Source organism: Prosopis cineraria, unplaced genomic scaffold, assembly GCF_029017545.1.
Source record: "Prosopis cineraria cultivar Desert tree isolate PC_DT_omini unplaced genomic scaffold, ASM2901754v1 PC9, whole genome shotgun sequence".
NCBI classification, from domain to species: Eukaryota; Viridiplantae; Streptophyta; class Magnoliopsida; order Fabales; family Fabaceae; genus Prosopis; species Prosopis cineraria.
Window position 1 is genome coordinate 17417855 of NW_026555340.1, and position 72089 is coordinate 17489943.

Below are 72089 nucleotides of genomic sequence, written 5' to 3' on the forward strand. Positions count from 1 at the left end.
GATTTAGGATCTTCTTCAATTCTTGCAGGTTTGAGCGATCACGAAGTTACCATGATTATAGATTTCATTAAGGATATATCTTATCTAGTGTGCACTATGACTCAATCAGTGATTATGCTCCATAAGGTAGTACCCTACCTTATGTAAATGGCCAAGTACACAGATTCATCCAAAATTAATGGCAGGTGGTTAATTCTAATCTATCATCATATTTGGGCTTGAGACATACAAAGAATGATAGTTATCCATACTATCCAGATTATTCAAGTATGGCTTGTGATGTCAATTGTTATACTATATTTCGACCATCAAATGGTCCTTAAGGGACAACGATGAATGCAGGTTGCCCATGAATGAGGTCAACCTTAAAATGTAATGATGTATTTAAGGCATACGAGTGAGGCTATGATCTCTGATGATTATAAGAAGACATTGTGTAAAGACTGTCTCCAAATTATTTACTTCTAGCAATTTTATGCTTCAGTCTTTAGGGATTATTGTCTAGCATTTTTTTATCAACATTATAATTTCTTTTCCTAAGGCTGCATAGATTTAAGTCACACCTCACATTACCAGACCCTATCAATTGGTTTATTTGTGAAATTTAAACTCTTGGCATGTTTTTCACTTCTCACCCCTATGATTACTTCTTTTTTTCAAACTAAACTGGTGCTCTGTAAAGAGAGATATATTACTATTATAATTGAAAGACATCTAAATAGTGATTGCAAGAAATATCACTATTGTAAGATTTGATCCAGCAACACACCGAATTCTAAGTTAGTATTTAGTAGTAATGGCTTCTGCTACAATTGAAATAAGGGATTTTCTACACCTTTTCTACATGCTCTCACAATTGATGTTATAATACAAAAGGCTCTTTTACCTTTTTAAAAAAAAAAGTAAAAAAAATTTTATTTGCAATAGGATTATAGATTTAAGAAATACTATCTAGAGATATTCTCTCATTAATTACATTGGGTTTTATGCATCTTCCTAGAATTGTGTGCATGCACTCTTTCTAATTAGTATATAGAACAAAGGAGAATAACTTGTGCCAAATAGTGTAAGCTTGATGGCTTATGTATGCATTGTTTTTAGACTTAGACGAACCTGGACTGTTGAATAGGTAGAATTGTCATTCAAAGAAGAAAATAGTCTAGATCAACCACTACCTAGGTTGGTCTATTTTGACCTGAGCAGTTCTTAAAGACCCGAAGAAAAACCCAAGACCCAAAGTAGTTAAATTATTTTGACCTATTTTTTAATATATTTGTATATAAATACTTTTTATTTAATTATTATGTCACTAGTTCAACCATCGATCAAACCATGAGACTCATGACCCATTGATCTTTTTGATTTATTGTTTGGTCTGGTTTTTAAAACATTACATGAATGGCTTATTCTCTGTTTGAAATTTGAAATCCCCTCTCTATTCAAATCCCTTCTTTTTCTTTCACATTTTACTGTTTGTACTTTTTGTCATTCATTCACATTTTCTTATTTCAAATTCTGTCTCCCTCTTCTTTTTTTCCCATAGCTATCCCATTAGGTTTTAGATTCGTATGATTTCAAAAGCTTGGCTTTTTCATTGTGTCTGATGCCATCTTGTTGTAGAATTATTTTGAACTAAACTTTCTTCCTTTCTTCATTGTTGCTGCAAAAATTGAGGTCGGATTTGGGACTTTTGATTCTACTATGATTTTATGGCCTGTGATTAATGTTTGTTTCTTTTTGGCTTCTCCTATTTTGCTTCTCTTATTTTTTTATCTTCTCTCTTCTACTTCATTTTTGCTTTTCAGTTATAGATTTCACTATCGAGTGAAGCTTTCTTCTCTCTTCCTTTTCTTTCTAGCTATCACTTTTTCCCTAGAAATACATCATCTTGACATTCAATAAAATGTCGTGATAATAGAGCAAGGCTGGATATCCTTGTAGAAAGTCTATTTTTTTGGTTTAGCAATATAAAATTAGGTTAATAAGTATTTTAAATCCTAAACTATCATGCGTATGACATTTTGGATCCTGAACTTTTAAAATTTATAAAAACTCCTTCTAATTTCTAAATTCTGAACTTGCAATCCTATCGTTAAGTTAGAGAAAACCATAACTATTTTTAAAGGTTAAGATAGGTGTTATAGTAACGTGCAATTGAGCTCCATAACTATAAAAATAACCGTCATTTTCTTCAATTTAACAATAAGATTTCAAGTGTTCAGAATTTAGAAGTTAAGAGAAGTTTTTGCACATTTTAAGAGTTCAAGATCCAAATATTATTGGCATAATATTTTAAGCTTTAGGATGCTCATTAACATTATTAAATTGCTACTAGCATTAATTATTTTATACATATTAAGCATACCTCTTTTATTCCTTTTATAATTTACATGTAAAAATGATGGTGCTTCCCTGGCTCACATGGGGAGGTCAAGCTAGTTCGATTTATATGACAATTCTAACTATTTACACATTTTAAAAAAATTTGGTGATAATTTTAATCAACTCAAAATGGCAATTCTTTTCATGCATACCCTTGTTTATTATATTGTTGCCAAAACTTACAATAGTTTCTTTAAAACACATTTTTCTTATTCTAAAAGTTATGGATCCTTGTTAGCTTAAGATTAACGGTGTCAATTTGTAGTAATTATTAGTAAAGTTCTAACTTTCAAGAATGCTAATCTATTATTATAAAATGAGAAGAGGGATAACAAGGGAAGAAAGTTTGTTAGCATTATAGAATACACTATATTTTTTGTTTTGATGGGGGGTTGGTTAAAGTTTGAATCTAGGCTTTTGAAGTGTATTGGAAAGAATTGATGTGTTAAGATTGTAAATTAGTATGTTTTCTTTTGACTTTAATTTAAATTTTCAATTGGTTGGTTTCCTCTCTTAAAAAAAAATTCTTCCAACGATCTCATTACTTAACTATAATTTTTCTAGGGAGAATGGAAATGACAACTCCTAGATGAGAGAAAAATCAATGAAAGCCCAAGATAACTAAAGGTTCATCTATACACAAGTCTAGATTCATCAATTTACTTGTGTATAGATAAACATACAGTTGTTTTGGACTTTTACTATTTTTTTTCATTCTAAAGCCCCTCATTGTCATTTTCTCATTTTTTTATGCCAAGGGATGTATATAAAAGCTACATTTAGCATTACAACAGGAAATTTTCTTCTAAGATTAAGGTCATTTTTGTCTTTGAACTATTCCTAAATTTAATTTTAGGTTATCCCCCCATGTTTAAAAACCCATTCATTTTATTAACCAAGTTTTTTTTGACAAAAAACATGTATATGGTGATTCACATGACATCCATGTTGAATGCTCAATTAGTTGAATAATGCTTTTGTTCTCAGAATATTCACTTAGGGATATCTAGTGTTTTGTACTTGATTTTAAGTCTTTCCCCCATTAAATGTTAAAAAACCTATCACATAATTTTTAATGTTAATGCACGATAGACAAACACTAATTTAAGTTAGCAAGTCCCACGCATATATACATGTGGCATCAAGTGGATAACTCGTTAGAAATTTAAAAAAATTCCTTTTTCAAATCACAAATAGAAATTAAATTATAAAAATTTTTCCATGTGTCACTTGGTAACTTGACTTAATTTTTTAAAAAAAATTCTTCCATGGCTACACTAGACAATTGCTTGCCTTAAATCTTGATAATTAAGGCTTACAACTTTTATGAGTTACGACAAGTACTTGTCTACATCTAAGTTAGGTTTTTGGGATTGAGATGATATAGAGAAGGCAAGACATTGAGATTGAAAGGATCAGAGTAATTTTCTTTTGAAAAAAATTGAGTCAAGCTATAAAGTGTGTGTAATGTCCACCTTGACATTACCAGAACAATACTCCAACAATACGATTGTGGTAACCAGGATTCATTAAATTCCCTTATAAGATTATCACAACATAAGGGTTTTAGAAAATTAGTTTAAAAGATTGGGATCCCAAGAAACTTTTTTAAAAAGACATCCGAGCTTAAACTATATTTTAAAACAAAATACATATGGTAGGGGAAGCATAGAAATCAATTACAATCATTAAAGACATCAACAGGGCATTCTAAAAAAAATTCCAAATTAAATTGTCCACTACGACGGATAGCACAGAGGGACTACATCCCTTTTTGTGCAGTGCGCCGCAGTGCACTCTTGCTGTCATGATAATGATAGGATCTTGTCACTCAACCCTCAAAATAAAACTAAATTAACCTTAATATAATATAGGGCCAACCTAGGTCATCTCCCAATGAATGGTTTCAATTCAACTAAGGAGGTTATCTAATGGAATAAATTACCCAATGAGTGAAAATTTGGTTGCCTAATTATCTACCTAGTTACCTAATTGACAAGTAATTAAAATTGCTAATAAAAGTGAATGGAGTGGGCTCCCTTTTTCAAGAATTTGAAACCCTAGAAATTAGTTGACTTTGAAGTCATTATCTTCATCTAATTAGGGTAAATTAAGCTTTCCTTTCCTTTTGATCAAAGTTGTCTTGAACTAAGAAGATTATCATAAGCCAATTAATCTAATTAGTTAACTTTTCTAGGCCTTAGATTAAAGTTCCTAGTTCAATTAACCAATTAGTGTAAAAATTAGCCAACTGAATTACTCAAATTCTCCCTTTTCATACCATGGCCAAAAAATAAAATGAGCAACCACAAGATTATGTCAAGCTACTCAACAAAATAAGGATTAATATTATAAGATTATGAAATATCAACATATGTAATTTACTAAATGAAAAACACAATATTATGTGCTAAACATAAAGTGGCCGAATCAGTCATGGCAGCCCAAGGAAGAAATTAAACAAAACAATCATCTTTTCTTTACATCAAAATCAAATTCAACTAGAATTTACAAGCCAAGATGATCAAACTCTAGATTAAGAAATCTAATCATCTAGTACAAAGAGAAGAGAATAGGGAACAAAAGAACTTAGCCAATTAAAGCTTTAGATTCATCCTCCATCTTCATCTCTTTAGGATTCCACCAAAAAATTTAGCCAACCATCTGCATCTTCAAAAACCCTAGGAGAAGCACCTTGAGGCCAAAATTCATGGCCCCTTGGATGAAGAAATTGAGCTTAGATCCTTATAAGAATAGAAGGGATGGAGTGAGCTTGAAGACATATGAAGAATGGTGTGTGTTTTGTGGAGATTTGATGACTAGAAATGGAGGTATGGGTGCTGAAAAAATGAAAAAGATAGAGAGAAGGTGGAGAAAATGAAAAACAATATGAACTAAAGAGATTGGAAAAGATGATGAAATGTGGAGTATTAAATATGAAATTGAGGAATGTGGGACGTGCTTACAGTGTTGGTATCAGTTGAGCACTAATTAATATAAAAGAAAACAAAATAAAAAGAAGTTTTAGGGGCCTTGTCACACTTGCAAGGTAGCATCCTTCTATTAGTTTATAGATAATTCCAATATATGTCAAATTAATCTCATGTATCATCCACATTTTAAGCTAATCTAGATCACCCAATATGAAGCAAACACATCCAAATGCTTCAACTTTGATCCCATAGACTTTTGACTTCATTTGCCTAATTAATGCATAAGTTACATGTCACCTTTGTCACATAAATCACATGATTCAATTAAATAACATGTGACATCATAAAATATAATTTAACTCCATAATTAAATTCTTATTTAGAAGAAAGAATTCATTAAAATAACTAAGTTCTTGGGTACACAAAATTATATAAAAATTTTTACACAAATGCAACCCAAAAATTAGGTCAAACTATGACACTTGAAAAAATATTGACTTTTTATTTAATTGCTCTCAAAATAAAATAAATTTGTAAAATCTAATTTGACCACTATTCTTTTGAACCTAAAATTTATTTTTTCAATTTTTCTTATACATTTTCTCAAAATTTTATTTTTAACCAAAATATCCCTAGTGCACAAAACTTAGACACCTTGGCAAATTTTCAATTCTAATACAATATGTGTGCATTTTAACTAATAAAACCTTAATAAATGGTCCTAATTAACTTAGATAAGTGTGCACTAAATGTGTTCCATCAGACACTTCTACTGTCATGACAACTCTTTCGGCAAACTTCTGGAGTGTGCTGTTTTACCATCTTGAGCGATTCAAGTATCCATATATAGCTTATTTATCCCTCTAGCTATTGGCACTGATTTCACACCTATATACTTTACCATTCAAAATTTAGACACCCAAACCCAAATTGGTCCATTTTCAATACCAAACGACCACAAGAGTGTCCAAACTCCCAAACCTAATGCCAATAATCTTGAAACCACTTGAACCAACTCAAATAGACTATAAACAACCTGATAAACTAATTATATCACAACAATAGTCCTTACACAAATTGGCCATCGAACATAAATTTCATAATGAATTCAAGGGGTAGTATAATTTCATCAATAACAATTTTTAACCAATCCCAAACATACAAATATATCAATAACATCATTTGTACTAGTATATCAACTTCCAACAATAATATTATTATAGTTCAAAATATCTTAGGCCAAGATACCCATAATTCACAAACTCTGTTCAAAACATACATATGATCCTAAGTTAACATAAGATTCATAAAATATTCGTTAAAACTAAAAGGAAGGGGAAGAGTTATACAACCTCAAGCTCTTTAATTCCCAATCAAATCTTCCTTCCCTTTGCTCCTATCGAAGCCCTTTCCTGTAAAATATAATAATGGGGTGAGATAAACATCTCAATAATATAATAACCTACAACTATTAATTAACATGCGCAACTAAAAACAAGTAAAACTTATATCTATAAGAAAATCATTTAACATATTTAAACATAGGCATTTCTATATTCATAAGTCATTTTCACATTCTAGCATAATCATTCTACCATTCAAGCCTTTATATCACCCCATTTGAAATCAAAGACTCTATTGGACCTAGTACACATATACATTGGTCCAAGCACACCTTGAATGATAAAATCACCAGGCCAAATATGTCCTATCCTACTTTCAGTCTATGGTTTTCCCTTATCACACACGATTGGGGTATCGTTACTCCAACACAACATCACTAATTATAAAAAGTGTAAATCTCCAACACTGTACCCCACATAGGCATGAAGAAAATAATCTCTAACACCATACCTTATTAGGCACTAAGGAGGTATATGCCATATAGACTTCTACAGTGAACTCCTACCCTCTATCATAATCATGCTTACTCTTCTTATACAAATCACATACTTGCACCCAAACCATCAATTACTTGTATAATAATACTTTCATAAATTCCTTATTTTAAAAATCATTTTCATGCACAATAACCTCATTTAGCAATATGAAACTTTCAAAACACATGTTTGCAAAATTACATGCTTACTCATAGACAATTAAGAACTTAATCAAACAGAGTAAATTATTCAGTTACTTCAACTCTTTTATCACAAAAAGGGGTTACCGTGGTCAAACTTTTTCTCCATAAAGATCTACTCGAGTAATAACACCTGATCAATATTTAATCTACATGATTAAGCACTAATCATCTATATCACCCTAATTAAAACACTTATTCACTAAAATTTTGGATACCCACTATACTCAAAATCTTATTTTAACATCAACACTCCCAATGTACTCTATTAATTTTATTTAACACTCAAACATGCTAATAACACAAATCATTTACCCACATTGTTTCAAACTCTTAAATTTTAATCAGAGTTTGTCCAAACCCTAACAAAAAATTCTAAATTGCTACAAAACTCACAAACCTAAGTTTAAAAGCTTAATTTAACTTCTCAAGGCTTTAACTAAACCAATGGGCTCGATCAAAACCCAAGGAAACATGATACCTAAATCCATAAAAATTTTACATAATGGGGAAAGAGAGGGAAATAGAGCTTATCCAATGATGATCCAAGCTTGTATTGTCTTCAAAATGCTCCCAAGATGAAGCCCTAGCAGACAATTAAGTTCCTTTCATTGCCTCTCATGTATTTTCTCTTTTTCTTCCTCTATTTTTTTCTATTCGCTTATCTAATATACACATATTTTTGCCTATCCACAAGCTCAAACACATTTTAGGCCTCTCTCTGTGTTATAGTCTACTCGAACTCTGACTTAGCCCTCTTTCAAGGCTGTCCAAAGATGCATAAACTATATTAGTGATATAAAAACATCATTAATTTATAAATTACTTAATGTTACCAATTTACCCCCTTAAACATTTGAAATTTTAGAGTTTGAAATCTAGAATGTTACAATGTGCACATAGAAGAACTTTTTTAAATTTAATCTCTCACTATAATATGAAAGAAGATTTTTTTAAAAAAAATTATGACTAGGCATCTAATTGATGCCATGTGACACACTCCTAAGACCCACTAACTTAAATTAACATTCCTCTGTGACACATGAATAGCAAGACACGTGTGTTTAGATTTTTTAACATTTAAAGCAAAAAATGACTCAAAATCAAGTTCAAAATATCAAGTATATCTAAAAAATACTTCAAGAGTAAAAGTGACCTTATTAACTTTTGATTGGGCATCCACTTAGATGCCACATGTACATTTTTAGTAAAAAAAAATTGGTTAACAAGCGCATTAATAGTATGGCAGAAATGGATGTGTTTTTAAGCGTTCAGTAGGCATCTTGATCCAAAATCAAGTTTAGAACACTTGTAGACCCCGCATGAATAGTTCAAATGCAAAAATGACCTTTAACCCTACTTTCTATCATAGTGAGCAAAAGTATTGCTAAAACCTTAAACCTTTTAAAAATCTTCAAAATGATAACTACAATCTATGTGAGATTAATCTCATTTAATTGAGTGATTTTATAAAGTTCAAATTCATAACTTCATATGTGAGTAAATATATAATCTCTTTCTCTTTACCTAATCAGAATTAAATTATTCAAGTTAGTTATTATCTATTAATAGTCTAGTTTTCTTTTGACTTTAATTTGAATTTTCAATTGATTGTTTTCCTAGTTTAACTTTATTGACAATCTCGTTGCTTAAATACAAATTTTTTACCAAATAATATAGGGTTAATAGTTATTTCTGCCCCTCAACTTTACCGAAAAGGTCATAGGTATTTTGAATTCAAATAAGGTTCAATTTTGTTCCTTAATGTTAAATATTTCTCTCCCCCATTGCTCTTTTGTTTTCTCATTATCTCTTCACCATTAATGGGTCCCACATTATTTTTTTAATATTTTTTTATTATAAAATATTTGAGTTTAGGGTGCTCGTTGACCCTTCGAAGTAAAATTAAGAAATAAAAATGACCCTTAATCTAATATTTTATAATAACAATGTTAAAAAATTTAATATTGAGCCCATTAACAGTAATGACCCAGTAGGTTAAAGTTAGAGGTAGTAAGGGAGAGAACCTCTATTGTTGATGAACATAATAGACTCTCGTTTGAGTTTAGAATACCCACTTACTTTTTCCCTCCGTTTGGATGGGAAGAAAAGTTAAGAGGAAAAAAATAAATAAAAAAAACTAAAAAAAATATTATCATTCCCTATGTTTGGTGGACAGAAGAAAATAAGGATGAAAGAAAATAAGCAAATATCATAATAACTATAATACCCATATGTCAAAATATATATGTTTGATGTAATTATATGTATAAAAATATATTGGAAGTAAATATTATATAAAAATTAATATCATTAAAATAATTTAAAATTAAATTAGTTGCTAGAAATTACTTTCATGTTATTATATTTTAAGACCAAATAATTTAGTAAAAATATGTTATTTTTTGTTTACAAAAAATTAAAAAGTGGATAATTGTTTAAAATTAAATATAACAATAAATAAATAAGTAAGTAAATTCCAATTCACCTCTCGGTTGGTTGATGAGAGCATTTTACTTTTACATATAGTCATCAATTCCAAAGAAAACATATGAAACTAGAATTAGAATGTTCAGCCTGTAACCATCCGATTGGCTGAATATTGTCCTGATTATATCGAGATGGGTCTCATCCTAACTTGAAAATAATCAGGATGAGACAGAAAAGAGGTTCAGGATGGGACGGGACATGGGATTACTATCGCAACGTCCCATCTCAAATATTATATATATATATTATTTTTTATTTTAAAAATATACATTAAATATATTAATTATATTGATGTAATTTATTTTTATATTAATTATATCAATTATAATTTCAATACTTGCAATTCTTATATAAAACTAAAGTTTTTTATATTGACACTTTTAATGACAGAGTAAATAGGGTGATATCTTTCTTTATAATATATTAATTATATTAATACAATTTATTTTTATATCTATCTATTTAATAACTTTTATTTATATCTTATTTCTTGCTTTATTTTTAAAAGAGTAATTAGCTTAACACATCTCAACTAAAGTAGAAAAATAATAATTTGATGTTGTGCTTGACTTGCCTGTTATTGCTGCTCCTGTTATTACTGCTCTTATAGCCTAGAGATCACTTAGAATTATTATCATAATGTGTAGTTGTAATTAATATAATTTAATAATTGATTTTAAATTATTGTGATTTATGTACTTGTGTTGTTTTGATTTTAAACTTAATAAATTATATAATTTAAAATTGTAATGAATGCTATTATCTAAATCTTACTTTGACATTGTTCGATTTATCAGGATGACGGAACATCCTAATCTCGTCCCGGTCCCATCCTGATTTCTAACAAGATGGGACAGGACACGAGACAAAAATTCAATTCCGATCTTTTTTTGGGACAAGACACGAGTATCTCGGTTCTGTCCCGTCCTGTGAACCCCCCTAACTAGAACATAAAAAATAAATTATATATACATAATATCATAAAAATATGAAAGGCACATATTTATAAAAATATGCAGTTTGCAGAGAAGATGGAGACGTGAATAATGCTAAGACAGAGCAACAAGAGGTCGTTAATTTTTAAGTCAAAGACTTTTATAATCATAAAAATTATGTTAATCAGCATTAAATTATTTTTATAATAATTACTGTCACTTAATATGATGTAACAAATAAATTATTGTAGCAGGTATAACATGAATCAGAGCGTTGAGGTCTTGAGACGAAAAATGGAGGATAGAAGATGATGAAACAAAGGGTTATGTGCAAAGAAACAGAAAGGTATATATGAAATAAACATTTTTCTCCAAAAATCTCCCCATTTGTGGAGAGAAAACTTGGAGAAAAAATATGATGGACCCTGCACCCCATTTTTTCCTATACTTTTCCTTCCTTTCACTTTTTTTTTCTCATCCAAATGGAGAAAAAGTTATTTTTTCTCTTATTTTCTTTCCATATCTTACCTTCCTCCCATATTTTAAACCCATCCAAACAAAGCATTTAAGTAAAGTTGAGTGAAAATTATGCTTAACTCAATAATGTATAAACAAACTACATTGAGCATCGCAACAGGGAATTACTTTCCATCACGGTGAACACCAAAGTGTTGCTAAAACTTATAACCTTATGAAAATCTTCATTTACTAAAATCACTTTATAAAGTTCCAATTTATAACTTCATTGAAATTATACTTTTCTTTTGACTTTAATTTGAATTTTCAATGGGTTGATTTCCTATTGTAACTCTTATAACAAACTTTTATATACCAAGGGATTCATATAGGAGCTACATTTAGCAAATGCACTTTCTATCACGGTGAGTGTTGCCACAACTCATAATGTTATAAAATTAATCTTCAAAATTATAACTTCTTTTTTTATAAGCTTTATAATGATATCTTTTTCATTAAATAATTCATTATTGAATTGGTAGTTAGTTATATTATATATTTAGTATTTATTTTTTTAATTTTAAGTTCAAAAAAGAATTGGTAATTATTTTTATTGCATGATTATATGATATATATGTATTACCAAATTTGATTTAAATAGCATTTTCTTAAAGAGAGAGAGAGCATGGCTTTTAATAATGAATTCATCAACCACAAAATAGAAGTTTTCCAATTTCCAAAACTTAGTCTTATAAAAAATAACAATTAATTTTTAAAGGATTGAATTAATGATAATTAAGTCCTTAACAAAATTTTCTCAAAAAGGAGTTGAAAAAAAATCAATTCAAACAATTGTAGATTCAAGTTTTATTTGTAGATCCAATATTTATGTTTTAAATGCAAATCTATGATTGTAAGTGAGATTCATGTTTATAAACTGTCTGAATCGATATTTTCAGGTCTTTTTTTAATTTTATAAAAAATTTAACTGTTATTAATTTAATTTTTTAAATCTTAAATGACATTTCTCATCTTTCAATCTTTATCACGGAAGAATCTAATTTCTCTTGTGGTCCTTCTTTCATGTCCTTTTTCATGAGATGTGATCTCGCTTTTGAAGTTTGAGCCATTAAAGCAAAATTTGTTTTTTTCAAAAAAAAAGGGCAAAATTCTGATGTATTGCATTTTTTTTTAGGAAAATTTGATAAAAAAGGACTTTATTAGAAAGAAAATTAGTCTTAAAGACCAAATGCAATTCGAGAACCAAATGTGATATTTTATTCATTAATTAATATATAGAAATGACCAAAATACCATTCTCTTTAAACCAATGAAATTGGAAAAAAAAACACAAATGCTACCTATTCAACACATGCACACAAAATTAAAAAGCCTTTCACCCAATCTGGCTTAGAGTGCAAGGCTTCTAGTTGGAGATGTAAGGCTTCTGGCTTAGAGTGCAAAGCTTCTAGTTGGGGTGTAAGGCTTCTGACTTAGGGTGTAAAGTTTGTAGCTTAGATGCAAGACTTTTGGTTTTATGTATATGTGTTAAACAGGTAGCCTTTATTTTTATTTTTTTCAATTTCATTGTTTTAAAGAGAGGGGTATTTTGGTCATTTATATATATATATATTATTTAATGAATAAAATATTACATTTGGTTTTTAAATTGCATTTAGTCCTTGGGACTAATTTTCTTTCTAACAAGGTCCTTGTTACTATTTTTTTCTTTTTTTTTTTATCATCTCAAAAGTGCTAAACTATTTAGTACAGTTGCTATCAATTTATAGTTGAAGTCCATACTGTGAATTCAATATATTATATGTGTAATTGAAAGAATAAAGACCCATTGTATACAGAAGCAACTAATGAAAACGGGTAAAAATGCATTTCTGTTTTGAAAACATTTTCTGATAAATTATGAATGCCTCGAAAAAAAAATGTGAAGCAACATATATTTTAAAATCGAAGCAATGTTATGACTTTCACACAGTAGACAAGGGCTACAAGGCATTACATCAACCTTTATAGCATGTTAAAATAATTAAAATTGATATGAGTTGTAAAGTCTCTTGTCACTTAAATAAATAGTTAAAAATTTAAATCCTTAAATTTGTATATAATTTGTATATATAGCAATTTGATTGAAAGATATTTACCTATTATTCTCAATGCCTTGTGAGAGATATTATTTGCTGTCAGTGGTGCCTATTCCTTATATTTACAAAAATAGAAGACTTTATTTTAATCAAAAGGTGACTAAAACATTAAATTACTAGAAAAAGATGACAATGCATTGGTTTTGAAACATTATGTATTGTATATTACTTCATCATTTTATTTAAGATTAAAGGGCATTTTTGTCCCTTGTTTATTCATTCAGGATAGTTGGTATCTCAAACCTACATGTAGTATAATTTTTCCCTTTTAACATTTGAAAATAGTATATTGAACACTTTGTCATTAAAAAATTTAACTTTGATAGTTGGTTGATTAAAAAATTACAAAAAAATAATCTAAAAATTATAGAAAATGATCTATAAAAATGCAAATAAGTAACCTATAAGAAAATTAATATCAACTAAGTCCTTAAAGAAATGATTGGTAAAAATTATATTTTAGTCTTTTACATGGGCAAAAAATAACATTTATTTTCTATTATTTATTTGTAATCTAGGAGACTTAATTGATATTCATTTTCTTATAAGATACTTATGTGCAATTTCATGGGACCTTTCTATAATTTTTTAGGTCATTTATATAATTTTTAAATCAACTATCAGTTAAGGTTCACTTTTTAACAATATGATGCTCAATAAACCACTTTCAAACATTGAAGGGAAAAATTGCATTACATGACTGTTTAGGATAATAAATTGTTATGTTCTACATCAGAAGGACTGAGGAAGGGTCCTAGCTATATAAGGGGGTACACCGCACGTTCCAATAGTTTGGCTTTTTAGGAATAGAGTAATAACCCCACAACAATATCATATCAAAACCAAACCTGAGTTTGCTCAATCAGTGGGCCCCTCTGTAAGTCACTTATGATGAGGGCATCATGAATTGGCTGGAGGAGTTGTTATGTCCCACATTGAAGGGATTTGGAGAGGGTCTTCGCTATATAAGCGAGTGCGCTACACGTCCCAAGAAGTTGGCTTTTTAGGAAAAGAGTAATGACCCAGTGATAACATCATATTAGAGCCAAACTCGAGTTTACCTAGTCAGTAGGCCCCTCTGGTGAGTCACCTATGATGGGAGCATTATAGATTGGTAAGGAGAGTTGCTATGTCCCACATTAAAGGGACTTAGAAAAGGTCCTAGCTATATAAGTGAATCCTCTTGGGAAGAGACTAATAACCCCATGACAATATGTTCTTAATCAAATAGTTTAAAAGCAAAAATGCTCTTTAATTTTTTTATTTATAAGTTGGTAAAAAAAATCTTTTTATTTATAATGCTTTAACTCCTTCATAAATATTTTAAAGTCAAACATACACTATAACCCATAAGAAATTGCTACAAGGCACGCACGCACGCACATTCCCCGGGTAAAAAAAATCCTAAGGTTTGTTCTAATCATTTGTAGAATTTAAATATTTTCTTGAATAAAAAAAAGAATGTAAATATTTTCTCCTTAAAGTAAAGAGATGGGGAAATGGATAGGCTAAGTGATGTTGAAAAAATGTCTTATATAGACAAGATAGAGCTTTCATCAAATACTTGGATGTGACTGTTACCAACTTTCATTGATTTAGATCACTAATATATGCATTAAGTTAATTTACAGAATTATGTATTTAAGTTTTTTCTTTGAACCATACGTAATTATTTAAATAAGCATTATCCTAACTTTAATACAATGTGATTGTTAATGACTATATGCTGATAAAGCTCTCACACTTGTGAAAAATAAACTCTTTGCCATGTTACAAGTTATTACTAAAATAATGAGCAAATTATTAGTATAAAGAGTTACTTGTATAAATTCAATTTTAAATTAATTCATTATCCAATTGTAATAGGTATATCCAAAATTCAAAAGTTTATGCGCAATTTAGCCTCTTTAATTAAGTAGGAAGTGAATTCACTACACAATTTATCAACATCTTTTTTAAAAGAAGAAGAAGAAGAAGATATAATTAAAAATTGCATAAAGATAGTATCACACCTAACTGTGGAATTATTAATCTTTTCTTTTGTTGAGAATTACATTGAAGTTTCACATAAAGAAATTAATTACTGTAAAATTTATTGACAACTGAACTAAATTATATTAATAACACAATCAATTGTCAATTCAATTTAATTCAGTTTTTAATAGATCTTACAGTAATTAATTTTTCTCTGTAAGATTAGGTTGTAATTCTTTCTTTTTTTTATTTATCTTTATATTGGTAGTTGATAAGAGGAAATCTTATAAATCATCCTAATGAATTTAATAACTTTTGAATTTGACTTGACTTTTGTCAATGTTTTATGATAAATACACATAATATTGGTAGTTAGATAAATTTCCTTTTCCCTTATCTGTAATTCATACTAATTTGGTCTCTAATAATAACTTTTGACTTTACATCAACTACTGAGGCCAACGTAATGGGTTATTTTTAAAAAAAATGCTGAAATAATTATTAACAAATCAATGTATACCTAAATATATTTATTTTATTCTTAATGAATAATTTTTTATAAAAATTTAATTAACAATTGATAAGACTTGATTTAAATTGGCCAAACATGGCTACTTTAATGTCCAATCCAATGTGTCAGTTTATCACACTCAATCCAGATCAAGCAAATTATACATTAACTCAATAACATCATATCCAACTCTAATAATTTTTTAAAGAAAATTCTAGAAAAGTGAAGCTCTACATTGATCATTAAGCAATATCAATTATAAAAGGACAAAATTTATGTGCTTAGCATTATATATTTATATCCAATCAAATTATGACATGTGAATCACATTATATTAGTTTAATCAATAATAAGAATTTATTATAGAAAAAATAATCTATAAAAGATTCACATATTTTGATTTAACTGGATACAAATAATGTTATATATATAAGTTTTCTCCATAACAAATTAGATTTACATTTATCTAAATAATACTACCACCCCATATAAACTACCTCCCAAATATCTTGAGAATATTTTTAATATTTTTATTTAACCCTACTACATATCTTATAACTTAAATTTGAGATTCTAACATAAGTTGATTTGACTCCCTAGTCAAACGAAATGCCTCTTAGTTCTATTTAAACATAAAATTTATAATGATGTGCACTGTTTTAAAAATATGATTAGCATGATTCACCATAAACGTTGTGCAATGCACATAAAACACATCAAGCTTGAAATGGAAGTACAGTACCATCTTTTTCCTATAGTTCAAAGACATAACTCTTTTTATGTTTAATATAATTCTTGTTATAATACCTCAATTATCAATATATGTATGTAAATCTAATTAGATATGCTTTTTCATTATTATACAAAGTCTAAATAATAGATTATATCACTTGTGAATAATGCAATTTGTTATACTCCTATGGTCATTATTATAAGATATTTCAGACATTTTAATGCAGATTAAAAAAAGTTGTTCATAAATTTATTTGTCTAAAAGCATTTCAGTATTCCAATTATGCCCCTATTTATCTCTGTTTTTCTTTTTGGTCAAAGAGATTGTTAAATCTGGGCTTACTTCATAAGACGGCTATTAAAATTTTAAGGATAAAAAAGAAAAATCATCTAACCAACTTTATTTTTAAGAAAACACCTTATAAGAATATATTTTGTTCTTATAATGGTCAAGTGGGTTATTAACATGTATATAATCATTAATTAACATTCCCTAAAAATTAATTAATTAACATTAAACATTGATTAATAGAAGATTAATAGAAGGGTGTTAGGACTTTATCAAAGGGTTAATCAAGAAGAGCAAAGACTGAAGTCTAAGCAAGAATTTAGATAAGAAGTCTTGTCTTAGTTTGCTTTTATGCAAAGACATGACCGCCATCATCATCTTTATCATTGTGAAATACTTCTTAAATTGGCTTAAAGATATGCTAATTATTATTGCTCAAGCTGTGAAATTAATTATTAATATTAATTTTTTTAAAAAAATAATGCTTAGCTGGATAGAAGGGGACATTTCTTCTCAAATTGATATATTGCGGGGCCCTCATACTATTCTCAATGTCTGAATGAATCCCCTTTAAGGCTATAACACACGCAATGCTCGTTTCAAATTTTTAAAATTTCTTGGTGTCTCTAGCTTTATCAATTTTCATAATATCAACCTGAAGAATTTAGAAAAAAAAAATTCTTTAAAAGAAATTATGGGATTGTTTGAAATTATTTTTATTTTATTATTCCAAGAACTAATATTTGATAAAACATGTTTTAAGAACAAAAAATAATAAAAACATATTTTTTTTTTGCACTCTCATTTGTTATTCAGAACAATCATCCTGTAATCTCTAAAAGATATTTATGTTTTTCTATTCTTTAAAATAATATTTTATTTTTTTATTTTCTAAAATACTTCAAAAAACATGTTACTAGATAGATTGTTTTTTTTTTTTAATTTTGAACAATAGAAAACTATCTTCATAACAAGTTGTCAAACAAACCTTATATTTCTAGTGCCTTTAGACAATGTTTCTTCTCTATTGATTTTTATTAAAACTATAACTTAATTTCTTAAATGTTACATTGATATTTTTAATTTATAGTCATCAATTATTTTTTTTATAAAAGAATATCAGTATTATATATATATATTAAAAAAAAATTATTTGAATTCTCTACCAAAGCTCCAACGTCAAATGAGAGGCATTGGATAAAAATAGTAACTCATGTTCTCATTTGTAAAAGATCAGTCCACAACAATAATAATAAGACCCTCTTTAAAAGTTTTCCTAGATTACTCTTTTATATGTCATCTTTTTTTTTTTCACCTTTGTTGAATTGATAAAAATTTTGAAGGGTTATAAGTTTGCGGGGCATACAATCACAATAAAACTTGTGTTAATTTATGGTAATTTTAAGAAAGCACATTGGGATATCTAAAACAAGTTTTGTTTGAATCACTCAATGGTCAATACTATGTGTAAGATCAAATATTTTATCATACAACTATAGTATCCATGACTTTCTATTTCATGTCTAGAGAAGCAAATAACACAATATATTACATATCTCAATAGATATATTATGGTGACTAGTGGCAGACGGCCACATCATAGTGAGTGGTTCATTTGGAAAAAATTATAAGGCATGTAAATCTTGTAACTTTGCATTTTTTATTTTTAATATTTTGTATCCTTAGACTAAATAAAAAAATATTTGAGCTCAAAAACTTATTAAATGTATAATATTTTGATGATCAAGGTATATAAGATATATAAAAGACCATATCACTTGTTCAATATAATTTTCCAAAGAAAAAATGAAGATCAATCTATTTATGATATTACAATTTTAGTCATACTGTAATAATTATTTTTAGTTATTAAATTATTAATTTTTAAATTAAATTATGTTGCATCCCTTAAATTAAGGTCCTCTTAGCTTTGCTTTTAGTGACTATAATTATATGCAAGGCTGTGGCTTATATTAGGCTAATAAGGCGGCCGCCTTATGCCTCAAAAAAAGTCTACTTATATCTCATATAATTAATTATTGTTTTTCTCATTAAGCATTAATATTAATTATATATCTTATATAATTAGTCATTTTTTATTGATTATAAAATATTTTAGACCATACCAATAATGGTTGCTACTATTGAAAGAAGTTTTTCTAAATTAAAATTACTTAAATCTTATTTAAGATCAACTATGTTACAAAATAGATTAAATAAATTAGCCATATTATTATCTATTGAAAATGAAATGTTAGAATTACTTGATTATAAAAAAATTTAATATTTGATTTTGCAATTCAAAAGGCTAGAAAAGTGATATGAAGATATATAAATAATACTCATTTGGTCCTATTTATAGGGTAGATAGAGAATGTTTGTTTTGGTCCTTTTTATAAGACATCTCAATTATTATTATATTCATCTTTACAATTTTGCCACTATTAAATGTAGGAAAGTTTATTAAATGCTAGAACATTTTATTTTAAAGTATGTATATTTAATAGGGATAAAATTTGAAACTTGTCAAATTTTTAGACAGAGTTAATGAGGTTTAAGATTTTTTTTTTTTAGTTCTTATGAAAATATTAGAAGTGACTTATAAATAGGATTAGAGAGAATAATATACTAAGCTTTTAAGATAATTTTGTCTTAAGTCCCAAAATCTCTTCACACGGTCCTGATCATTGCTAACCCTCCTTCTAAAGGGCATCAACCTTGTGCTCATTCAGATATGTAAGGAGAGCCATGTTCCCAATTACATCTTTCTATTGTAGGGATTAATCGCATAGCCTTGCTATTAAAAGAAAAAATAAAAACAAACCATGTCATTCTCAGAAACAATATAATCATCCATCCTAGATTGCTCTACTAAGATATGACAGGCGTAAACCTCATGCATCAATCACTCCGATTCTGTTTATAATTGCTCTAACATATGACAAGCATAAAGTTTTATGATAATAATTTTTTATTCTATTTATACACCATATCATTAAAACTTTTATTATTAATTTTTTCTTATACTCTCATTAAATGTTGGCAAAAAAGAAAGTTATTAATATATATATATATATATATATTTAATACTGATTAAGTTGAAAACTTCATAAATTTTTCAAGGGATTAAATGATTTTTGAGGTTTTTTTATTCTAATAAAATATATTAGAAGTAAATTATAATTATGATTGGATAAATCATATTTCTTATTGAGTCCAAATCTTAATTAGTAATATATTCATATATATATATATATATATAATATAAAATATATGATAAATTATATTATTCGCAATGGATGAATCAAGAATTTTTAAATTTTTTTTAAATTTTACATAGAATCATATTAGTTAGTGAGAGAAACTTTTGTATTTGTATAATTTTATCAAATTTTCATGTGACACAATTTTGTCAAATTTTCATTATGGGATGGAGTGATGGACTTTGGAATTATATTTTGTTTAAATTATTCTAAGGCTTGATCATACTCCCTTCATTTAAAAATATAAAATATTTTTAATTAAATCTCACCTCTCAATAAAAGTAATTGCTTACTTTCAAATTAACTATATCTTATCATATTTATCCTTATTAAACATCATGTAATAAATATAAAATTATTTATTGATAGAGGTACTCTTTTAACCGAAGTAATAATTCCACCTCAAAAGATTAAAAATATTTTATATTTTTTAATATTTAATTTTTTAAAAAATATCTTATATTTTTTTAAAAAAAGTATATAATATCAACATTTGGCCTTATCTACATTTCTAAATGTTTTGGCACAAACCCACAGAGTGAGAGTGCATGTGCGTGTGTTATTTTATTTATTTATTTTCTTAGTAAAATATTATTTATTTATTTTAAAAGCCAAACAGGCTTAAGTTAAGTGTTTTAGAAGAAAGGCGGCCAAAACAAAAAGAAGACCATATAGCAATAATTAAATAAATAAAAATAAAAGAAGACGCATCCTCGTCAACAAGAGGCCGTCGTCAGATCAGCCTACCTACTTACTCTTTTTTAAAGTTTCCCATTGATTTCAAATTAAAAAATAATAATTTTGCAAAGTCTTGAAATAGTTTTATTTAATTTAAAAAACACAATTACTAGTGTTTTTAATTTCATTGAGTTTTGTTTTTAATTTTTATAGTTTTTTAAGAGATTAAATCCCTATAATTTTACAAAAATTGGTGATGTTTGTCACTTAAATCCCTATAGTTTTCAATCCCTATAAAAAATAAAATTATTAAAAATTATAAAAACTAAAAATAAAATTTGATAACACTATAGAGATGATTGTATTTTCCCTTAATTTTAGATCAGCTTCTTCTAATTTATTTTATTTTATTTTAGTCAAATTCTTATAGTTTGATTCATTAAATACTTTAATTTCTAGCAACTGAGGTCGTGTATGATGGAAAGGGCTAGTTCCTCATAATATAATAAATTAAGGTTAGAATCTTCACTGAGATAGATATTTACATTTAGTATCTGATCATATCGTGAATAAAATTATCTCCAATAGGAGAATACCTTTGAGCAATAAAAAAAATTTTAATTTTTAGAAATTAAAATTATTAATAAATGATTAGTTTTCTCAAAAAAAATATTTTTTAAATTTATTGAAAATTGATTTACTATTTTTGGACAAAACTCAAAAAATAAAGAAAATTTAATTTAATAAAATATTTACATTTTTGTTAAATGTTTTATAAAGATTCTATATATATATATATATATATATAAATTGTTTAGAAAACATAACCTAATTATATAGATTGAGTTCTTAATTTCATTTTTTAAAAGAATAATTCAAGGATTTTAATTATCAGATATTAATAAAATTAAGGAATCAAATTATAAGAGCTCAGTAAAAGAAAATAAACAACAAGAAACCTAATTTAAAATTGAGAGAAATTATAAAAACTTGTAAATTAATTTTTTCTAAATTAAAATTAAATCAAATTAAGTCTATTAATATACAAAATTTATAGAAGGCATTATTCATGAGGTATTAACAATGTTGTTTATCTTATAGTTGTAAATATATGGCTTATTTAATTTTAAATAATGATCAATTTGATACAATAATAATAATTAAGAGCCACACTAATTATATAACATATCATATTCTCGTTCATTTTGATTTGATATTAAAAAACTTGATAATTTTTCAAAAATTTTAATTACTTTATACTTCTTCCGTTCAAAAATATAAGGCATTTTTTAATAAGTTGAATGCTAAAAAATATAAGGTATTTTTAGTCTTTTGAAGTGTAATCATTATCTTTTTTGCAAAAGTGCCCCTATTAATAGTAACTTTATATTTAGTATAGGATATTTAATAGAGATAAATATGAAAAGATAAGGTTTATTTGAAAGTAGATAACTATTTTATTAGGAATGAGATTTAGTTAAAAATATTTTACATTTTTTAATGGATAGAGTGTGTGAAAAGATACTTTTTGTCGAAATAAAAAATAAAAAATATCTAATTATAGCCTTACTATTATTATTTTTTATTACACAGATGTCTTGTTATTAAAGGTATATTTTCCTTGAAGATAGAATCACTAACTAGATATGAGCATCTTTCTCCATAAGATATGAAATTCAACATTTATTCATCATATTGGGATAGACTAGATCTTTTTCAATATTTAATTTAAGAAGAATCACATTCAAGCACCACTTAAGAAAGTCATTTTTTTTTAAAGTTCATATTTCTATTTTAATAATAATGTATTTTTTATTGATCTTTATCTGTAAACAAATTTTTTGAGTAGTCTTAAATACAATTCTCCCTTTAATCTATTAAGTAATATGGGAAAATTACATCTAAATTTCACAGAAGATAATTTATTATTAAAAAGTTCTATGAAATTCATAAAATGCTTTCAAATTTCAAATATTGTGTATTTAAAATTTATCTAAGGGCATTTATAGTTAGACAACGAATATTTATAACTTATTATTATAAGTTATCATTTTTTTTTACAAATTGTAAATACTTATTGCTCAATTTTAAATATCCTTAGTTAAATTATTAATGTACAAAATTTGATATTTAAGAGTATTTTGTAAATTTTATAAAACTTATTTGTAATAATTTTTTTATGGAACTTATGTATAATTTTCTCAAATAATTTTGTTTTTTTTTTAAAAAAGGAATGGTCCATTCAACCCCGAAATTCAAATCATTCTCCGCCGTGAAGAAACGGCGTCTAACCGACGAGGCACAGCATATATATAAAAGAAGCCAACAGAAAAATCAAACGCTTGACACGCATCACACTTCTTCACATCAAATACGTTGCACAGAGAGCTCCATTGGCCACACACAACAACACAATCGCATTTCTTCCCAGATCGGACCGACAAGGTGAAACTCTCTTCTCTATCCCTCTAATTCTTTTTCATTCATGCATGGAATGCAGATTACTGAATCGGATTCGCATTTCGCTTTTCGATCTCGTCGCTGTCTCGTTTTTCTGTGGATTTTGTGTTTCGTTGTTTGACCTTTTGGCGTTATTACTTTTGAAATGAAGCTTGTATTTGATTGATTGGCAAAATGCAAGTGAAAGAAGATTCTGGAGATTATGCATTGGTTTTTTGAAACAGATAAAGTTCAGAGTTCCGTTTTTAGCTCTTGCAAAGCGTTTTTTTTTTCCGCCTAACTTTGGACGGTCGGGTGCAGTTTCGGGAGTAATATGTTCGATTAGATTTTCTCTCTGCAATGTGTTTGTCTTCATTTATTGTATCTCAAGTCAGAATCGTTTTTTGGATGTGTGATTCATATGTTACTGAATTTAAGGGTGAAATGCCCAAATATGAGCGATTTTCAACAGTGAATTCTGTGCTTGAGAAAGTTCCGTTTTAATTATGATTAATTTATTTATATTTTATCTTTTTCTGCTGCAGTTTTTTGTCTTTTTCAGATTGTATGCCTCGGTATGATTTCTTGCATCTGGGAATTTTGCTTGCTATATAAGACTCGTCTTTCTTTTTCCCCGACTTCTTGATTCTTTTTGGGATATATTTGAGTTGTATTGGAATTAAAGATCTTAAGCCTCGGTTGTAATTGCATGTCTTTTAATTATTCCAGTGCTTTCTATTTCTGATTTTGGCCAGTCTTTGAGTGCCTTGCGGCTTTTCCACTCTGGCGCTTGGAGTACCGTATTATTGTGTTCTAAAATTTATGTTGAACAATATACGTTACGCTTGATAATGCGCTCCAAGTTAGCAAGTGCTTTATTAGTTTTTCGTATAATATTTTCTCTCTCTCTTCTACTTTTAGTGAGACACGATTAAAGGGATTGTTCATGTCAACATGTTCAGTTTATAAAAATAATAAATCCGTTTTGGCATACTTTGAAACCAGTTTCAAGACTTATTTTATACGCAAGTCGGAATTCAGTATTTTATTGAATTAAGGAAAAGCGATAGCAGGATTCTTGATACTGGTGAAAGTTAATTAAAGGTGGGCGCCAAGTCATTTTAGATAGTACATTTATGGCCACATTTTGAAATTTCAATGGAAGAGAAAAAACCGGACATAACAAGCTTTCTTGGGTCCCTTGTTATTATGCTTCTCTTTAAAGATATAGAATCGTAAATAACAGAAAAATATCGAGATTATACTACTTTTTTCTGGGTTTATCAGATGTACTGCTACGTTAACTTTGGAGCTATGACTCAATTTTTTATTTGCTACAAAAATATTTATTACACTTTTTTTATCCTTTGGTCAGTCCTTGATGACTGCTGTTTATTTTTTATGCTGAATTTTCTCTGTTTTTTGTTACCATCAAATAAATGCTTTTTACTTTCAGTTCTAATGGCTTGGTCCTTCCTTGCTAGATATATTTATGCATTTGTGGATATCAAAGATTTTACTACATTTAATATGTTGACAAGACAAATCAGGGAATGATTTAAACTACTCCATTTTGTTCTTCTATTCTCTTGTTTTTAGTTTTATTCACGTGTATATTCATATTTCAAGAGAGTGTTAGGTTGTGTCTTTTTTTTCTTTTTCATTTCCATTATTTTTTCATAGTTCAACATAAAAGTTATATTGAGTCCGCATTTGAATGCTGTGTGATTTGTTCTCTCTAGCAGTGGCATGATTTTTATACTAAATTTAACCATGATTCCTTAATATATTGATGTAGTCATCTTGCATATATTGTGTTCATACAATCAAACATGCATAGGTTACATGAAACCAATTCAATTCAATCCTGACATCTCTCTATTATAGTGCAATGGATATAGAAGATACGGATGTTTGTATCATCAAGGAGCCAGATCGTGTGATAGTCTACTCAAATGAAACTTCACATGAATCAGGTCATGAAAATGGTGCTAATCAACACAATATTACTGAGTCTTATGAGCCAATAGTTGAGAGTGCTGAACATCATAGTTCGGAGGAGAGCACCAAGGAATATGAGGTGAAGGAATGTACAACAGAAAATTCTGTTAAGAAATCTGATCAGTCGAACATAAACAGTGAGAAGCAGAGTTTTGTGGGTTCTCCATGCGAGAAGAGCTCAAAATCCCACAGAACCAAGGCTGTGAAGCAGAGATCAAGACCTCCCATTGGAAATCCTCACGGTAGAAGTACAGGAAATGTCCAAAAGAAGCACACAGTTCCACAACCATTTGCTCTAGCAACTGAGAAACGTGCCTCTGGCATAATGCGCCCTCTTGCTGAAGATAAGCAGGGCACTCATGATAGAAAATTGATAAATAAAAAAAATGTCCTCACTCCAAATAATTTACAACAGAATAAGGTAAATGTTGATGATGAGGTTACTAGTTCCTTGAACCATTTTGATATCTCTACGTACATGGAAGTACGATAGAAACAGATCCATTCTCTTAGTCCTCCTATTATATATGATCAAGTAAGCAAATCCTGAAATGGTAGGCATGACTTCTTCCATTGGCATCCAGTCATATCAGCATGAACTTATAGTCACTTTATTATACCTATGGTTCTGATGCCTATCTCTATAAAATTTTTGAAAGCTTTGTCTAAAAGACCGTCATTGAAACAACAATCTATGAAGACTGCTTCATGATTGTAAACTTGTAAAAGTAATTTATGCATCACTTTATTTTTCTAATCCAATGCATTTATCTACAGTGGATCTTATTTACTCACTAAATTTAGTTATGCTTAGTGTTAAATGTTTATCTGTCTTGCTACTTGCAGTTGGAATCACCTCCAGCGTTAAGAAAGCCATTGCAACCTAATAACAAGAAGCATCCTGATGAAGATGATTCTTGTTCTGTTGTTTCTCTGTATCCTATTAAACCTCTTAGTTAGATTGACAGAATCAATCTCATTTGCGTTTTCTTATTCTAGTACTGGTTCTTCTACTTTCTCATGGAATTTGTAATTGATAATTTGTTATTAATCCTTGACTACATATAGAACTGCAGCTTCTGTGCGATCATTCAAGTCTAGGGCAACTGTTGCTTCAGCTCCTGTGTTTCAGTGCACTGAGCGTGCACAAAAACGAAAGGAGGTAGCATCTTTATTCAAGTTTAATTTGTTTGGATTTAATTTTCTAACCGAAATTGACTGGTGCCTGCTCATCCTATTTTGAATGTAGTTTTATTCAAAATTAGAGGCAAAGCATCAAGCACTGGAAGCTGAGAAGAATCAAAGTGAAGCAAGGAACAAGGTGCATCATTTTCTCAAACATCTACGGAACCAAGATATATAGCTGTCTCTTATTTTCCCCTGCTTAGATGTTTGTTTTCCATTTTAATTTTAAATTCTTTTCCCCTAGTAGGCTTATCGTTGCATTTTCTCACTCTATCTCCTTCATCAATTTAAAAACATTCAAGGAAGAGAGGGAGGCAGACATCAAGCAGCTGAGGAAAAGTTTAATGTTTAAAGCAAATCCGATGCCAAGCTTTTACCATGAGGGGCCTCCACCAAAGGTTGAATTGAAAAAGGTATGAGACATAATCTTATGATGTTATATGCATGAGATTCTGATATAATAACCTCTCAAGCAACTATAAACTAGATTAGCACAAAATAATAGTAAAAGATTGATCTACGATCTCCAAGGTTTGGTTGTTGATAGAGTACAGTAGCATAATACAATCCATATAGCTGACCTCACTTGGTGAGATAAGAGTTCTTGTTGCATTGATTTGCAATCCATCTAGATGTATTTTTTGACTTGTGTTCATGGCAATTTAAGTAATCTAAACTTTTCTGGACCAGCCACCACCTACTCGTGCAAAATCTCCAAAGCTAGGCCGCCTGAAGAACTGTAGTGGCTCCACTGTCAGTTCCTCTCATGGGGACAAGGTCAAGGGCAATGTTGTCCGGGAAAGTCATCACTCTAACAAAGAAGATGCCTGTGCTAACATAGATTATGGGATTGACTTAAATAATGGCAGTAATAGTTATGAACTCAATAACAAGATCAAGGACATAGAAGAAATGAATGGGATCAAAGGAAATGGGCAAGTGGCTCTGATCATCTGAAGATCAGCCATCAGTCATAATGCTTTCAGTGAGATTTGCTTTTCACTTCTTCTAATTTATGAAGAGTTGAGTCTTTAACACTTGTCTCTATTCTGAAGCATGTTCTTGTTATTTTCTTTAATTTATAATCTCTTGCTATGTGCTTTTGTCTAATTTAAGTGGTGAAAATGTCCATATGTAATTTATTTCAGCTTGTAAGAATGAAACTTATTTATCACAAGAGCTTATTTAAGCGTCTGTTTGGCTCCCCCAGAACAAGGTCAGACTGTATTTTGAGGTTCTTGTTAAAAAAATAAAATTCTGTGAAAAGGGTCATGGTCTATCTCTCTCTCTCTCTCTCTCTCTCTCTCTCTCTCTCTCTCTCTCTCCCCTGTTTTTTCAGTTGTCTTTTATCTTTTTTCAATATTGTTTCTCTCATTCCTCAACTATTAGAGCTGGGGTGGTTTCAATGAGAAGTGAATGCTAGAAAAAGTTTTTTTTGGAGAATATCAATGAAGGATCCTTGAAAGAATTTAATATATTGACAAGACTTGTATATATCAGATTCTTGTTAAAATTTAAACTTCACTTGTTAATTGTTAATGTTTATTTGTTAGAAGTTCTTGTGAGATATTAATTTTTTTTCACAGGTCCTTCAATAATATTCTCCCAAGTTTTTTTTGGGGGAGGTGTTATTATAATTAGGTTTGTTGTTTATATTGTACTTTAGGTATGTGCTTGAAGGAAATGATCCAATTTGTTTAAATGAGGCTTTTTGTCTTTTTATTTTCAGATGTTTTATAATCTTTTCATGTATGCTATCGATCTTGTAGTTAAGAGATTTTTTTTTTTTTTTTTGGGTTATCGTGTGCATGTGTACTCTTATTAGAGGTGCGCATGCATCTTGTAAGAGAATATATTTTGATAAAAAAAAATGACAGTTAAGTTCTAAAAAATTGAATTAATGAATAGTTAGATTTTCAACAAAATTTTTTCAAAAACAAGTTGTAATTATCAATTTAAACATTTATAAATAAAAATACATGATATAATCTAAGAGTTATATTCAATATTTAAATATTTATTTTCAATTAAAATTTTTGAATTTGCAATCATTTAGATTAATATTTCTAACTCATTTTTTAAAAAAAATTAAAGGTTTAACTATCATTAATTTAATATTTTAAAATTTAATTGTCATTCATTCAAAAGAAAAGGCAAGGGAGAATAAATGTCAATTGTTGGCATGCAATGAGAATTACCTAAAATACCCTCGGTCAATCTTGATGACCCCACAATACAACCAGATCAACAAACACTTTAGAATTCAACAAAACTAATAGAGAATCAAGTTGTAGGAATCAATGAAATTGGTAAAAAAAAAAATACAGAGAGCACAGGAAAAATTTAAGAAAATATCCTTCTACTAGTTTCCACAATGAAAATAAAATTAACAATCACAGCTATTGATGTAAAACAAGAAAGAGAAAAGGAAAAGAGAGAGAAGGGAGGAGGGAGGAGGAAGAGAAAACTATATAACTTTTATTTAAATATTAAAAACTAAATACAATTGAAAAACCCTAAAACTATTTATAGATATCTAGAAATAATAAAATAATAAAAAATATGAATCTGAATCAAATTATAATTTAAAAGATGATGATAAGGTATCTAGCTAATCTAGATATCTTATTTTATTTGAGATAATACTTAAAGATAAAATAAATCTAAGATACTAAATAAATAATAATGATCTCTAGATACTAAATCAAATATTAATAAATCCTAAAGAATCTAATGGATATTCAATATCCTTATTCAAAGGATACTAATAAAATAATTTTAAATAAAAGTAATCAAATCTTATCTATATTCCATCATTTCTTCTCTACTTAAAGAACTCTCTTTCGAAGAGTTATATTGAAGGAACAATTTTAGGATGGGATGAAATTTCAACATAAATAGTGTATTAATCCAAAGCTTACGTAAGAGTGAGTTAGGTGGTAGTTGATGATGAAATTTGATGGTTTAGGCAAATTTGGGAGCTAAAGGTAATGGTGGTGGTGTAGCGTCTAATATTTGGATGGCTGTGCATAAATTATGGTGATGATATTAATTTTTGAAGTTTAATGAATCTCAAATAAGTTGAGCACAAAAAAATGAAATTGAGCTTTGGTATCAAATTGATGAGCTCTAAGACTATTTATAGATATCTAAAAATAATAAAATAATTCTAAATAAAAGTAATCAAATCTCATCCATATTCTATCAGCTATTCAATCTCATGGGCAATTACAACTACAAAAAAATCAACATGCATAAAAGGGAAATAGCAGGAAGAAGATGAAGAAGTAATGTCAAGAAGAGAAGATTCAAGGGGGCAGTTTTACAAAATTCCATGCCCTATGTGATTTCCACCCATGCAAGGTTTTGGGCCCATTTTTTTTTTCAATAAGCCCATTCGTGACACAAACTCGACAAGGTGAGCAAGGTGAAGAGAACAAAAGCTCTAAACCAAAGGAGAGAACAAGCATATAGCGAAACTCAACGTTGGACCAAAAACCCGGAGTTAGTGGGGAGAATTTTTTCAATTAAAAAAGTAATTTTAAATAATACTCTCTCTGTTTAAAAATATAAAATATTTTTAATTGAATCTCACTCCAATAAAGTAATTACCTACTTTTAACTACCCCTATCTTTTCATATTTACCTCTATTAAACACCTTACAATAAATATAAATCATTATCAATAGAGGTATTTTTAAAAAAAATATAATGATTACACCTCAAAAGACTAAAAATGTCTTACATTTTTTAATATTTAATTCTTCAAAAAATGCCTTATATTTTTAAACGGGGTGAGTAAATATCATCATCATAGACATGTGCAGTTATTGAGGGTAATGTAATTAATTTAAAAAATCAATATATTATCAAAATTCTATATGAATATTAAGATCATGTAAAAATGTAATCCACACATAATTGAATTATACACTTTAAAATTTTAAATATAATAGCAAGTTTTTAAAATTAATCTTGATTCATTTTTGTTCAAAACTGAATTCATAAATTTAGTTGAACATTGCCACTCCTTTAATGATTTTTTTAAAAAAATAGTATTCTATTCAAAATTTTAAAACTTTACAGTCAAATCCATTATAAATCATGTCTTAGTATATTTAATTAATTAAAAAATTTAAAATTTAAAATCATAATTTAATCAAATGCATGTAAAAATTATTTGGTTAAAAATATAAAAACTAAATGTTTCATTCAAAAATAAACATTACAAAAATATTTACAATATACTTCAAACATTTCTTCAACAATAAGGCAATTTCCCTGAAATAAATATATATATATATATATATATATATCCCAATGTGGAGATGAGTTGGGATGGATATTCTACACTCCCCTCATTTGTTCTCTTCTTCTTTTTTTGGCTTGACCTCATTTGTTCTCTTCCAATTTAGCCTCTTTCTACAATTTAATGTTGGTATTTTCTCACCTTTCCCTCACTCCTCTTGGTATCTCTCCCCTCATTTGCTTCTTTTAACTATTCTCTCAACTTGTTTAGGAAATGGGTGTAGAATCAAGAAATAAGTGGAGGCATATTTCAACCAGACTAACCAGGTACATGTAGTTTTAAAAACTTCAGAGGAGGCAATTGACCACCTTGAGACTAACATGGGTCCACCCTGACTACTTAAATACAATGTTTTAGGTTACAATCTATGTGAACATAAAAAATGTCTTTGGAAAGCTATTTTTAATTGGATCCAACAAAGTTCAAATTTAATCCAATAGTATTGGTTATTTAATAATTACACACACATATGTAAAAAGAAAAGAGGTGAAAAACAAAAACAAAAAGCACATTTAATTATTTGCTACTCCTCTAATCTTATTTATATATTACTTTCAATATATTTCATCAGTATCAAGAAAAATTTTAAAATTTATTAACTCTGTTTTAAAATTTAATAAGTTTTCAACTTTATCCTCATGAAATATACATATTTAATAACATTTTTTCTCTCCAACATTTAATGGAGGGTAAAATAGAAAATTTATGATAAAATTTAATGACGTGACTTATAAATGGAACAAAAAAAATTATTCTCTCTCTATCCTATAAATAGGACCAGAGGGAGTATGTTGTGGGAGGAGGTTGGTAAATGATAAAATGAATTCTTTAATAATTAATACCTGTGATGTAATCTCTTTCTTTTTTAAGATAATAGATGTAATCTTTTGCTTGATTAAAGCAATGTATTCTTATTGTTTTTATTTAAAAAATGAAAAAAAAAAAGGAACCCATGGTCACTGGTGGTGAAGCCTAGCATAGTGGGACAATTTGGACATTGTTCAAGTAAAGGAGAGAGGGTTCCCCTTAAACAAGGAAAGACTCCTTTTATGGCAAGCAAGATGGAAGAATCTATCAAACAGGCATACCAAAGTAAAGGAAGTTTGATTCCCTTGTCTTGAGTAAGATTCTCAAGGTACCAAACAAGATGTGCTTAACGCAAATAGCCTATAAATATATTTGTTATTTTTCAATGCATATAACAAAGGAATATTTATAATTGTGAAAATTAAAGAGGATTAAACTTATGAATCATATAATGAAATTGTGAAAAAGAGTGATTAAACATAAATTAAGGTTGGAAACTAGTATTTTTGATAATCAATTTGATTTTATGCCAGAAAAGGTGACTATAAAAGCAATTTATTTACTAAGAGAATTAATAAAAAAGTATCAAAACAAAGGTACAAATGACTTTTATTGACTTAGTAAAAAAAATTATGATCGTGCACTAATAGAAGTACTTGGGAAACTCTTAAAAAAGAAAGAAGTTTGGATTACTTGCGTTAGAACTATAAAAGATATATATGAGGGGGTAACAACTAATATTAAGAATATTTGGTGATGAGACAGACTTTTCCTATAACAATTGGATTATATTAGAGATAATCTTTAAGCCTTTATTTATTTGATCTCATTTTAGACATTTCGACTAAGTGTATTCAATAGAAAATCTCAATTACATGCTTTTTACGAATGATATATTTTTTATTAAAAAGTTAAGAGAATAAATTAACTACAAACATGGGTTATAGAGGAGGACCTTGAAATTGAAGGCTTTATTCCTAAATATAAGTAAGATAGAATATTTGCCTTGTAATTTTGATAAGAGATTAATCATTATTAATTTGGAGTGAGATTAAGAGATTAGGTCATACCACAGGTGAAAAAAGTGTAGATATTTGAAAGCAATTATTCAACATGATGAAAAAATTGATAGAAATGTTGCACATAAAATACATGTTGGGTAGTGTAATTTAAGAGGTTAAAGGGATTATCTATGATAGAAAGATACCTAATAAACTTAAAAAAAGTTTTATTAAACTACCATAAGAATGATCATATTATATGGTAGTGAATGTTAGACTTTAAAGGGATAATGAGAGCATAAAGTTAAAGTAGAAAATATGAGAATGTTGAGATTGATGTGTGGGCATACATCAAAAGATAAAATATGAAATGAACATATATAAGAAAAAAATGGGCATGGCATATATTGTAGGAAAATGATAAAATATCATTTGAGATGATTTAGACACGATTAGAGAAGGCCATGAGAAGCATCGGTGAGAAGAATGCAATAGATAGCTCAATAAAGAGAGATAGAAAGAGATGAAAAAATATTTATAAAATTATTGAACGAGATCTCTTATCAACATTTCTAAAAGCTTGATTGATAATAGAGCATGATAATGTCATGTAATTTACATAATTCGTCCTACTTAGTGGGATGTTGTTGTATAATTAAATTATTTTATCAATTCTCTTTTCATCTATTTAATTACTATCATAAGACATTATTATTAACTGCTAATGACCACAACTATCAACTAATTTTTAACTCTGAAATTCATTTTAAATTAACACGATGAAACAAATTTTTTAAAAATTGGTTTGAAAAATAATTTTAAAAAACAAAAGATAGAAATAAAACAAAACAAGTCCTGAGCCAAATTCGTAATTAAAAGATCTATACATTCCAAAGTTGGGGAATTATGAAGTTTGACAGAGGCGTCCATGTATTGAAAGAAGCAATGTTTTCAGAATTGGACTAGATATTGAATCGAAAAAGTAGCAGTTTACGGTTCGCATGGTTCAACCGTTTGGACCAATGGTCAAATCGGTGACCTAATAATTAAATTAAAAAATTATATATGTATATAATAATTTAAATATAAGAAATACATATGAAATTGTTAATTAACTTAAAAAAACTAAATATTTTAAGTTTATTATGATTTAACAAGCCACATGATATAACATAATATGAAATAATTAAAAAAATTAGTCATTTTTTTAAAAATTTGATATAAAATAAAAAAATTGGATCCGATTTTCAGCTTGATTCTGGTTCCCAGTCTGACTGTCGATTCGAAATGGCCAAACCCGGCTCAACTCCTAAAATGATTTTCTCATATGAACCAAATCAAAATTCAGATCGGTTGATGGTTGGACTGATTGGACCGTCTAATTCGGTCTGATTTTAAAAACATTGGAAAGAAGAGAACCATTAATAGCCCCCTAAAAAAGTAAAAAATGACTGAATTGAAGATCCTAATTTTGTGACATGACTCAATATTATATATGTATAGTTCCATCTATTTAAAGTTTGAAAATAAATCGAGAGCATTTCGTCCTCGATATCTCTAATCATTGGCTTCACCTAATAAAATTTGTACTTGAATTCTATTTATCTTGAGTAAAACTTCAAAAGGATTTAATTATTAGATGGTTTGATTAGTCTTTCTTTCTTATACCTAAGTTAAAAGTGAAATTATTTGATTTATGGAAGACAAATAACTACAAAAGCATTTGCTTATAATGTTTTCATTAATTATGAACAAAAGTTGGTGGCATTGATAGTTACAAAACTCTAAAATTTGTACTCCCTCCGTCTCAAAATATAAAACACTTTTGAAAGAGTTTTTCCATCCTAAATATAAAATATTTTGAGTAGATTAATGTTTCATTAAATATATTAATTTTAATATTACTCTTTCTCTCTATATAATTAATTTCTATCACTTCTCTTTCAATATATTAAATGATGAGTATTTTGAAAAGTTTATATTTTTTGTTTTAAAAAGATAAGATTGTTAAGTGTATTTAATAAGATTTATTTACATGTAAAATTTTATCTAAAAATATTTTATAATTCAAGACGAAGGAAGTAAATATTAAGCCCAATTTGCAATTTTGTTTAACTCTAGAAATTAGAGAACAGGAAATATTACTCTTTTTTTATTTGGCCAACAACAAAGAAATATTGCTCAAAGACTTACATAAATTCAACACATATTGTAACAGACTTTCACGTGACAATTCACAACTTTACAAAATGTTTGTAGTGACCGTTGAAAACGAACTTTGCAATCAGTTTCAATAATAAATGCAGGCAGGCTAGATCAGTCAATGGTGGCTTTACGTGACTAAAGCCTAATTTATCAAATTTCACTAAAAAAAAAAAAGAAAAAAGCCTTCTTATCAACTGTTTTTATGTACATGAAGTTCCGTGCTCAATTATTTAACTCATTTTCATGCTCTACGATTCACAATCTTATTTATAGAATAAATCATGATCCATATATATTTGTTTAAAAAAACCAAGAAGTAAAAGGTATTTGATAGTGTTTACTAAAATAAATCCAAATCACAATACTACTTTTTTTAAAGTCAAACTAGTATCTCTATAAGATTTTTGCTTTTTCCTACATGGAATATAACTTATTTTTTATTTTCTTCCAAGTGGGGAGGGGGACTGGTTGACATCTGCCGCCCTAATTAAAAATAAATAATCTAAAGTTTGACTTGCAAAACTATAGTGTAATACTGTGGTAAATACCTAATTAATTAATTAATTATAAAAGTAGAAAATTGGAATTGTTTGCGTTTTCATACAACGAAAATTATTTGAGATTATGAAAATTATAATTTAATATACTATTATTAAAATTTAAACAATTTTAAAAATATTACTCTTTATAACCTTATATATAAGTCACCTAAAAAGAATTGATAAGTACTCATTAATTACTTCTTTTTTCAATTTTATCTATTTAAAATTTTTTATAAGTAGGTAAAAATTTACCTATGTATAAGTGAGAAATTTTTTTAAAGGTAATATTTTTAATATAGGTAAATTGAGAAAATTTTTTTAAATAATATTAATATTAATAATTGAACTGTTTTTCTCTAATTTAATGTTTGTCCTTTAATAATGTGTCTCACTTAGGGGTGATTGGTTGAATAATTTATTTATTAAATAATTTTTTTAAAATTTATTAATTATATCTTAAAAATAAAAAATCTTATATTTTTTAATATTTATTTTTTAAAAATATTTTATATTTTTAAAAGACAAAAATAAAATATACTCCCTCCATCTTAAATTATAGAATATTCTTCAAAGAATTTTTTATTTTAAAATATAAGATATTTTATATAAATTAAAATTTTCATTAATTTTAATATTATATTTTCTTTTTTTATAATTAATTTTTGTCTCTTCTTTTAATATATTAAATAATAAATATTTTTAAAAATTTATATTTTTATTTTAAAAAATAAAATTATTAAGTATATTTAATAAAATTTATTAATATATAAAATTTTATTTAAAAATATTTTATAATTTAAAACGCGAAGCAATACGTTATTTAATTTTTTATCTCCCCAATTTTCGCGGTGAACAATCCATCCCGGTTCAGAAGGCGTCTAGTTTGAACCAAATGTTTAAGTTTTATCCTTAAACAGTTGTCTGATGTACATTCTTATCTCACGCGCTACTTGAAGCGTGTATTCACATCCCCAATGATCAGATGAGACAGCGATCCCGCCATTTGTCGACGGTCGTTTGGTGAACACGTGGACCCACGTCACTTTCCCGCAAGCAATATTCAAAATGAAAACACATCGACGGTCGGATTTTCTTACACGTCATCTCGTCGTCGTCTCCAAAGTCAACCGCCAACCTCTGCTTTCTCTCCCTAGAGAACCTCTTTCTCTCACCAGAAAAAATTTTCCCCTCGGCTTCGTCGTTGTCGTTGCCAGGGAGGCGATCCATGTAGTTTGATTCGATTCTTTTCTTGCTCAGTGTGTGTGAGAGGGAGAGAGAGGGGGGGAAGGTTTCGTGAATCGGAGAAATGGGCGAGTCTTTCTTCGATCTTTGGGAATTTTTGAAGAAACCCTCGATAACCGAGACACTTGTTGACATTTTGCTATGCGCAGTCCCGATTTGGTTTGCTGTGATGGTTGGCTTGGTCATCGGCTGGTCATGGCGGCCCCGATGGAATAGTATCGTGTTCCTTGGTTTTCGGTGTAAGTTCCGGCTCCTCTGGACGGCTCCGCCGGGCTTTGGTGCTCGTCGGCTCTGGTTGGCATTCACAGCACTATCTGCTTTCTCCATTTGCCGCACGATTTGGTCGAATTTTAGAGGAAAGGGCAAAGGTCAAGCTGGGCAATCAGTGAATGTAGCGGCGGAGATATCCAAAACTGGGGAGGAAAGCAGTGAGGTTGCTGGGTAGGTTCTTAATGTCCGATATCTTTTACTGGCTACTCACTATCTTTTAATTGAGTATTTAGTCAAATTTACTCTGTTCTACGCTATGTTTGAAACATTTCCTTTTTTTTTAATGGATTATTGATTATTGATTTTCAATGAAACGATCGACCGTAATGAGGTCTTAGCCTGTTCAAATTTTGGATACTAAGAAAGGAGAAGCACACTTTGTTCGATCCCGGGTTTAAGTCATCTGTGCTTTAAGCCTTCCTTATTATCTATTGGGGGTGTTAGACTATGAATGTTCCTTGTTATCAGTCACTGTTCGTTATCCATATTACTCTAATCTGTGTATTGAGGTTTTGTTGTTAATCAATTTCTTATCCCTTTGTAATTAATTGTTCCTATCTGCAGAATAGCTGCTTAATATATTTGTAATTGTATTACCAGTGAAAGAATGAAGTTTTTTATTCTCGTCATAACTGGGTTATTGGACATTTACTAGGCCTGGTGTTAAAATTGGAGAGAAGGAGCATGATATCGTCAATCAGAATGATTTGGATCATCTCCTTTATCTTCTTGAAGGGAAGAATGGAACGATGGACTGGCAAAGTTTGATGCAGATTTCAACACCAAATATGTCATATCAAGTTTGGCGTCATCAACCTCAGGTTTCTGATTTTCAACTTTCAAGTTTTATCTCGTATGTTTCCTGTCTATATTAGATGACAACGTTCGTGCGTTCAGTATATGAGGAATTTGTATGGATTTATGAAGCTGAGCTATTGCTGCTTAATATTTGTAGTTGTTCCAATTTACTTTATATATATATATATATATTGATTGATTGATTGATTGATGATTTTGATTTTTAATTATCATTTACTTATATATATTAGTAGACCATTAGAATTATTTCTGCATCTGATGTTGAATTCGTTATCAGACAGGTCCTCTAGTTTACCAGAGTAAAACGGTCTTTGAAGATGCAACTCCAGAGTTGGTAAGGGATTTCTTCTGGGATGATGAGTTTCGCCTTAAATGGGATTCTATGCTTGCATACTGCAAAATATTGGAGGAATGCTCACATAATGGCATCATGTTTTCCCATTGGATAAAAAAGGTATTAGTCTAGAGGTATAAGATGCTTGCTTTTGAATTTGTTCAATGCAATCACTATTTCTTAATTTTTTTTTTCTTTCTATTTGCAGTTTCCATTTTTCTGTAGTGACCGAGAATATATAATTGCTCGAAGAATATGGGAGAGTGGAGATACATTCTATTGTGTTACAAAGGTACTAGTTGTTACCAACATTTTCTCCTATTTTATGGCCTTTTCCTCACTTTCTTTTCCTGTCACTACAGCAAACCTCCGCTGCTCTTCTATGTTCTATTATTGGATTTAAAAAAAAAAAAAATATCACTTGTTCAGAGACACTTCCAGCGGAAGGGGCTCTGTAGTTCTTCCTGAGAACAGTTGAATCAGCATGATTTATACTCAATACAATAGGAAATGCCAGCATTAATTATTATCCTATGGAAGATAAAAGCAAGTGTTGACCAATCAAGGATCTTGTCATTTTGTTAGGTTTAGTCTCAGAATGATAGAGTTGAAGTTTTAACAGGACAAAAGACAGCTTTCTTTTTCTTGTCATGAATGGCATGGCGCATGTGAAGATCCAAATCTATGTAGAGCTGCTTCCCACTGGAAGCCCATGGGGTAAAAAGGAAAGTGGAGAGAAATCCATTCATTTCTTCTTCTTCTTCTTCTTCCTTTTTTTTTTGTCCTTTTTCAGTTGACGACAGCCTTTTTGGGCTAACTTCATGAGAGGGGTGGAGTGGAAGATTATGTTTTTAGGCTCTACAAACATGTTCTTAATTTAGTTGCTACAAGTGTTAGATGACACTAAAATTTACCCAAGCTAGTTAAGCTATGGCAAATTTTGAGTAATTTTAGTGAAATTTTTCTGTAATAAACTATTGTCTGGTTTTTCCAATTAAGTTATACAGCTGGGATGATATATTGTGAAACAGTTATACATGCTCATCCGGTATATGTGGAATTGATAGAACTATAGAAGGGTTAGAGTACAGTTCCTTGCTATCAAGTTATATAAAATTATAACATTTAAATTTTCTTTTTAAAACATCCAATCGTGCAATACTAAGTTGTGTATATGAAAACTATATAATTGTCATATTTCAACCTGAGAACGTAAATAGTAAATATTTAAAAAAAAAAAAAAGCTGCATATAAGTTTTTCTTCTAAGGACTACCTAATACCTATATTTCCTTCCATGGTGCAACTTTCCATTTTTGTATTTCTTGGTTCTTGCCACACCTTCGCTTATTTCTATATCCTGTGGTCTGTATGATTTTGATATTTAATTGCATATTGTATCCTTTCTATGATGTAAAACAATGATTTAGAATTTTAGATTGCACTACGCACTCCATTAATGGCAAAATTTTCAATTCTAGTGATCAGGTGCTATTCTGTTGCCTTCACTATCCCTATACTAATCTCCCTCCTTCAATCACAAAATTTCTGAGTTCATTCATGTACACAGATATAATTTATTCCTTACAAGAAGGTCCATTGTTCATAGCAATTCATATAACATGCTTTTACTATCAATACTCCCATGACCAGTAGAAGTAGTTGTTTTGAATAAAAAAACGAATGCATAAAGTTTTTTCTGCTTAAACTTGAAGTTTCTTACCATTTGGGAGTATATTACAGGGGGTGCCGTATCCAAGTATACCCAAACGTGACAAGCCCAGACGAGTAGAGCACTATTTTTCTAGTTGGGTCATCAAGCCTGGTAAGATTTTGCTGTTATCATTATGTTGACAATAATGTGTTCGCTAGGAAACTTGACATCCCATTCACCACATTTTGATTCTTGATGCAGTTGAATCGCGCAAGGAGATGGCCAGCTGTCTGCATGCGAGGTAACCCTTTTACATTATGAAGACATGGGGATTCCAAAAGACGTAGAGAAGTTGGGAGCTCGACATATCATGTCTGGCGTTGTCAAGAAATTGCACTCTGGATTGAGAGCTTACCAGAATGATCGGAAAACCGAGGCTTCTCTGTCAAGATGTGCAGCGATGGCAAGGATAACCACCAAGCTTTCTTCTGTAAAAAGCCTGAATTCTTTAGGTCCTGCCAATGAGGAAGAGGAAGGTGAAGTCATGATTAGTAAAGCAAATCATAAGGATCATGGCATAGACTGGAAGTGGTTGGTTTTAGGAGGGACTGTTGCTCTGGTTTTGGGAATTCATGGTGGAGCAATAGGAAAAGGGTTATTATTGGGAGCAGGGCACAGACTTGCAAGGAGATGAGTGGCACAGAATCAGGCCATAGGAAAGTTTCATTTGTTATCTTCTTTTTGAAGATTCATCATGTGTCTCATTTTACCTGCGTATTCATTATGTTGATGTTGATTGCATTGCATGCATGCATGCATGCAAATGCATGCTTTACTCGATGTGTATGAAACTGCAATTGCATGGGTATGAAACTAAACGACTCAGGTGGAATCTGTTAGGGAATGAGGTTGAAATATGATAAAGTTGTTAGAAATTATAGAAACTAGATGATTGGCATGTGTATTGCACAAGGTCTCATATCAACTCATACTATAAACTATATTATGGGCCCTCGTGTTGCAGAGGCCCATGTAACAAAGTCACATTATTTGTAGTTTTTATAGCAGGAGAATGGCGATGAAGTCTCAAAAAGATGAATTAATGACAATAAAGTTTTTGACAAAATTTTCTTTAACATAAATTATAAATTTTAATTCAAATAATTATAAATTAGAATTTAAATTGTAAGATAATTGTTATATTTAAAATTTAAATATCATATTTATAATTAAAACATTTGAATTTACAAATGTTTGAATTGATATTTAAAATTAATTTTTTAAAAAAAATTGTTAGAGACTTAATTATTATTATTTTTTTTTTTTGAGGTTTAACTATTATTTTCTCTATGCAACTTTCTATAGATATATTTGATATATATAGATGATAAAATTAATATATAATTTATAAGTTACTATGAAACAAAGTTACCAATAAATAAAATCGTAACATCAACAGCAAAATTGGAACTGGGCTATGTCACTTTCGTTGCACTCAACAAAGATGCAGGGTTACTTTACTATTTGTGTTGCATGGCTTGAGCTTTTTCCTTTGTTTCGTTCATGCACGTATACAGTGGTGCCAGGATCTTAAATTATGAGATACAATATTTTTAAAATTAATATTTTAAAAACAATTTAAAAAAGTTTGAACCCAAAATCTTTAAAGTTGGATTAAGAGATGCAAAATATTGAAATACATAAATCTTTCTTATAATTTTTTCCAAACCTAAGGGTGCATTTGCCCCCTTTAGCTTCATTGTAGCGCCGCTCAGGTGTGCACACTTCTAAAGTGTTCTGTGTGTTTTTATTGAACCTAATTATTCATGCTACGTTGAAATTAATTTAAACACGATTAGTTTTACTTTGTCCTACTTCTTACAAATTTAAATGGTTATGTATAGATGCTATTCATCTTTCTTCTTTTTGTCAATTTTTGTACATATATTTATCTTAATGTCATCTTAATTAATACTTCATGTTTTATTACTATTAATTAAATCTTTTGATGTGGTTATTTGATTGGTCTATATTTGAGTATTGTCGGACTCAATTAGAGTGGTTTTTCAAAAGTATTTTCTACATTCATATATAATTCAAATTTAAAATTTCATATTCAGGTGGCTATAACCCCTTCTATTAGGATTAACATTGACTGTTTATTACTATTAAATTTTGTAGCTCTATCCAACCAGTGGAACTTATTTTCTAGTTCTAATAAACTATTGTTTATTGATGTTTATAAACTTGACCACCCTCAATGAAGTTTAAACTTCAAAAAAATTCAACATATATTTGTCAATGCCTTGACTTTTTCTTATATTTTTAGTTTATGATCACTTCTATAGCCAGATTTTACTTCCATGCATTCTTTTTTATTTTTGTGGGGTTCAATTAAATAATATATATATATATTTTCTCATCCTTTTTATAAAAAATTTTTATATGTTCTTTTGGTCTTATTTAAGTAGAGTCGGGGTTTGAATTGATTGGCCCTTTTAAACTCAATTATATCTCACGGGTCCATTTTGCATAAATTGGCCTTGGCCCTAAGAGCGTCAGCCTTATTTTTTTCATTCTTTAAATTAAAAATCTAAAAAAATATTTAAAATCCAAAAAAAATTACAAATAACATTAAATCTAGAAAAAATAAGTTTAAATCAATCCACACAATAATAAATTTAAGTCTAATAAAAAATAATAACATTCCAAAATCAACTATATAACAATTAGACTTTGCTAATATCATCAACTAAATGTTGATGATTTTTATTGTTATTAATGTTAAAATAATTTGATCCTTCTCCTTCTTGAGCTTCATCAATGGCTATAGTTTTCTTTTACTATGGTGTTTATTTTTTACATATTGAATTTAATATATATATATATATATAAGGGCCTATAAGGTCGGCCCTTTTATTTTCGAGCTTAAAAAGGCTTTTTTTTAAGTCTAATTTATTATTTTTCACCTTAAAGTAAGAGCCTAACATTGAATTTTCATATTTAAAAGAGCTGGTTTGACAAGCTCTGCCATAATTGACAATTCTATATTTGAGAAAAACAAATATTTTTTCATTTAATGCATTTATTTAAAAAATTATTTTATACTCTAATTAAGAATTGAACCACCAGTTAAAGTTCTTACTATCATTATTAAATAAATGAGTCAATTTGTGAAAATAAAATTTGATCTCTAATGTATTTATAGCTTTTAAATGAATGTGAGAGAATCTTATTAAAATGATTTAATTGATATAATTTATATGTACAATAATATTTTTTTTTCAAATTATAAAATATTTTTGAAAAAAATCTCATGTACCAACAAACTTTATTAAATATATTTAACAATCTTATTCTTTTAAAATAAAAATATAAGCTTTTAAAAACTCTCTTCATTTAATATATTTAAACAAAAAAATGGAAATTAAATAGAAAAGTATTAAAATTAATTTATTAAACTCTCTTCATAATATTTTTCCTCCTCTCCTCTCCAAACCCTTCCCTTTAAAATAGGGGGTTATTATCTTAACACAACTACTGAGTTTATGAGAATTTTAAAATATTTTAAGCTTTGTTAGATTGTTAAGTTACCTAAAATCAATATATATTTTGATTTCATAAAAACTTTATCCCTTATTGATCATAATCTGTTTGACATGTCTTCTCTCTAAATATATCAAGAAAATTAAGGAGCTCACCTTGAACAATTAAGAAATCACTTTTGACTATATTTATTGAGAAGCGAGTAAACGCGCCAACTTATTAGCTCATCAGACTTTGAGAGACAGTTTCAATATTATGATTTTGGATAACCCACCTCTTGATTGCATCAATTTTATGATTTCAAATATGACGGATTTTCCATGGCTTTGGGGAGATGGAATAAAATTTTGTCGTATGGGGACTAATTTATCCCTGATATATTTTGATAATCCAGAAAAGCCCATCCCTAATAAAATCTAATCACTTCATTGTCTTCCTCCTCCGGACCCTACCATTTCTCTCGCACCATTCTCAACCGTGACCAGTGACCTGCAATAGTGTTCGTTGCTGTCGCAACTCACCTCGCCGACGCCGTCCACATCTCGGTTACCGTTTCCCTTCAGGTTTCGCGTTAGCCCCTCTGTTGTTCTGTTTGTTTATTAGATTCCGTTCATATCCAAAGGCCTGTCGTACATGAAAGCTTTGCAAATAGTATTCCGTTCATCATATAGACGCAAGCCAATGACTACTGAGTACAACTAATTTATTTACAAATAATGCATCACTTTGCTTGGGAGTCCATCAATATTCCAACCATTAGCTTAATTAATAAACATATGTCATATTTGGTAGTATTGAACAGCATTTTGTGTAAAGTTATGCAAAAGTCTTTCAGTCCTGTCCAGTTCAATCCAACTCGAGATGATTTCAGTCTTGTTCGATCCGTATAGATACTGATTCTTCAAGATCAAAAAGACTGAAAAGATCAGACTATTTCTTCGGATTGGACTAGATAAGAAGCTAGGCATCTGGACCACTTGTTCCAATCCAATCCTATTAATTTTTTATTATAATTATAATTAATTTATTTTGACAAATGTTTGAAATGTAATTGATCCTAAGAAGATGATTATATGAAAATTTATTGAGCTTGTTTCTAAATTATTATTGTAATGTAGTATTGTTAAATTTTCTTGAGTGCTATTTTTGTTAAAGTTATAAATTTAAATTATTTGAACTCTAACAAAATATTTTTTTCTTATTATGAAAAATTATTATGAATTTATTATTATTATAAGTGTTTTTACTATCTTAATTGAGTTTATTATGTTGAAATGGATTATTGCCTTTCATGGAATAAAAAGGGCAAAAAAAAAAGATAAGTGAGTACTGGACTGACAAAATCAGTTTCCCAATCCTATGAACTAAGTCTAATCCTGTTAATTTTTGAGTTATTATTGAACAAGACTAAACTATGGGTTGCCTAACCTAATTCTTTTATAAAAGAGACCTCAAGTTAAGGTGAAGTTCAGTACTGTCCTGTCTTTTGTGCAATCCTAATTCTACATGTCTAGCTATTACCTAAGGGCTGTTAGTATTGATTATGAAAATAATCGATTAAATAGTTAATTTTAATCATAATTGATTATGTTATAACACAATCTGTTTGAATACTATTTTTTTAAAATTAATTATAGCAGAATTGAAGATGTTTGGATGATTTATTTAAAATTAATTTTAATCGTATAAATTATCATAAAAGACATTATTTTTTAAAATTAAATTATTGATAAATTTGTATATAATATTGTTAAATTTGTTAAATTTTATTTAAAAAGTAAAATATATTATTTAAATTATATATCTGATTAAATAAAAAATTTAAATTATATTAATATTAACAATTTTAATTTACATAAATAAATAATTCAATTTGAATAAATTTAATAAAAGAGAAAAATTTAATTCTTAAATACTAAACATCCATTTTATAATAACTAATGAAGATGATAATATACAAGTTGATCTCTAATGACATCATGAATATAAGTCACATCTGATAAAGATGTTAAACACCATCTAAAATTTTGACAACATAAAAAATGTAGCAATGTAAAAATGATGCATAATCTCTTTCTTTCTAGGCTTTTGTAACAATCTTTGTAATGACCTTTAATTTTAAATTAAATTAAATTAATTTTTCTTTACCAATTAATATTTTATTTTAATTAATTTTATAATAATACTAAGTGGAGGGTGATGGTTGACAGAAATTTATACTAATAATTTTTTTGAAGATTTAAAGTTTGAATTCTATTATAAAAAAAATGGAAGAGAATAAAATTTAGTTTTATTTTTATTAAATTTTGTACCTTTTGTATAATTTTTTCTTCTTAAGCCTTTCTTATAATTTTCTTACATGCCTTTATAATATCACCGTAAAAGTTGCCTCTTGCAGCTTTGGAAGAAAATTAATTTTTCCAAAAAAATCAATTTTTTTGGAATATTAGTGTTTGAGTAATTATTTGAAAAATTGATTTTTTAACTCCAAAAATCAATTTTCTTCCGTATCCAAATACGCACTAAGTAGACAAAGCTGACAACTTAGATAATATGATTCAACGTCTCTAGCATTGAAATGTGATTGAATTTGTAAGTTATAATTGCATCAAGTTGCTGTCTTTTTGTTAAAATTAAATTAATGGGCATTCTACTTGTCTGTTCCGTTTTCTTTGCTGTCTTTGTAGGCTATAATGGCATCAATTTGCTTTCCTTCTAGTTTCCATATATCTTATGCTTTCTAAAAAGTAACAGATGGTAAGTGGGGTAACTTAACTTGGACTATTCAATGAAAATTATAGAATGACTAGAAAAAAAGATGTTAGAAACAAACACTGCCACCAGTGAACAATAAAACTTAGCTTGGATTAGTAATATGGATGAACATTTGATTGATGCTTTTCTTTATGAGCACAATCATGATGGCAAAGTGAATGGGACATTCACTAATACTATTTATGACAACATTGTGAGAGAAATGATTGCTTTATTTAAGAACAAAATTGACAAGGAAAAAGTTAAAAATAGTTAGAAGACATTAAAGAAAAACTTCTCAAAAGTTTTTGCCATATTCAAAAATGGCATGAGTGGGTTTGCTTGGAATCCAGATGCTTGTTAATGGGATGCAGAGCCCAAGTTTGGGATAGTTTGATTGAGGTGAGATTGCTTTTTATTTGTGTTTCTCTTTGGTTATTGTTATTGTTGTTGAATACCTTATTTTTACTAATAACTTGCTTTTTTAGGTTAAACCAAAAGCAACACATTAGAGAAATACACATTTCCCTAATTATCAAAAGATGGTTACACTTTATGGATATGATAGAGCCTCTGTGAAAAGATCTTGATTAACTTTGAGATAAGAAAATAATCACATATATCCATCCAACCAAAGATAATGGTTGAAATTGTTGATGAGTTTGACAATCTTATATCACTATTAAAAAAATATAAATTAGTGAGAGATCGTCTGTTCCTTTTTAAAATATTAAATTAGCAAAATAATTAATGAAAGATATTGATTTCATAACTTGACTTAAAATTAGCTAGGAAAATAATGAGGAACTGTCAATCTTTCTTTAAAGTAAGAGAATTAGCGATGCAAATAGCGAGGGATTGTCAATCCCTCTCTAAAATAAAATAATTAGTGAGGAATTCTATCCCTAACTAATTATTGCAAATTTAATTAGATATTTAATTATTTTTAATTATATATTAATTATTTTTATTTAAAAATTAACTAAAATATTGTTAATAAAATTATTTAATATTTAATATTTTATTTATTTTAAGTTGGTTTTCATTAATAAAATAATATTTTATTGAAAATATAATGTAAAGAATAATTTAAATAAAATATAAATATTTTTAACATATTAATAATTGAAATAAAATCTAATATGTATATATGTGTGTATTTTTATAGTATTTTATTTGATATATTTATATAGTTAAATAATATATATTTAATTTCTTATATAATGACTGTAAGTGCCTTTCAGTTTAACTGATAAAAAAAAGAGCATAAAGCTTGGAAAGTATGAGTCAAGGGTTCAAGTCTTGATTTTGATATAAATATAATGAATATATAATATAATAAGAAGCAAGTGATATGGTGTAAGATGAAAAATGACATGTTATGAGTTGTTGCACATGTGGTGGCTGATAGGACACAAGATTGTTGGTGAAATGTCACAAGTTAACGCATATATGACGGGTAATGTGACATTACTATTTTTAAATATAGGCATATTTTTAGCAAGGGACTAATCCCTCACTAAATTATCAAATTTTGAATATATTAGCCAGGGATTAGCAAGAGATTTAGTCCAATTGAATTCCTCACTAAGTATTGAGGGAAATACGATTCCTTGTTAAATTTAGTGAATCTTTTTTAACTACAAATTTAACGAGGAACAAAATCCCTTACTAAAACGTAATTTAGTTAGAGAAAATGGCATTTAGTGAGAGATTGGTGTATCTTAAAATGATATTGCTTTGGAAAACTTTCTAATTGAGGATTATTCCTTTGAAATAAACAATGCAAGTAACAAGAAGAGCAAACAAGGATCAACATTCAAACAGAAAAAAATTGAATATTTTGCTAGAATTGATGGAGCTATGGTTGAGGTTGCAAATGTGATTAAAGAAAGAAACGCTATATTAAAAAGAAACAATGCCTACCAATTGCAGGAGAAGCAGCTTTGAACATGATTGAAGAAAGTGGGTGTAACACAGACAAGATTTCTACTATATATTGCTTCCTCATCAATGATCTTACGAAGCTTAGAGAGCTATCATTGTTTGTCCACTAAGAGCACGCAAGATAGTCATTATGAGCATGTTTTTTGGTTATTAGATTAGCATGTGGCTGCATATTTAAACTACTATTTTGTTGATATATTTGCATTCTCCATGATTTAGTCCTTCTATAAACAAGATGTTTCTTTTTTATCATGGCATTTGTTCATGTCATGATTTTAATATTTTGTTGTATGCTCTTTAATTGAGCACTACATTCCCCACTTTTTGTAGACTAAATGGTAGATCATGCACTTTTTGTAGACTAAATGGTAGATCATGCAACTGATATATATAGTTATAACATATAATTAATTGCAAGTTCTAATTGGTCCAATTTTATTATATATATTTAATGCATGTAGTTATAGCTTCTAATTGATTATTATATATATTTTTAAACATTTACATTAATAAATATATATAACTATATTAACTATATAATTCGAATTATATTTATATATTATGATTATAATTTAACTTACATCCTAGTTTTGTCCTGATATTTTTAAAATTCACAGATATATTTTATTTAATATTTAAAAAGTAAGAAAAAATAATGTTAATAAGGTACAGATATAATTATTTATGTGTAATTATTTTTATTTCTCTCCGTCAGTTAAAATCTCTCCCCTTCTCTCTCATTAAACCAAACAGACTGTAAATCATTTTCCCCGCCCGCACTTCGACCGAGCGCGATTCAGGCCGCCAAGATCTGAGATCGACCTGCCGCCGCTCTTCTGCTTCCTTTACTGCAGGGTCGAGTCCTTCTCGTTCTCTGTGAGTTTCGCTTCACCTTACCGCGACTGGTTCACTCCACGGCCACCGTGTTTCTAATAGACCGTCTCTGCACGACCTAGTCCGTGCACTTGCAGTCTTGCTCTCGCGGCGGAAGACCGAAGCTGCCAAGCTGGTAAAGTGGAATATGTTCTTTCCTATTCTAATAAATTTTTGTTGGTCTTAGCTATAGCATCTACAAACTGCAATTCATATGATTATTTGATTCTTTCTAAAACGGAGCATCTGTTTCCTATTGTAATGCTCTTCTGTTGTATTCACTATCTGATATGTTGCATTAACAATGCTTTGTTTTATTAATAATTTCATTGTCGTCTGAACTTAAGATGAATCCAGTTTGATTTGGAATTCTGACAATATTCATATTTATTTGGTAGACTTAAAAATAGAGACTTTCTGTTGATAGTCTTAAATAATTTTAATTTTAGAATTTTGGTTTATATAATATAAAGGATCACTGGAGTCTCTATGAGGTACTTGAGAGAGTTGTAGTGACATGTTATGAAATACTCCCTCACTTTCTTATTGCAAGGCACTTTTAATCAAGAAAAGTGAGGTTTTTTTCCCTTGATATCATTCCTTTTTTTAACCATTAATAATACAATGATACGATTATATTAAATACTTATATGTTATTAAAAAAAGGGTAACATTGAAAAAAGTAGTTCAACCATTGCAGGGTGTCTTACATTTTGGACAAAAAAATTCTTCTACAAAGTGTCCTATAAGTAAGAGTAGAGGGAGTAAATTAGATGGGCTGGACCACTTGAGAGCTCCAAGAATGAAAATACACCTTATTCATTTGGCCGCCTGATAGCTCACTTCCATTCCTATTTATGCATACTTCCACAAGATACAAACAAGTAAATCAATCCATCTTTTTTTAATTTTCATTTCCAACAATTTTGAAATATTTTGTTGTTCAACACATGCTGTTATTGCTTTTATTTTTGAATTTGCATTAGAAATAAATAATTTTGAAAAAATATTTTCAATTGTCAAAATTTATTTCAATAAAATTATTTGTGCAAGAAAAAAGCAACCAAGAAACTTATACTTTTTTTAAATAATTAGTTTGTTCTTTCTCTCTGTTTTGTTTGCCTCTCTCTTTAGAAAGAATGAAAGGATGATGATTCTGGCATTTTTTGGGGTCTGAATGCTTTTGTTTGTCAAATTGAAGTGGAGTACTTCTAGGGTCAAAGAGAAAGCGTTGCCAACCCTTTACAGAGCTTTGCCAAGGGAAGAGAAAAGCCATGAATGCGCCAGATCGTTACGAGCGATTTGTCGTCCCTGAAGGCACCAAAAAGTAATTTGATTATCTACTTTTTTCCATTTTCCTGTTCATCTGATTTGATTATTTTCCCTTTTGTTATATATTAAGGGTCTCTTACGAGCGGGACACCAAGATCATCAATGCTGCATCCTTCACTATTGAGAGAGAGGACCATACAATAGGAAATATTCTTCGCATGTATTAGTTTTATCTTTCAGTTATATTTTCCAAGTTGCTTTTTTCGTTACTGTCTGTTAATGTTCATCAATATAAATACTAACTCTTGTTTGTATTTTTGTTGTGATCAGGCAATTGCATAGAGACCCTAATGTGTTGTTTGCCGGATACAAGCTTCCTCATCCTCTTCAATACAAAATCATTGTCAGGGTCAGTATTTCTTGCATTTAATTGCTAATGAATGGCTATTGATGTTTGCATTTGTATTTTTTCCCCATGCATGATTAGCATTTGTGAACAGCGCAAAATGTTTGTTGATTGAGTTCAAAAGCAATGTCAATTGAATTTTAATCTGTGCATCTGGAGATATGTTAATGTTTGCCTTTAGTCTTGGAGGTAGTATAAAAATTCATTTCTCAATAATTGAATCAATAAATCATTAATTTTTTTTTATTGCTTCATTTTCAGATCCATACCACAAGTCAGTCTTCACCAATGCAGGCATATAATCAGGCTATTAATGATCTTGACAGGGAACTAGATCAGTTGAAGAATGCCTTTGAGGTGTGATAAGTGTTTTTTGTTATTGTGTTGTTAACCGTGCATCCAAGCTCAATGACATCATTAATGTTTGGTTTTCATCATTTGACCTTAGGGATGATATTAGTTGCAAAGTCGAGTTCATTACTTATGTACACTGAATATAAAACATCAGATATCAATAGGCTAGGCTAGGCTTGTTACATGGATTTCATTTGCGTATTTGTTCTTTCCATATTTGCTCACTTATACTTATGGAATAATTGTTGATCAATTGAAATTCAACCTTCAAAACTCATTCTGCATCAAGAATTTCTTTGGTACCAAACCCATTTTGTTGAATACCATGGCAACTAATAGTCAAATTTAATTGCAGGCAGAGATGCTAAAGTTTTCAAGGGATTATTGATGGGCATTTCACATGCTCATGAAAGTATGATAGCGTTGTGCAGATGTAAGGATTGTGGGTTCTTGTTTGTCTTCCCCCGGTGGGGATGGGCATCTAATTGTGTATTGCATGGGACTAGTTAGGAAGATTGTGTTTTATTTTGAAACTTTTCATGTCTGTGAAATTATAATTTTAGTGTTTTGGAATGTATAATATAAAGGATCACTGGACTCCTTAAATAATCCTAAACCACATGAATGACCAACTGGAGAGTTTTTGTCTCGACCTATTTTGAAATGAAGAGGGATTCCAATTATTTATTTGGCCATTTGATAGAGTTTTGTCATAATTCCATCCTAGTTGTCGATACATCCTAGTTATGGGTGCGTGTTGTCAGAAGTGTCTATTTTCCTAAGGAGGTTTTCATTGATGCTATAAAGGGGTCTAAAGCTTCCTGGATCTGGTCTAGTATTATTGAGGGTAGAGATTGCTTAAAGAAGAATTTGCGCTGGGATATTAGGGATATCAAATGTTGAATTTCCTGTGAAGCCTAAAGATAATCATTCGTTTATTTCTTATTGTTAATGTTAGTAGCCACTTCCTGGTCCTGTTCTAATGCTATTATCAAGATTCCCCCTTGCCAAAGAATGGAATAAAAGATACACTTGTATGGACTCCAGGAATGGTATAGTATTTAATTTTGTTGACCCTAACCCAAGCAGTGTAATGGAAAAATCCACCAGCTGGCGCTCTCAAAAGTAATGTGGATTGTGCTTTTCTAGGAAATTATAATTCTGCTTCCGTTGGCGTTATTTGTAGAGATGAGAATGGTTGGTTTTAATGGTGGTTTGTTGACAAAGTTCAATCCATCTCAATTTTCATGACAAAGGCTCTAGATGCTTGCTATTGATCTTGGCCATGATAGAGTCTATTTTGAATCTGATTGTAAACTCCTGGTCAATTGTAAGTGCAAAAGTATTATACAGGATTGCATAGAAGCTTTGGTATCTAAGGTTGGGTTTTTCCTCCTTTTAACTCCTCATTGGGGTAATCAAGCAGCTCATGCTAGTAAGGTAGTGAGCCCTATGAGGTGGGTGTTTGAAGTTTGAACCATCACTTTCTGTCTTCTTTTCTACTATCTAATGCGCATGAAGCTCTATCTTCATCCAGTGATGCTTCACCTCTAAGCACTTGAGTTCCCATGGAAAACAGAAGAAATGGGTCAAATAAGCAGACGAAAGTAAGGCTTAGCAAAGTTTAGAGACATAAGTCTTGAACCAAATGTATTCAAGCAAGTTAAGCATAAAATAAGAACGTAAGGCGAATGAAAAGGGCTACAAATGTAAGTGAATAGATGGAGTATAAAGAGTTGAGAGTTCCAAGGAGAAGTTAAAATTTCCTATGTAAATAGGAGAGAGCTGGTAAAAGTTAACAAAAAAAGTATGAATATAAAGAGTATAAAAATATTAGGGAAAGCAAAAATTTTAAGTCAAAGCCAAGGTGGGGTTAGAAAAGTAATAAATGATTGGGCATGAAAGCTACAACTCAATAGAAAGGCCAATGCTTGAGCAAGGAATATTGCCGAGTAAGTAAAAGAGACAATATAAGATGACAAAAATTAGTAAGCAAAGGACAAGTTATAGCAAAAGTAATAGGCTTAACGCATGAAAGGTACGAAAAGGCAAATAGTAAGAAGAAAAAAGTTAAACGAAGTAGAAAAGCTAAGAGTGAAGTTAAAGAGTAATATCAAAGATATTCTTCTCAGTAAATCTTTCAATAATGAAATTCACATTTATCAAATGGTATGAATAGAGTTAGCAAAAAAAAAATGGTATGCATAGAGGATTTAATCCTCAAATATCAAGGACAAAATTTTAATTAGAGAAAAATCGTAACATCCTAAATTTTGAACTTAGAAGCTCAAGAATATTTTAAAACTCAGTAAGTTATTAAGTCCAAGTAATCAAGAGTCCTAAAGGTTTTTAGAAAAGATATAATAGTTCTCAGGGACTAATCATAATTTTAAAGTTTTTTCTTGGACAAAAGTGTAATATTCTAAGAAACATCAAGGAAGTGTCTTTAATTAAAGTATGAGCAAGTTATGGATTATAAGAATCTAGGGTAGTCTAAAGGAATAAATAAGCCATAGGAGAGCAATAGATGTTTCTAAAATTAGTCTTGGAAAACAATCAGTGTGGTTGCCAAACTAAATAGAGATAGCTGATTCACAATTTTATCCTTATGTTCTAAGTCTTATAAAAAAGATTGTAGTTAGAATCTACATATTATAATAGATCCAAAAAGGACTCGGTTAGATCATAGCTAGATCTTATAGTCATAGTACACCTAAAAAAAAGTTACTGAGCCATAGAGCATATGATAGTTCGCTAGGAAGACGATAGCATAGAATGAGTTTAAAATACAAAGACCTATTAAGTTTGGCTAATTATTATAGAGAGAGTATCTTTGATTTTTTTTCTTAAAGAGCTCAACTACTAACTATGCTAAGAAATGAAAGAGAAGAAAAAAAAGTATTAGTAATAGCTTATCTAGAACCAAATGGTAATTATTAATGGTCAATCATAATTATATGTAATTAAATATAATGAGAGTATGAGAAAGTACTTAGAGTTAAAAATGAACGAGAGTGAATTTTAACTTGGAAATGTTGACCTCGACTAGGGTCAAAGTGTAATTTCTAAAAGTTTTGGGTGTCAAAGTGTAATTACAAAAAATTATCCAAATTTCATGGAGAATTAAAGGAAATTAGCATATGAAAGGAAGAAATATATGGAAGAGTCATACAATTTTATTGGTTAATAATTTTCCTATCATTTAGGTCAAGAAAATGTTCAAAATTCCTACCCAAGATTAAAAATTATAAAGAGCCCATTTTGCGCCCATTTTAGAGAAAGAAGGGCATGCCTATATGGGTAGAAATGGAGGGGTATTTTTATTAATTTACTTGCTCCAAGATTTAAAAAAAATTAATGGTTGAGATTTTTGGATGCCAAAATTTATTAGGCATAGTAAAATGATCCACTTAACATCACCCTCCTTTCTTTTCTTTTCATTTTTCAGTCAGCAAATGCAAAGATAGAGAGAGAAGGTGTGAGAGAGCGAGCTTCAACATGCAAAAATGGAGTTTTAGAGAGAGAAAGGATAAATCAAGAAAAATATCTATCCAAACCCCACTTTTATCTTAAAGTGCCTTTAGAAAAGTTATTCTACTCTTCAAAAGCAACAATCCTATCGTTTCAAATTCTTGATAGGAGAGCTTGATGCAGCTAGGAAGTGTGGAAGTAGGAGAATCCAAGAAAAAGTTTTGACAAAGGAAAGAGGTAAGCACAAGTTTTATTTTGATCTAAGTTTTTTTAGATTTAATTAAGTTTTCATGAAGTTGTGTTGCTGCCCTATTGTTTTAGAGATTATAAGGCTTGATACTTTAATAATTAAATGATAAAAAAATAGTTTAAAAATGATCATAAAAATGTTACTTATTGATTATTGATGAATGGTGGCTTGTTTTCAAGCTTTATGTAATTTTTGGATGATCATTATTCAAGGGGAAATGCTGCCCAATTTTCCATATAATTCAGATTTGATTAGTTAAGCATTTACGCATATGGAGTATGATTTACAACCAAGCCTAAAGCTATGGAAAATGAGGCAAGAATTTGACTAGAACTCAAAGCAAGATTTAAGGTTCAAATACCCTAAATCTTTAGTCAGATTATGATTGGCTAGAAGGAGTTGGATTTTGTTAGATATGAGTTCAAAAATAAATTCATTATACAAAATTTAGTGAGAAATTGCTAAGATAATAATTTTATAAATTAAGAATGAAAAGGTGAAATTTTAAGTCAAAAGAAGTAAAAGTATTCTTGAGATGTTAGTAGTTTCAATATTCTTAAAGAGTTTTTCAATTGATGTATGATATTTATTTAGGGCCATTGGATGGTATGGAAGTGAAATTGAAGGTTTAGTTATAGAAGATCAAGTTATGAAAGTAAGGAAATCAAAGAAGAAGTAGTAAATTAAGCTAAAGATAGTAAATTTACCCTTCATTGTGTAACAGACTTGATTTTTATCACAATTTTTTTTCAAAAGAAAACCCTCCGCCTTTTTTTATAAATACACATTTTTCTCAAAAATATACCTGTCCAAACAAATGATATCGAGATTAACAATCATTATTGGGCTTAGGACAGATAAAGCTCAATAAACAATTTGCAATAAGTCTAGAGTTCAACAACAGTTTATAGATATAATCAATTCTACTAAATACACAGTTTTGTATACCATTTATGTACAATCCAAAATAAATGGGCTTAGCCCACTAGAAAACCATGGTCCAGATCGACATAGTTAAAAGTTACCAACTCAAACAAAAAAATTAAGTAGTTATAGTCGAATAACCTATAACAATTATCCAAAATAAAATTTATAAAGGCCTTAGGTCATGGCAACTATAAGTACAAAATAAACAAAAAACCACGTGCCAAACTGAGAGAAAGGAGCCTAAACTCACTTCTTCGATGCCTTTCCTATAGCTCCACTTGATTGCTCACATAAAAATGATAAGAAGTAACATGTGAGATCAAAATCTCAGTAACAGTTGGTTATTCTAACATATACCAACATACTTTTTGAAACCAGCTCGCAAGCATATCTATAGATATACATATATATTTTACAACCAATATCCAAAACAAGAAATGCAATATTCACAATTATATAACAATTTCTAAATCAATATCAAATTAAAACAATAGTAGTACATTTCTCAAGCTCCCAACTCCCTTATTATCACTAGCTGGAGCCTAAACTGAGGTTATACTAAGCTAAAGGCACATTGCCATCAGAATAGGACTCTCCTCCTTAAAAAGAAGGTGTCCATCATCCCAAAATGTCAAAGACATTGAAAACTATAAGAAAAAGACCAACCACTACATGCGTAGTGGAGGCAAACCATGCAGCATAAATATTCAATTATCAACCCAAACAAACAATCATATCATTAGCCATCCTTATAACCTCTTGTGCATCACATAAAACAAATGTCACATTCCACAATAAGATCACACAAGTATTAAGATATTTATATACACAATGATAAAAACCAATATCTCAATATATGAAAAGATATTTCAATGTTACCTCTTTTCCAAGCTATAACTAACTCAGACATGTGGGGAATTTCTTAACCACGATAACAGATTAATCTATGAGATCGAATGATATAAATACCATTGGATATATATATATATATATTATAATTTATTAATTAAATATAAAATTCAACTAAATTTATCAAATTTACAATCATATCCTTCCAATCTAAATTCCTTTGATAAAACCCAAAATTAAAATTAAATTAACTTATCTAAATCCCAGAAACGTAATTTAACCAATATAGATAGCTTATACATCAGAAATCAAAAATTTTATAGTTAAAGACTTAATTTTAAACTCTCAAATCAGTTAATAGAACAAATCTAAACTGATAAAATTTAAGTACTAATTTACTCTACTAATAATAATTTTCGTTGTTAAAAGTCAATACTTACTCTAAGTTTAAACTTTAGAATTTGCTTTACTCATCAAAATTTTACTATTATTAAAAATCTATGGATGAGTAGGAAAATATTTATAAAAAAATTTTGGAAATAGAAATAGTTTTGAGTATAAAATCTTACTTCAAAATCTTCAAGCCCTTATCCTTCTCCTTTCCTCTCTCTCTCTCTCTCTCTCTCTCTCTCTCTACAAGTGAGCAAGGGAAAGCAAATTTCACAAATTATATACTCCCCTCTTTCCACCGCCTCTCTTCTAATGTTATTATTATAACATATATATATATATATATATATTTTGTTCTCCTTATACCACCGCCCTCCTTCTCATTTATTATTATTGTCATTATATTAGAACTTAACATTTAAGTTAACAAGCTTTAAACCCTTTTTTTCATTTTCTAAAAACACACCTTAACATAAAATTATATTCTATGTTAAACTAAAAAATCTTCTAATTAATTTCTTTATCTTCAAACATTCTTTTTATTTTTTATTAATTCTAATTAACTCTAAAAATTAAAGTAGAATGTTACACATTACATGCTTGGTAATTATACTTGCATGATAATATGTATGATTTGTTTCTTTGATTAGATGAATCATGAATGAATGTTTGAAGCTTTGTTTTTAAGTGTTTCATGGTTCATGTATGATATATGAGCATGTAACATGTTAATATGTGAGTTATGAAGTCATGTAATGTAAAAATATATTATGTATAAAGATTTTGCCTTATATGCCCGAATGGTATTGTATTTTACTAATGAGATTCTCTCAAATCTCACCCGCAATAACTAACCAGGTTAGGTTAACGTATAAGCGTTCAAAGGAAGAGCTAAAGCAAGAAGAAAAGGTAAGTGGAAGAAAGAATTATTTTCCATGGCATTACCTTTATAGAAGATGAAAATGTATAAATAATTCCATAAACTATGTAAAGTTATGATGAGGCCTTGGAATGTATAAGTGATATGCAGTGATGTATGATGATCAATTTAGAGTCCTAAACTAACCCATGTCCAATACTCATGAGAATTTTTATGGGACAAACTAGACACATAAATATTTTCAATAAGTCCTAAACGAGGTCATTTGGACATACAAAACTTGAGTTATAAATTTTTAAAGTTATGGTGTGGATTCTGTCCTAAAAACAAAGAAATTTTGAAGATGATTAAATTGTATGGTTTGGGATGCAAAATGATTAAAAATGTATTTTTCTCATGTAAAAGACTTTAAGAGCTTTCAAAATAATTTTATATCATCCTCATACAATGCTTTTAGATTTAGTTATAATTTTTTAAAGTTCAGCAAAAATTTTGGACATACCAAAGAGCAATAACTTGATGATTAATTTGAAAATTTTAATTAATAGGCTTCAATTTTCATTTTGCTTGAATCATATTGCTTCTAGTTAAGTGGGGAAATTGTTAAAATTTAGGACTTGACATTACTTGTCCTCAAGTGACAAATATTTCTTTAGATTATTAATTAGAACTATATATTGCGCACACCTTCTTTACTCAAAGATAAATTATCACCATAGAAGACCCATAAAAAAGATAAAAGGATAATTAGCTACTCAATCATCAATTAACAATCATTCTAAGGCTTTCAGTGTGTGTGAAGAGTATTAAATAATTATGGCTTTCAGTAATAGGATGAAAGATTACAATGTTTATTTATAAATTCATAATACTCCAATTCACTATAGTAGGAATTATCAATCTAACCCTTCCCTTTAAGATTTTACTTTCATTGCAGGAGTACCTTTTTTTTATCCTTTTATTTCTTTTTTGGATTGTTATATATAATTCTTTTGGTGTGAGCCTTCATATCTTTGATACGAAGACACAATAGATAGCTTTAATAACACGATTGAGGATAAATAACAAGCTAAGTGTTAGGGAAATATTGGTGAGGAAATTATCACCATAGAATTAAAAAATAAGTATTATAACAATCCATATATATGACTTAGTCAATTATGGTTATCACTTATCACCTTAATTGTGATTTATAATATTAGCTCCAAAAATTTGCTAATTGATTAATGAGTAAACGACCATATCTAAACAAATTAATGTTATATTTATGCTAGTGAATAATAGAGAAGATAACAAATATCTGTAAAAGGGTAATTTCATTTTGAAAAAAAAAATTATTTATAAAAAAGGTGTCTTGTGTCTCAAAAAAAAGTTTACAGTAAAAAATATCTGAAATCCTAAAATAAATATGAAATTGGAGCACTAAAAGAGAAGAAATCAAAAGTAAATTGTTTTTTTTTTTTAAAAAGAGAGAATTAAAGATTTGATTACATGCACCAGATGCAAAAAGTTTATATTACCGAAAAAGTGAGAATTCCAAAAAACATACTTGTGAGGCAAGATGAAGTATTGGTGTTAATAATAGTACTTTTTCTCCTTAGTCGCATTAAAATTCAAAAATCACAAAGTCCAAGAACAGTGGAGGAAACGTGGATAGACATTTGGTCAAACTAAGTTTAATTTTTTTTACAAATTAATATTAAATAAATGTTAATATATTATATAATATTTTAATATTTGAATAATCATCACATAATAAATTTTATACAAATATATTATACATATTAAAACTCATCATTTGCCACTATGATCATTGAAGTTTTCATTACATTTCTTGTCCTATCTTAAAAGTCATCTTATTCCATTTAGGATTAGAATGGGATAAAGAAAATCTCATAAAAAAAATACTCATAATTAATTTTGAAGATACAATAAAAGCACTTCAGACATGATCAATTTGTTTTGTAGTGCATGTCATTTTTGTTAACCCATCTCACAAGACTATGTTCCATGTGATACATCATCCATGTCATCCATATGTTTTAATTTAGCATCATGTGGGCTACTATGCATTATCATTAATCAAAGGTAGACTCCATCTTTTCTATTTATATATAGTCTACTGCTATTAAAAATCCAATCTTTATTTTCATTTTCTTTTAGAACTTGTCTTCTCATCTTAAAGATTATAGAAAATAGTAAAAAAAAACAACAACAAAAAAAAAACCATGTCAATATTTTAAAAAGGTGGACATGTTTTAAAATCTCAAGATATATTGTGCCCCTTTTTTAACCCAATCGAAGCGGAATTATATATATATATATATATATATATATAATAACAAAATAAAAATAATATATATAATGAATATTCAAGACAGGACAAGAGGTTTTAATGCTAAAAAAATAAAAAACTATATTAAGTTATTTAATATTGGGCTATTTTCAATGACACTTCGTAATGTAAATCATATGAGTGTGTGATATTATTGACAATTTTATTTTTATAACAACTTTTTACATACTTTCTTTGGTTTTATTTATAAAGTAGAAAGAGAAGAATTTTTTTGTCTTATTTATAAGTTAAGTCATTAAATTTTCATAACAAATTTTTTCTTTTACCCTCCATTAAATGTTGAAAAAAGAAAATATATTATTGAAGTATGTATATTTAATAGAGAAAAAGTTAAAAACTTATTAAATTTTAGAATAGAATTAATGAGTTTTAAGATTTTTCTTGATATTGATAAAACTTATTGAAAGTGACTTATAAATAGGACTAAAGAAGTACATTTATGATTTAAATGTGCTATCCAATACTATCAAGTCAAATCCATGTATCATTAGCATGGTTAGAGTAATTTCCTTAATGTAATTTTTTATTTAATAAAATTATAATGATTTAGTATCCTGTATATGGATTAATCCTTTTTTTTTTTTTTGCCAAAACATTGAATAATTTAGATTAAACATTAGTAGACTTAAACAAGATTTAAAATTTCAAATTTTTTTTTGGTATGTATATGAAATTTTTGTGTAATTTTATTTAAATATCACCAAGTCTTTTCCCACTTGTGGTCTCATTACCAAGTTGGATAAGTCTTATCTGATTTAATTATTATGAAAGAAACAAGTCTAGTGGGAGAGACACTTCTTGTTGGGTCTTTATCGATAGACCTTTTAGTCTTTTTCTTCCTACACACTTTGTCACACTTTATATCCACTTTCTGATAATGACCAATAAAAATGTAAAATTTTTAAGGTTAATAACAAAATAAATCATAATTCATAACTAAAAATTTTAATAATCAGAATTTTAAAAATATTAATAATAATTTAAGATGAATTAAGAATAATTTAATTTATGTTCTTCTAAAACAAATAATTAGAAATAAGTTTATAAAATGTTAGTCTTCAAGTATCTTTTTCTTCAACATTATTATTGATGCGACACATTTTTGCCATGCGTGATCTGCCTAGCAAATAATATTATATATATAAATATAAATGAAATCATCATCATCATCATTGGCCATATACATAGATATGTATGTATGTGAAATTATTTAGTTTGTCGGTACTTTATTGTTTTAAAAAAGTAAGGTTAATGTTCACACATAGGAACTTAACTTTGTAGAATCATTAATTTTCATTGATTTTGAATGGAAAATGAACGATAACTTATTCAAAATTAACAACAATCAATTTAGATTATAACAAGTTAGAAAAACTAATACAATGAGCTTAGTTGTACATGTGAATTCTTCATTAACAAATATCTATTAGTATTTTGACAATGATACATTCATGATTAACAACAATAAATTCAGAATTTTAATAAGTAAAATATATAAAGTTTTAAAACTCTCAATTTATAATTAATTATGTCATATTAACAAGTAATATTAATAAAACAACAAGTACCATTCAAGAAGTAACAACATATCGTTATATTATAACGTAAAAGTAATTTAAAAACTAAGATAATAGATTATATTTTTTTTTGTCATATATAATTAAATGGATTTGGTGGCTTGGCGGCCACCAAGGTTTTTTGGCCATTAAAAGGTCATGGAATCAAACTCTTTTTTGGTCAACCTTTACCAATTATCCTTAAATAAAAGTGTCATTAGCGCAGAGCTTTGATGACTGACTGTTGGCAAGCTCGCTGATGGTAGGCTTTAGTGACCTGACTACTTGCAGGGTCTCCATTGGTGCTGCCCTGGTGATAGTGGGGGTGATCCTTTTTATTTTAAACTTCAGGGCAATTACATCATTTTACTAAAAAATTAATTTCATCTAAAGATTAATGAATTGTAATGAAAATTCAAAATTTATTAATTCTTAATTGATATAAATTTTTTATAATAGGCCTTGGTTGGGATTTTCCCAAATAAAAAAGAAGCCAATAAAAATAAGTTTTAGCACTTGTTGGATTTCTATAATTTAAAATTTTTTCAATTTTTAAAAATAATAAATTTGTTAGAGTAAGTGTTTTTATTTCAATGATTTTCAAAATCTTTTCTTATTTTTTTATTTTTTAAAATGATATAATGTTCTGACTTCATAACAAAAATTGGAAATATCTTACAAATATTTTTTTTCAAAAGATACTATATTTAGCCACTAAAAAATTGGGAAAATAGCAATGACATACTGCCAAATAAAATTTATATTAGTCAATAATTAGTTGTTGTCAAAATCTAAATGAAAAAAAATTTGAATGGACTGTTGTTAATTTATAATGAGTTGTTATAACGCAAATGAATACTTGTTGATAAAAAAACTAGCTTAATTAATAAGTATCTATTTTGATTTTAATAATAAGTGATTTTTAACTGAAATAAATTTTCTCCAGCGATCCTTGATTGATATTTTCCCTAAAAACTACCATCTAATTGATTCTCATTGTCACCCTCTCAATGTTAACACTTATTTCCCACCAACCATTGCCATTTACTATCACAACTACTCACCAGCTATCATTGTTAGTTGCCACTATTGCTTAATGCCATATGTTATTGTCACTATTAGCTAATCATTGTCATAATTTTGTGATTGAATTTATGATAGAAAATTCCATCACAAACCTTTCTATTATAATTTCATCGCTAATTTCATCTTAAATTGTATGTAATTGGTTTATGTTAGGTTTTAAAAAACATTTTGATTAAACCTCTTCTTGCCCTTTTGTAGATCAAAGAGAGAAACAGTTAGCTGTGATCCGAACATAAAAAATTATATTTTTATTCACACCATGGAGAAAAATGCCTACGTTGTGGCAACATATGTTTGATGCAGACACTATGCATTATGTCAAAATATGCTAACTTTGAGAGCTCATAGCTCGATCGAGTTACAAACAATAAAAAAAGAAAAATCAACTTACATAGCCATAAACCACCTATAAATTTTATGACATAAATCTTTAAGTGTCATCATTGCGTCTGGTGTCAGAGTCAGGATCTTACATCAAGAGTGCAGATTAATTTTAAAAATAATAATTTAAAATAATTATTTTATATTTTTAAAAAATAATCATATATTTTTTACTTATCCCTTACTTATTATCAAATGAAATAAAAAATATTTATTTCCATATAAGTCACTAATTTATAATATTATTTATATATAAAAAATCTATAAATATATAACAATTAACTAGAAACTTTTAAAAATTAAAATAAATAAATATATTATTTTTAAAAATTATATTAGAGTTTTGGATTTATTCAAAACTGAACTCAAGTTCAAACATTCACCAAAAAAAAAAATGTTTAGATTTCAAAGGGTACAAAATTTTGGAGCTAATGCGAATAAATAGCAAAATTTATACTATTTATTTGTAATTTCTTTCAAATTGCCCCCTCAAGCGGATCCAGCCAGTTACTGCCTCAACGTGTTTCAATCCCCAATACAAGCACAAACATTCAGTTCTTGGACTTGAAATATCCATCAAATGCATGTTTATTTCTATTTTCAAGAATTATTTTCTTCTTTTAAAAATTAAAAATTAAAAAATTATTTGGATAAGAATAAATCATAATTTATAACTAAAAAATTTATTATTAATTTTTAAATAATATTAACAAATTTAATCATAACTTTTAAAAATATTAATAATAATAATAATTTAAGATGGATTAATAATAGTTTAACTTATATTTTTTTCTAAACAAATAATTAGAAATAAGTTTATCAAATTTTAGTCATCAAATTTTCTCCAACAATATTATTGATGCGACACATTTATGCCACCCGTGATCTGCCTAGCAAATAATATATATATATATATATATATAGGAGATTTTTTTTTTGCAAGATATATATGGAATTATTTAGTTTATACTTTCTTGGTACCTTAATGTTTGAAAAAGTAAGGTTACTGTTAACAGATAGTAAATTAACCTTTCAGAATCATTAATTTTTATTAATTTTTAAAATTAATTAAAGAGTTAGTCTCTCACAATATGATAAATTTAAATTTAAATTTTTATTGAGAGATATGCCATATTTAGTATTCAATTATGCCTCTTAAAAAATTACCTTTCAAATACATGTGAACAATTAAAAACAGAGAGAATTATATTCAAAGACCTTCAAAAAGAATCATTTGTAGACAAGGCTTAATAACAAATCACTATTTAAAAAAGTTTATATTACCCTTTCAATAAAAATTAATTTTGTATCAATCTTTGTCTTTGAATAATTCTCTTGAAAAGTAAGATTCTTCATTAAAAAATTTAATTAATATAAATAAACTTATAATCTATCAAAAGAAAGTACCCAAAAACAGTCAAATCCAAAACCCACAATTATGTAGAAATGAATTAATGAACTGTAACAACACATTGCTAAAACCAATTAACCAGAAACAAAATATAGCGCTACATGACAGCTGACATACACCCAATTATATAGTTACAAGCGGTTCAAAGATTTTTTTGCTTTTAAAAAAGAAGCAACTGAAAATAAGTTTTTAGCACGTAATGGATTTCCATTATTAAGAATTGTTTTCAATTTTTAAAAATGATAAAATCGTTCAAGTAAGGGTTTTTATTTAAATAATAGTCTCCCAAATTCGGTTTATTTATTTTTTTTAATAACAAAATGAAAATATCTTTAAAATATTTTCCTTTTTTTAAAAGACATTATATTATAACCACTGAAAACTATCACCCAACCAACACTCATTCTCACCACCTCATTATCCCCCCCGGCCCCCTCAATGTTAACAGAGTCAACATCGTTTCCCATCAACTGTCGCCATTTATCACTGCCGTTAGTCGCTGCCTATCGTTACCAGGGATGTGCCCACGTGTATCACAGTGGGAAAAATTGCCCGTGTTCCCAATCTTGAAGAAAAACTTTGTAAGGTGATTTAAATAATTTTAGTTGCCGCTCTTCAAAAATTTTAGTTGTTGCTATCATTTCAAAAAAAAAAATTCACTTATTCTCTTATATGATCATATGTGAACATATATTATATGTTTTGAAATCAACATGTTTAGAGAGGTGTACAAATTATAATGTCTATCTTAATATTATCAGAACACACTACACAACTTCATTATGATAACCATAATTAATTAATTTCTTATATTAAGTTATCATAATATAAGGGTCTTAAAAAAATTAGTTTAAAAGTTGGGATGTCAAGAAATTCTTTTTCAAATATGGTTGAGCTCAAACCAAAGTTTAAAATAAGCTTAAGAAAGTAATGGAAGCTTGAAAACATAAACTAATATACACAATGAATAAATGAAGGCGATTTGGACACCTTTCAAATTGTACCATCTGTTGCGGCGGCTAACGGCACAAAAGAGGATCCTCTCACTGTATAGTATGTCGTTTTCATCATCCGATGTCCGATTTAAGTAATCAAGTATTCACATATAATTTTTTAAGTCACCTAACTATTGACACTAATCTTATAATCAAATACTTTATCATTTAAAAATTGGACATCCAGACATAAAATTGTTCATTTTCCTTTCAAATTAAAAACAAGAGTGTCCAAATTCACCAACCAAGTTTTTAATAATTCTAGAACCATTTGAACTAACTCAATTTGACTATGATACACCTACTTGAACAGTTATTCAACATTTCACACATTTCAAAAATAATATGGACATTAAAACTTCGATTTCACAATAAATCCATGGGTGGTGATAATCACACATAACAATCTATTAGCCAATCATACATGTACAACTAACACAATAGCTACACTTGCACCAATATTTCAATCTTTAACAACAATTTTCAATCAAATACAATAGCCTAGGCAGAGATACATCAAAATGACAGTTCCTCATGCAAGTGCATTCAAAAAAAATATGTATCATAGAGTTGGCAATATATATAAAAATTCAATTTAGTTACACCAAATACCAAGTAAAAAGCTATACACACTAGCTCTTTAATTCCTCGGTAACATCCTTCTTCCCTCTACTTCTAGTAGAGTTTTTACCTATAAAATATAACCATAGGGTGAGTCAAGGATTCAGTAATCAAATAATCTAATATATTTACAAGCATACAAGAATAGCATATGAGTGTTTGAAGTGGCAAGTAAAACATTTATCGGATACATATAGAAACATGTTTATCTTACGACAATTTATATAATGCATGATCAACATTCTCCACCTTATATCCTCCTTATTTTTTTCAATTGAATCTATGCTAATATACCACATGAATTTCATACAAATATCCCTTGACAACTTTAGGATGAACTCCCACCCTCTTATAATGATCATTCTCATAACATTTCAATTTTATGTATATTACTCTTCATACATATTCATATATCAAATACTAACATTTCACAGTTTATTCAATTTTACAATCTTTTGCAAATAAAAATAAAAATGGTTTATAAGCACAGGCACTTCTTTAGTTCAATATCATATCACATGAATTTCTAAAATATCAACCTTTAGATGAAAATTTTCATGATAAAATATATATACATACATATACACTTCTGCAAACCTTATATATATTCAAATGTACAAGTAAAATGACTAAATTATTCAGTTATCTCAATCCTTTATCACAAAAAGGGTTGCCGTGACAATTAGGTTACTCCACAAGGTCCACTAGCTCAATAGAGCTCGATCAATATTTAATCTATAAGATTAAATACTAATAAATAATTATAACTCTTATTAAACCCCTTTTTAACCTAACTTTGAGCACCCACTATATCCAAATCTCCTCTTCAACGCAATTAGCACTTCTAACACACTTTATTAATCTCATTTAATATCCAAACATTTAGTTAATATCAATTCTTCATCCACGTTGCTCCCAATACTCAAATTTTCACCTAGGATTTGTCCAAACCCTAATAAAAAATTTCAAATCACTACAAAATCTTTAAACTTAGGTTTAGAAGCTTGATTTAACTCCTTAAGGCTCTAACTAAGCCAATTGATTCGGTCAAAACTCAAGGGTAGAAGAAATAACATCTAAACTGAATCGACAACTTTCAAAATTTGAATATAAGGAAGGAGAGGGAAAATGAAGCTTATCCAATGATTTCTTTAGTTGTATTGCCCTCAAAAAACCTAGATGATGAAGTCTTAATAGAGCCACAAGTTTCAACTGTCACCCTTTCCCTTTTCCTTCTTTTTTCTCCTTTTAGTTCCTCACGTGCGACTATTTGATATATTTAGATTTTCTTGCCTTTATCGCAGCGTATGATGCCTCCATTGTGATGGATGGCACAGTAAAACCTAGAATGCATTTTAGGCTTCACTTGATACCTGGTCTACTCGAACTCCAGTCTAACTCTCTTCTAAATTGTCTAATAATTTAATAACCTCATTAGCCATTCAAAAATATTATTAGCTTATTAATCTCTCAATTTTATCAATTTACCCCTTTTTTTAAAACATTTAAAATTTGAGGTTGAAAATTAAGGATGTTATACAAACGCCTCAGTTATGTTAATCCTAAATCAAACATAATATTACTTGTCTTTAATTTATAAACAAAAGTACAAATTTTAACAAAAATTTATCACATTTTAATTAAATTTTCCTTCATAAAATAAATATTTATTTTTACCGAAGAAATTTATTTCATTAATTGTAAGAATGATTTAGTCCAATTTTTTTATTTTCAAACATAATTATTACACTTAATTAATTTTCTTAGATTATGTGTTAATTATTTTCTCTTATATTCAAAAATGGCAATGGTAGAAGATTATAGCTACCACACACCATATTTATTATTATGTCATAAAATAAATACTGCCTCCAGACATTTTTTATATGAGAGTGTTTTTTTTTTGGGCTTAAATATAAAAGAAAACTACTGTTGTTTGGCGCATTTATTGCAATTTCCTTTTTTATTCTCATTAAATTAGCATAATTCAGTTAGCGTCATTAAATACACAATTATCATGTCAAACCATCAATATGAGCATTTTTTTAAAAAATAATAAATTTCAAACATATTTATTGATATTAAGTTTAGAGCTGATAATTGAGCTAACAATTCTTGCTAGGCCCAATAGACCAACATGAATAAGGTCAAAAAATCTTAAGCCAACCTTAAAAGTTTAGAATTTTTTTATTTATTCCAATCCCATTAGAGTCACTTAAAAAAGCTCAAAGAAATTTAGGCCTTGCTCAAACTCAAATAGATTTTATCTTGAATACATGAATTTTTTTCATTATTAATAAAATAAAATTAAAATAAGATAAAAATTAAAGTTCTTAATTTTTAATAAAAAATTGAAATTGACTAAAAAATAAAAAAATATTTAACAATTTAAATATTTGGACTAATTTAAATAATTTTGAGGTGTTAGAATTGAACTTGATTATATAAATTTTAGTTTACACATTCATGTATTTTAATTTTAATTTAAATAAATTTAACTTGAATTGAACTGAAATTCAAATAAATAAAGTAGTTTAAATTATTGACTCTAATGTTAAACGTTGCTTGGCTCACGTGATTTAGTTATTCGTTTCATTGGATGGGACAGTTCTTACCTACCAAAGGGTAGAATTGTAAAAAAAAAATTAATGGTTTACTGAAACTTAAATTTACAATGTTTGAGACTCTGTATCATAACAACTATTCTTAGTCAACAAGAAGAAAAAGAGGTGTTTGATTGTTTGTTTGTTTGTTTTTTTGGCCCAAAAGAAGAGGTTTGTTATAGCGAGGCATTATCAGCTAATCAAATCTTGAATGGGGTTTACCCTTGATTACGTTTTAATGTGTGAAAAATGTGATGCCTAATCTATAAACGTGTTGTCGTTGGGTCACATTGTAGTAAACGACACCCAACATGTCATCATCATGTACGGAAAATAGAGCCTACATAATTATCATGTACGGTAAAATGGAGCCTCAAATATTAAAATATATTATTATTAAACTATCCCTAGTGACTAAGAACAACAATGGATTGATCTTTCACAATTAAACAAGGACATATACAAAGATTAAGGTTAAACTTTTCAATTACTTGCTCACATAATAAACATTTCTATCACTCAAATCAACTTTAATGATTTCAATTAAGATATTTTAATATGCCTCAAGTCAGTCGTTTGGACCATTTTTCTTATTTTGATTTTTTTTTAGACTTTAAAAGAACAACATGAGTATAAATTAAAATAATAAAAATAAAAATGTTGATATAAACTTGCCGGCATATATGAAAAAAATAAAGTACAAAATAAACATATACAAAAAAAAAATGTGCATGATAACTATTGAGAAAGAAATGATAAAAAATTATTTGAGATAATTTAAACATTTATAAAAAAGATCATGGGAGAAACCAAGAAGAATAAAAAGAATAATCATAAATTTTATAAAAAGAGGTAGAGAAAAATAAAATAAAATACTTATAAAAGTTGTTAAATTAGATCTTTTTGTTATCAATATTTTTAAGAACTTAGTTGTACATATATGACTGGCCCTATTTAGTAAAATTAGGGTTGTTGCGGTATTTTTTTGGGACCATATTGCTCGGAAAAAAGCGTTGCCCCCTAATTTCAAGTTGGAATTTACTATTTCTTTTTAATCCATCTTCAGCCGTTTCTTCTTCCTTATTTTAAGGGAGATTATTGTACTGGTGAATTGCAACCGAAGCTCCCAGAATAAAAAATAATAATAATAATAATAATAATAATAATAATAAATTATACATAAGGCTCAATATATTTTAAATTACTTATATAGGCTTAAAGGTCCTAAATATAAATATGCTCCCCCCACCCCAGTACAAGACATATTTGCCTCAAATGTACAAGTTTTTTATGTATATATACAATACAATGTCAGTAAAGAACGTACCAAAGTTCATGCGTAAATAGCATGATGTCTATAAAAAAAATGACAAAATTTATATATAAATAATACAATATTTGTTTATTATATATAATATGTGTGGTTAAATTAAATAATAATGTATAAGTTTTTCAGGTGTATATGCAACACAATATTCATAAAGAACATGACAAAGTGTATACGTGTAACACAACGTTTGTTTATTATACATAGTTCATAATTAAGGGCAAATATGTCTTTCCACACAGAAATATATTTACATTTGGAGCCTTTAGACCTACAAAAAATAATGGAAAGCATAATTTTATGTCCTTGCACTTTGTTTGAATTTTGCTGTAAGTCTTTATATTTTTTTTTGTGTTCTAAATTCTTATAGTTTTATTTTTCAGTGTTCTAAATCTTTACAACATTGCTCATAAAGAGATTTAGAATATTAAAAAATAAAAGTTTAAGAATTTAAAATATTAAAAAAAGTGTAGGAATTTAGGGTAAAATTTTAGTAAAGTATAGAGATACGAAGTTATATTTTTTTAAAAATAATTCAAAATGTGTTGAGCTTTGGGCGTAATTTTTTCTGGGACCTCAGGTGCAATTGTCACTTATTATATTCTTTTCTATGATTTCTTAATTCATAGGAAGCTTTATTAAGTAATGTTCAAGCCTTAGGCTCAAGTCCCGAATTTCATGAAAGAAAGGGTAACACTCAACCCATTATTGTTCACTACATAGTGTGAGAGTACCCCACACACACACACACACACACAATGTTTATAAATGTCTAATCTCATAAAATTTTATACAGTAATACAGGTAAAGAGGTGCCCATACCCCCTAACAAGTAACAAGGGAAGGGAATATTGTCTGACGTCAGCTTAGGTTGTTTTCTTTCTTTCAAGTTGCTCGTAAAAAGTTGTATAAAATTGTTTGACACCACATTATCTTAAGAAAAGATCATTCAACCAAAGCAATTTAATATTAAAAAAGTACCAATAAAATATGAATATTATTATAGGACCAGAGAACTAATTTAAAAATAATTTTAGATAAAAAATAATAATAATAATCTTAATTTTTTTCTTTTTTTAATATGTCAATTAGTGAATAATTTCTTACTAAATGCAAATGGTACTTATTAATTAATGAATAATTACTAGTTGAATCATGATTTATACTTGTCCTTTTTTATGTCCAAACTCTTTTAGATTCTTGAATTTATGAATTAGTGAATACTTCTTATTAGATACAAAAGAATATTTATTAATTAATTATTAATTCTTATTTAATATTAAATTATTTCAGTGGCCTTTGAACGATATTTTTTTTATATTAAACTCACCCTAGTGTATAAGACATTGATAAGTACTATATAAACATATAAAGTTAATTATATATTTTTTTGATAAAATCAATCATTTAGTCTTTATAATTTTGATTCAATTATAATTTAATCCTTAAACTTTAACTTGCAACTTAATCCTTATAATTTTAACCAGTTTTTAACTCAATTTTTAAACTTTAATTCTTAAAATTCAGTCTTTATAATTTTAACTCATTTGTAACTCAATTCTTAAATTTTAACTCTTGAAATTTAGTCTTTATAATTTTAACTATTTCAAATATTAGTCCTTATTTTTTTTAAAAAAATAAAACCATAAGGATTAAAATTATGTTAAAATTTAGGACTAATATTTTAAATTACTAAACTATTTTAATTTTAAAATAGTTTTAATTTTTATAATTTTATTTTTTAAAATAGCAGGCCCAATATTGAAATAGTTTTGACTATAGGGACTAAGCTATGAGAGTCAAAATTTAAGAATTGAATTACAATTGAGTTAAAATTATAAGGAGTAAGTTATAATTAGATTAAAATTATAGGGATCAAATGATTAATTTTTTTAATCTTTTATTTTATAATTATTAAAAAATATTAGTTGAAACCTTACTTTTTTTAAAAAATTATATTATTTTTTAATTATACTCCCATTAAATACTTCATATAAATGTCTTAATAATAACAACTAAAATTTTAATAAACTTTTTTAAAAAGATAATAAATAAAGTAAAGATATAAATAAAAAATTATAAAATTACTTAATCTATTTTATTTTGAAACAAAGAAAAATTCTAAAAAATTCAAATATTATGGAGG

The 72089-nt window shown here is 28.1% G+C and overlaps 3 protein-coding genes across 5 annotated transcripts; all 3 read left to right on the forward strand.

The window, feature by feature from the left end:
* Positions 1–23228: 23228 nt before the first annotated feature.
* On the forward strand, positions 23229–27773 carry LOC129319837 (protein WVD2-like 3). 2 transcript variants are annotated; one of them, XM_054964916.1, is made up of 7 exons: positions 23229–23327; positions 25209–25743; positions 26169–26257; positions 26391–26484; positions 26572–26643; positions 26810–26920; positions 27198–27773. In XM_054964916.1, exons 2-7 carry the CDS (start codon positions 25213–25215, stop codon positions 27462–27464), a joined length of 1164 nt encoding a protein of 387 aa, XP_054820891.1. In that variant the 5' UTR covers positions 23229–23327; positions 25209–25212; the 3' UTR covers positions 27465–27773. The 2 variants fall into 2 exon arrangements, with proteins under 2 accessions (XP_054820891.1, XP_054820892.1); XM_054964917.1 differs by having other exon boundaries at positions 26394–26484.
* An 8729-nt stretch (positions 27774–36502) lies between these two features.
* On the forward strand, positions 36503–40646 carry LOC129321098 (uncharacterized). Its single transcript, XM_054966834.1, is given in 7 exon segments — positions 36503–37054; positions 37539–37704; positions 37980–38156; positions 38245–38328; positions 39778–39859; positions 39950–39963; positions 39966–40646. Coding segments are annotated over 7 exon segments (1317 nt in total). The 5' UTR covers positions 36503–36677; the 3' UTR covers positions 40383–40646.
* An 8021-nt stretch (positions 40647–48667) lies between these two features.
* Positions 48668–51523, forward strand: LOC129320654 (DNA-directed RNA polymerases II, IV and V subunit 11). 2 transcript variants are annotated; one of them, XM_054966197.1, is made up of 6 exons: positions 48668–48944; positions 49943–50135; positions 50211–50300; positions 50411–50489; positions 50748–50843; positions 51196–51523. In XM_054966197.1, exons 2-6 carry the CDS (start codon positions 50083–50085, stop codon positions 51226–51228), a joined length of 351 nt encoding a protein of 116 aa, XP_054822172.1. In that variant the 5' UTR covers positions 48668–48944; positions 49943–50082; the 3' UTR covers positions 51229–51523. The 2 variants fall into 2 exon arrangements, with proteins under 2 accessions (XP_054822172.1, XP_054822171.1); XM_054966196.1 differs by having other exon boundaries at positions 48669–48944; positions 50010–50135.
* The last annotated feature ends 20566 nt before the right edge of the window (positions 51524–72089 follow it).

What these genes read in the sequence shown, in the direction of transcription:
- LOC129319837 (XM_054964916.1), top strand. Translation starts at nt 25,213, where the DNA reads ATGGATATAGAAGATACGGATGTTTGTATCATCAAGGAGCCAGATCGT. An exon ending in ATAATTTACAACAGAATAAG is followed by an intron (nt 25,744 to 26,168) that starts GTAAATGTTGAT and finishes TGCTACTTGCAG; the next exon opens with TTGGAATCACCTCCAGCGTT. An exon ending in AAAGTGAAGCAAGGAACAAG is followed by an intron (nt 26,644 to 26,809) that starts GTGCATCATTTT and finishes AAAACATTCAAG; the next exon opens with GAAGAGAGGGAGGCAGACAT.
- LOC129320654 (XM_054966197.1), top strand. Translation starts at nt 50,083, where the DNA reads ATGAATGCGCCAGATCGTTACGAGCGATTTGTCGTCCCTGAAGGCACC. An exon ending in GTCCCTGAAGGCACCAAAAA is followed by an intron (nt 50,136 to 50,210) that starts GTAATTTGATTA and finishes TTATATATTAAG; the next exon opens with GGTCTCTTACGAGCGGGACA. An exon ending in AGTTGAAGAATGCCTTTGAG is followed by an intron (nt 50,844 to 51,195) that starts GTGTGATAAGTG and finishes ATTTAATTGCAG; the next exon opens with GCAGAGATGCTAAAGTTTTC.